Raw genomic sequence first — 72,089 nt, forward strand, 5'->3', positions numbered from 1 at the left:
CGTCTGGCTTGAAAGTCATGAATTTCCATACTTCATAGCCCATTCTGTGAAGGATTTTTTTTCAAAATTGTCGTAATGTAAGTTAGGCATTTTTCCTCACAAATAGTACATATAAAAGGAGTCCATGCGAAAGGATTGCAGTTTTTGAACTTCTAGTCATTTTCTTTCATTTTTTTCAAAAGGGGTCAAATGGACCGGCATTATAGCCAGGAGTTGAACATTTCCAAACTATAAGTGGTTCTTCGATATAATTACTACTTGTGTACCTAAAAATGTTGTTTGCTAATTTTTAGGACAGAGCTATCACACAACTGCAGTTCAAATTGAATTATTTTCGGGAAATCAGCATAAAGTGATTTAAATGTGCGAAAGTAACTAGAGACCTAGAAAACAAATAACACGTGGTAGTTATCCATCAAATATGGTCTACTTCATGTGAAAATTGGGATAGAGCCATTTTGCACCCTGGTTTTTGTAATTGCCTCACAAAAAATACACCTTTTTTATACTTAGAAAATAGAAAATGATATTTTTGTACAAAATGTTCAAAACTCTATTTGGCAACATTGTTTGTGATGGAAAGATTCACCTATATGCCCAAGTTCACCACATTCTCATATACTATGGAATGAATATGGTCATTGCGTTGGTCATTTGAGACCAAAATTTTCATGGAAAAAGTGTAAATAATATGGCATCAAATGTAAAATTGTTGACAAAAAATTATCAGTCTCATCAAAATGAGCAACTTTGATTTTGAAGCATCTTCATCCGAGGTCGTATGCAACTGCTACAGCCAAAACAATGCATTGTAGCTAAGACCCCATTTGCCGAGTGGGACACTCGGCAAAGACTCCCTTTTTCCGAGTTTAGCACTCGGCAACACCCTGGTTGCCGAGTTTTGTTGTTTTACCGAGCGTTTCATTGACGATACTCGGCAAAGTACCTGTTTGCCGAGTTTTTATTTCTGCCAATTACTTCTTGGGTAGGAACTCAGCAAAGATACTATTGCCGACAGCCTAACATATTGCACTCGGGAAAGAGCCTAACACTCGACAAAGACGAAAATTCCAGTAGTGAAGCTTTAAAAGAGCGAGTGCTTGTGTTTAGCCAGTTTCTTGAACCATTGGACTTGATGATGGAACAGCCGAGGAAAGAGTTCAACTGGACTAAACGCAACGAGCTCATGTATATGAGTGGAAATTTCTCTGTTAAAACCCGCAAGGCCTTGATGGTGGACTACAATGATATGGAGAGCGAGGCCAAGGTGATGCTTGCGTGGACCAAGGTGTGTGGAGAAGGTATCACCCTGTTTGGAGCGTCGCGTGTGGTGCTCCTCGATGTTGTGTGCAACCCTTCTGTCCAAAGGCAGGCGATTGGACGTGCATATCGAATTGGTCAGCAAAAGATTGTCCAGACAAACAATCTAATCGGAGAAGGAACACAAGAGAAGGGCACATATGATATACAAGGTAAGAAGGAGCAAATGTCCAAATTGTTGTTTTCAAGTGGGCCACAGCCTGCGGAGTGCAACCCGTCATCGGAATTTATTTCAATTGACAGGATTTTGGAACAAATGACTGAAGATGAAAATCTGAAAGAGATATTTGTGAATATACTCCCATCATAATAACAATAGAACTTATAGATCTCTGGTAAGTGGGAGCTTCTAAGATCAGAATGTTGCAATTTCCATATTTGTTTGTGGTTCTTATCCTTTCATATCATTTGTGGACAAGCACGCGTTCTATCAAATTCTAAATTTATGGATTCTTCAACAAAAGAAGTAAAATTATTTTCAAGGTATTGAAAATAGAAATTCTAAATTGAGATCGTGTATGCGGTATGCCTCCTTTGGGTGATTTTCTTTAAATGGCAGCCCTACAATGTTTATACCTATCTGAAAGATGGGGCTACACCATTCAGGTGCTTCCATTGCTCATGCCGTAAGGAGTGCACACACACACTCCGTGCTCCAACCCATAGCTATAGCTAGGCTCGCAGTCTGGCCATATAAATGATGAGGCGCTCTCATCCTGTGTTGACATTTCTAATGTTCTAGCTTTACATTTGTTATGGTCGATCTCTGTTCATTTCCAAATTGACAAGTGTATTATTTTTCAATCTGGGATAGAACAGGCTGGATGACTCAGACCTAAGGGGTTTGCTGGCATGTCTTGATTGTATGTATGTCATGTATACCGATATCATATTCCATCAGTCCAATTTGTTTGTTTTGGTTTTTTTAGATGGCATCAACACAATGTTTGATGTATGTCATGTGTGCTACACACTTTTTCATCCTTCCCAACAACAATTGCTACACTTCAATCTACAATGTGCGTAGAAGGTGCTGATAGCTTGACTCGAGTTGGCCTTTGTCTATTGCCGGGAGATGGAAAATGATTACCCGAACAATGGACCCGACTCCGGCACGAGAACAACATGAAGAAGAAGTTCAGCTTTATTTTGGTCAAAATGTATCATCCACTTTTGTAAAAATGAAGTCGTGCTTTTCAAAATGTGCAAATTCCATGTACGTCTTCGAAATTTTGTCTTCTTGGATGTTGTCTTGAAGAAGAGGCGGCACGGTCAGCTAACGAGTCGAATCAGGTCGGCGTGTTGTATGTTGGCTTGAAGAAGAGGCGGCATGGTCAGCTGACGAGTCGAAGCCCCCGGTTCAGCCTAGGACCGACATTATAGCAAGGAGTTGAACATTTCCAAACTATAAGTGGTTCTTCGATATAATTACTACTTGTGTACCTAAAAATGTTGTTTGCTAATTTTTAGGACAGAGCTATCACACAATTGCAGTTCAAATTGAATTATTTTCGGGAAATCAGCATAAAGTGATTTAAATGTGCGAAAGTAACTAGAGACCTAGAAAATCAATAACACTTGGTAGTTATCCATCAAATATGGTCTACTTCATGTGAAAATTGGGATAGAGCCATTTTGCACCATGGTTTTGTAATTTCCTCACAAAAATACACATTTTTTATACTTAGAAAATAGAAAATCATATTTTTGTACAAAAAGTTCAAAACTCTATTTGGCAACATTGTTTGTGTTGGAAAGATTCACCTATATGCCCAAGTTCACCACATTATCATATACTATGGAATGAATATGGTCATTGCGTTGGTCATTTGAGACCAAAATTTTCATGGAAAAAGTGTAAATAATATGGCATCAAATGTAAAATTGTTGACAAAAAATTATCAGTCTCATCAAAATGAGCAACTTTGATTTTTGAAGCATCTTCATCCCAGGTCGTATGCAACTGCTACAACCAAAACAATGCATTGTAGCTAAGACCCCCTTTTGCCGAGTGGGACACTCGGACAAAAATCCCTTTTTTCGAGTTTAGCACTCGGCAACACCCTGGTTGCCGAGTTTTGTTGTTTTACTGAGCGTTTCGTTGACGATACTCGGCAAAGTACCTGTTTGCCGAGTTTTTATTTCTGAGGATTACTTCTTGGGTAGGAACTCAGCAAAGATACTATTGCCGACTGCCTAACATATTGCACTCGGGAAAGAGCCTAACACTCGGCAAAGACGAAAATTCCAATAGTGAAGCTTTAAAAGAGCGAGTGCTTGTGTTTAGCCAGTTTCTTGAACCATTGGACTTGATCATGGAACAGTCGAGGAAAGAGTTCAACTGGACTAAACACAACAAGCTCATGTATATAAGTGGAAATTTCTCTGTTAAAACCCGCAAGGCCTTGATGGTGGACTTCAATGATATGGAGAGCGAGGCCAATGTGATGCTTGCGTGGACCAAGGTGTGTGGAGAAGGTATCACCCTCTTTGGAGCATCGCATGTGGTGCTCCTCGATGTTCTGTGCAACCCTTCTGTCCAAAGGCAGGCGATTGGACGTGCATATCGAATTGGTCAGCAAAAGATTGTCCATGCAAACAATCTAATCGGAGAAGGAATACAAGAGAAGGGCACATATGATATACAAGCTAAGAAGGAGCAAATGTCCAAATTGTTGTTTTCAAGTGGGCCACAGCCTGCGGAGTGCAACCCGTCATCGGAATTTATTTCCATTGACAGGATTTTGGAACAAATGACAGAAGATGAAAATCTGAAAGAGATATTTGTGAATATACTCCCATCATAATAACAATAGAACTTATAGATCTCTGGTAAGTGGGAGCTTCTAAGATCAGAATGTTGCAATTTCCATATTTGTTTGTGGTTCTTATCCTTTCATATCATTTGTGGACAACACACGTTCTATCAAATTCTGAATTTATGGATTCTTCAACAAAAGAAGTAAAATTATTTGCAAGGTATTGAAAATAGAAATTCTAAATTGAGATCGTGTATGCGGTATGCCTCCTTTGGGTGATTTTCTTTATATGGCAGCCCTACAATGTTTATACCTATCTGAAAGATGGGGTTACACCATTCAGGTGCTTCCATTGCTCATGCCGTATGGAGTGCACACACACACTCCGTGCTCCAACCCATAGCTATAGGTAGGCTCGCAGTCTGGCCATATAAATGATGAGGCGCTCTCATCCTGTGTTGACATTTCTAATGTTCTAGCTTTATATTTGTTATGGTCGATCTCTGTTCATTTCCAAATTGACAAGTGTATTATTTTTCAATCTGGGATAGAACAGGCTGGATGACTCAGACCTAAGGGGTTTGGTGGCATGTCATGATTGTATGTATGTCATGTATACCGATATCATATTCCATCAGTCCAATTTGTTTGTTTTGGTTTTTTTAGATGGCATCAACACAATGTTTGATGTATGTCATGTGTGCTACACACTTTTTCATCCTTCCCAACAACAATTGCTACACTTCAATCTACAATGTGCGTAGAAGGTGCTGATAGCTTGACTCGAGTTGGCCTTTGTCTATTGCCGGGAGATGGAAAATGATTACCCGAACAATGGACCCGACTCCTGCACGAGAACAACCTGAAGAAAAAGTTCAGCTTTATTTTGGTCAAAATGTATCATCCACTTTTGTAAAAATGAAGTCGTGCTTTTCAAAATGTGCAAATTCCATGTACGTCTTCGAAATTTTGTCTTTTTGGATGTTGTCTTGAAGAAGAGGCGGCACGGTCAGCTAACGAGTCGAATCAGGTCGGCGTGTTGTATGTTGGCTTGAAGAAGAGGCGGCACGGTCAGCTGACGAGTCGAAGCCCCCGGTCCAGCCTAGGGGCCAAAGCCTCCATGTCAGCTGACGAGTCGAAGCAGGTCGGCATGTTGGATGTTGGCTTGAAGGAGAGGCGACATTGTGATATTGAGAGATCTAAAAAATTTATAGGACTTGGGAATTGTCCATTACATACGGTCTACTTTATGTGAAAATTTGAGTGGTACCAATTTGCACCCTTGTTTTTGTACTTGCTTCACAGAAAAATACCCATTTTTGACACATAGAAAAAAGAAAATGATTTTATTGTATAAAAAGTTGAAAACTCTATTTTGCAACATTGTTTGCAATGCCAATATGGACCTATATATCCGAGTTCACCACAGTATTATAAACTATGCAATGAATTTGGTCCTAACCATAATCGTCTGGCTTGAAAGTCATGAATTTCCATACTTCATAGCCCATTCTGTGAAGGATTTTTTTTCAAAATTGTCGTAATGTAAGTTAGGCATTTTTCCTCACAAATAGTACATATAAAAGGAGTCCATGCGAAAGGACTGCAGTTTTTGAACTTCTAGTCATTTTCTTTCATTTTTTTCAAAAGGGGTCAAATGGACCGGCATTATAGCAAGGAGTTGAACATTTCCAAATTATAAGTGGTTCTTCGATATAATTACTACTTGTGTACCTAAAAATGTTGTTTGCTAATTTTTAGGACAGAGCTATCACACAATTGCAGTTCAAATTGAATTATTTTCGGGAAATCAGCATAAAGTGATTTAAATGTGCGAAAGTAACTAGAGACCTAGAAAATCAATAACACGTGGTAGTTATCCATCAAATATGGTCTACTTCATGTGAAAATTGGGATAGAGCCATTTTGCACCCTGGTTTTTGTAATTTCCTCACAAAAAATACACATTTTTTATACTTAGAAAATAGAAAATCATATTTTTGTACAAAAAGTTCAAAACTCTATTTGGCAACATTGTTTGTGTTGGAAAGATTCACCTATATGCCCAAGTTCACCACATTCTCATATACTATGGAATGAATATGGTCATTGCGTTGGTCATTTGAGACCAAAATTTTCATGGAAAAAGTGTAAATAATATGGCATCAAATGTAAAATTGTTGACAAAAAATTATCAGTCTCATCAAAATGAGCAACTTTGATTTTTGAAGCATCTTCATCCCAGGTCGTATGCAACTGCTACAGCCAAAACAATGCATTGTAGCTAAGACCCCCTTTTGCCGAGTGGGACACTCGGCAAAGACTCCCTTTTTCCGAGTTTAGCACTCGGCAACACTCTGGTTGCCGAGTTTTGTTGTTTTACCGAGCGTTTCGTTGACGATACTCGGCAAAGTACCTGTTTGCCGAGTTTTTATTTCTGACGATTACTTCTTGGGTAGGAACTCAGCAAAGATACTATTGCCGACTGCCTAACATATTGCACTCGGGAAAGAGCCTAACACTCGGCAAAGACGAAAATTCCAATAGTGAAGCTTTAAAAGAGCGAGTGCTTGTGTTTAGCCAGTTTCTTGAACCATTGGACTTGATCATGGAACAGTCGAGGAAAGAGTTCAACTGGACTAAACACAACAAGCTCATGTATATAAGTGGAAATTTCTCTGTTAAAACCCGCAAGGCCTTGATGGTGGACTTCAATGATATGGAGAGCGAGGCCAATGTGATGCTTGCGTGGACCAAGGTGTGTGGAGAAGGTATCACCCTCTTTGGAGCGTCGCATGTGGTGCTCCTCGATGTTCTGTGCAACCCTTCTATCCAAAGGCAGGCGATTGGACGTGCATATCGAATTGGTCAGCAAAAGATTGTCCATACAAACAATCTAATCAGAGATGGAACACAAGAGAAGGAAACATATGATATACAAGCTAAGAAGGAGCAAATATCCAAATTATTGTTTTCAAGTGGGCCACAGCCTGCGGAGTGCAACCCGTCATTGGAATTTATTTCCATTGACAGGATTTTGGAACAAATGACAGAAGATGAAAATCTGAAAGAGATATTTGTGAATATATTCCCATCATAGTAAGAATATAACTTATAGATCTCTGGTAAGTGGGAGCTTCTAAGATTAGAATGTTGCAATTTCCATATTTGTTTGTGGTTCTTATCCTTTTATATCATTTGTGGACCAGCTCGCGATTTATCATATTCTGAATTTATGGATTCTTCAACAAAAGAAGTAAAATTATTTGCAAGGTCTTGAAAATAGAAATTCTAAATTGAGATCGTGTATGCGGTACGCCTCCTTTGGGTGATTTTTTTTTTCAAATGGCAGCCCTACAATTTTTATACCTATCTGGAAGATGGGGCAACACCATTCAAGTGCTTCCACTGCTCATGCCGTAAGGAGTGCACACACACACTGCATGCTCCAGCCCATAGCTATAGCTAGGCTCGCACAAGTCTGGCCATATAAATGATGAGGCGCTCACATCCTGTGTTGACATTTCTAATGTTCTAGCTTTATATTTGTTATGGTCGATCTCTGTTCATTTCCAAATTGACAAGTGTATTATTTTTCAATATGGGATAGAACAGGCTGGATGCCTCAGACCTAAGGGGTCTGCTGGCATGTCTTGATTGTATGTATGTCATGTATACCGATATCATATTCCATCAGTCCAATTTGTTTGTTTTGGTTTTTTTAGAAGGCATCAATACAATGTTTGATGTATGTCATGTGTGCTTCACACTTTTTCATCCTTCCCAACAACAATTGCTACACTTCAATCTACAATGTGCGTAGAAGGTGCTGAGAGCTTGACTCGAGTTGCCCGTTGTCTATCGCCGGGAGATGGAAAATGATTACCCAGACAATGGACCCGACTCCTGCACGAGAACAACCTGAAGAAAAAGTTCAGCTTTATTTTGGTCAAAATGTATCATCCACTTTTGTAAAAATGAAGTCGTGCTTTTCAAAATGTGTAAATTCCATGGACGTCTTTGAAAGTTTGGCTTTTTGGATGTTGTCTTGAAGAAGAGGCAACACGTTCAGCTAACGAGTCGAAGCAGGTCGGGGTGTTGTATGTTGGCCTGAAGAAGAGGCAGCACGGTCAACTGATGAGTCGAAGCCCCTGGTCCAGCCGAGGGGTCAAAGCCTCTATGTCAGCTAACAAGTCGAAGCAGGTCGACATGTTGGATGTTGGCTTGAGGAAGAGGCGACATGGTGATATTGAGAGATCTAGAAAATTTATAGAATTTGGGATTGTCCAGTACATACGGTCTACTTTATGTGAAAATTAGAGTGGTACCAATTTACACCCTGGTGTTTGTACATGCTTCACAAAAAATACCCATTTTTGACACACAGAAAATAGAAAATGATTTTATTGTATAAAAAGTTGAAAACTCTATTTGGCAACATTGTTTGCAATGCCAAAATGCACCCATATATCCGAGTTCACCACATTATCGTAAACTATGCAATGAATTTGGTCCTCACCTTAATCGTTTGGCTTGAAAGTCATGAATTTCCATATATATATACTTCATAGCCCATTTTGTGAAGGATTTTTTTCCAAAATTGTCGTAATGTAAGTTAGGCATTTTTCCTCACAAATAGTACATATAAAAGCAGTCCATGCGAAAGGATTGCAGTTTTTGAACTTTTATTCATTTTCTTTCATTTTTTTCAAAAGGGGTCAAAATGACCGGAATTATAGCAAGGAGTTGAAAATTTCCAAACTATAAGTGCTTCTTCAATATAATTACTACTTGTGTACCTAAAAGTATTGTTTGCTAATTTTTTGGATAGAGCAATCACACAATTCAGTTCAAATTGAATTACTTTCGGGAAATCAGCATAAAGTGATTTAGATGTGCGAAAGTAACTAGACAGCTAAAAAATCAATAACACTTGGTAGTTGTCCATCAAATATGGTTTACTTCATGTGAAAATTGGGATAGAGCCATTTTGCACCCTAGTTTTTGTAATTTCCTCACAAAAAATACACATTTTCGATACTTAGAAAATAGAAAATGATATTTTTGTACAAAAAGTTCAAAACTCTATTTGGGAACATTGTTTGTAATGGAAAGACTCACCTATATGCCCAAGTTCACCACATTATCATAAACTATGGAATGAATATAGTCATTGCGTTGGTCATTTGCGACCAAATTTTTCATGGAAAAAAGTTTAAATAATATGGCGTCAAATGAACAACTTTGATTTTTGAAGCATCTTCATCCGAGGTCGTATGCAACTGCTAGAGCCAAAACAATGCATTGTAGCTAAGACCCCCTTTTACCGAGTGGGACACTCGGCAAAGACTCCCTTCTTCCGAGTTTAGCACTCGGCAACACCCTGGTTTCCGAGGTTTGTTGTTTTACCGAGCGTTTCATTGACGATACACAGCAAAGTACCTATTTGCATAGTTTTTATTTCTGCCGATTACTTCTTTGGTAGGAACTCGGCAAAGATACTATTGCCGACTGCCTAACATATTGCACTCGGGAAAGAGCCTAACAATCGGCCAAGACGAAAATTCCAGTAGTGAAGCTTTAAAAGAGCGAGTGCTTGTGTTTAGCCAGTTTCTTGAACCATTGGACTTGATCATGGAACAATCGAGAACGAGTTCAACTGGACTAAACGCAACGAGCTCATGTATATGAGTGGAAATATCTCTGTTAAAACCCGCAAGGCCTTGATGGTGGACTTCAATGATATGGAGAGTGAGGCCAAGGTGATGCTTGCATGGACAAAGGTGTGTGGAGAAGGTATCACCTTCTTTGGAGCGTCCTGTCTGGTGCTCCTCGATGTTGTGTGCAATCCTTCTGTCCAAAGGCAGGTGATTGGACGTGCATATCGAATTGGTTAGCAAAACATTGTCCATACAAACAATCTAATCGGAGAAGCAACACAAGAGAAGGGCAAATATGATATAGAAGCTAAGAAGGAGACAATGTCCAATTTTTTTTTTCAAGTGAGCCACGGCATGCGGAGTGCAACCCATCATCAGAATTTATTTCCATTGACAGGATTTTGGAACAAATGACGGAAGATGAAAATCTGAAAGAGATTTTTGTGAATATACTCCCATCGTAGTAACAATAGAACTTATAGATCTCTGGTAAGTGGGAGCTTCTAAGATCATAATGTTGCAATTTCCATATTTGTTTGTGGTTCTTATCCTTTTATATCATTTGTGGACAAGCACGCGTTCTAGCAAATTCTGAATTTATGGATTCTTGAACAAAAGAAGTAAAATTATTTGTAAGGTCTTGACAATAGAAATTCTAAATTGAGATCGGGTATGTGGTACGCCTCCTTTGGGTGAAACAAATTTGAAAATGGCAGCCCTACAATATTTATACCTATCTGGAAGATGGGGCAGCACCATTCAGGTGCTTCCATTGCTCATGCCGTAAGGAGTGCACACACACACACACTCCATGCATCAGCCCATAGCTATAGCTACGTTCGCACAAGTTTGACCATATAAATGATGAGGCACTCTCATCTTGTGTTCACATTTCTAATGTTCTAGCTTTATATTTGTTATGGTTGATCTCTGTTCATTTCCAAATTGACAAGTGTATTATTTTTCAATCTGGGATAGAACAGGCTGGATGCCTCAGACCTAAGGGGTCTGCTGGCATGTCTTGATTCGATGTATCTCATGAATACCGATATCATATTCCATCAGTCCAATTTGTTTGTTTTGTTTTTTTAGAAGGCATCAACACAATGTTTGATGTATGTCATGTGTGCTTGACACTTTTTCAACCTTCCCAACAACAATTGCTACACGTCAATCCACAATGTGCGTAGAAGGTGCTGAGAGCCTGACTCGAGTTTTCCGTTGTCTATCACCGGGAGATGGAAAATGATTACCCGGACAATGGACCCGACTCCTGCACGAGAACAACCTGAAGAAAAAGTTCAGCTTTATTTTGGTCAAAATGTATCATCCACTTTTGTAAAAATGAAGTCGTGCTTTTCAAAATATGTAAATTCCATGTACGTCTTCGAAATTTTGGCTTTTTGGATGTTGTCTTTAAGAAGACGCAGCATGGTCAGCTAACGAGTCGAAGCAGGTCGGCGTGTTGTATGTTCGCCTGAAGAAGAGGCGGCACGGTCAGCTGACGAGTCGAAGCCACCGGTCCAGCCGAGGGGTCAAAGCCTCCATGTCAGCTGACGAGTCGAAGCAGGTCGGCATGTTGGATGTTGGCTTGAAGAATAGGCAACATGGTGATATTGAGAGATCTAGAAAATTTATAGAATTTGGGATTATCCACTACATACGGTCTACTTTATGTGAAAATTAGAGTGGTACCAATTTGCACCCTGGTGTTTGTACATGCTTCACAAAAAATACCCATTTTTGACACATAGAAAATAGAAAATGATTTTATTGTATAAAAAGTTGAAAACTCTATTTGGCAACATTGTTTGCAATGCCAATTTGCACCAATATATCCGAGTTCACCACATTATCGTAAACTATGCAATGAATTTGGTCCTCACCTTAATCGTTTGGCTTGAAAGTCATGAATTTCCATATATACTTCATAGGCCATTTTGTGAAGGATTTTTTTTCCAAAATTGTCGTAATGTAAGTTAGGCATTTTTCCTCACAAATAGTACATATAAAAGAAGTCCATGCGAAAGGAATGCAGTTTTGAACTTTTATTCATTTTCTTTCATTTTTTCAAAAGGGGTCAAAATGACCGGAATTATAGCAAGGAGTTGAACATTTCCAAACTATAAGTGGTTCTTCGATATAATTACTACTTGTGTACCTAAAAGTGTTGTTTGCTAATTTTTAGGACAGAGCAATCACACAATTTAGTTCAAATTGAATTACTTTCGGGAAATCAGCATAAAGTGATTTAAATGTGCGAAAGTAACTAGAGACCTAGAAAATCAATAACACTTGGTAGTTGTCCATCAAATATGGTCTTCTTCATGTGAAAATTGGGATAGAGCCATTTTGCACCCTGGTTTTTGTAATTTCCTCACAAAAAATACACATTTTTTATACTTATAAAATAGAAAATGATATTTTTGTACAAAAATTTCAAAACTCTATTTGGCAACATTGTTTGTGATGGAAAGATTCACCTATATGCCCAAGTTCAACACATGATTATAAACTATGGAATGAATATAGTCATTGCGTTGGTCATTTGAGACCAAATTTTTAATGGATAAGTTTAAATAATATGGCATCAAATGTAAAATTGTCGAAATCAAATTATCAGTCTCATCAAAATGAACAACTTTGATTTTTGAAGCATCTTCATCCGAGGTCGTATGCAATTGCTACAGCCAAAACAATGCATAGTAGCTAAGACCCCCTTTTGCCGAGTGGGACACTTGGCAAAGACTCCCTTTTTCCGAGTTTAGCACTCGGCAACACCCTGGTTGCCGAGTTTTGTTGTTTTGCCGAACGTTTCATTGATGATACTAAGCAAAGTACCTGTTTGCCGAGTTTTTATTTCTGCCGATTACTTCTTTGGTAGGAACTCGGCAAAGATAGTATTGCCGACTGCCTAACATATTGCACTCGGGAAAGAGCCTAACACTCGGCAAAGACAAAAATTCCAGTAGTGAAGCTTTAAAAGAGCGAGTGCTTGTGTTTAGCCAGTTTCTTGAACCATTGGACTTGATCATGGAATAGCCGAGGAAAGAGTTCAGCTGGACTAAACGCAACGAGCTCCCATATATGAGTGGAAATGTCTCTGTTAAAACCCGCATGGCCTTGATGGTTGACTTCAATTATATGGAGAGCGAGGCTAAGGTGATGCTTGCATGGACCAAGGTGTGTGGAGAAGGTATCACCCTGTTTGGAGCATCGCGTGTGGTGCTCCTCGATGTTGTGTGCAACCCTTCTGTTTAAAGGCAGCGATTGGACGTGCATATCGGATTGGTCAGCAAAAGATTGTCCATACATACAATCTAATCGGAGAAGGAACACAACAGAGGGCAAATATGATATACAAGCTAAGAAGGAGCAAATGTCCAAATTGTTGTTTTCAAGTGAGCCACAGCCTGCGGAGTGCAACCCGTCATCAGAATTTATTTCCATTGACAAGATTTTGGAATGACAGAAGATGAAAATCTGAAAGAGATTTTTGTGAATATACTCCCATCGTAGTAACAATAGAACTTATAGATTTCTGGTAAGTGGGAGTTTCTAAGATCAGAATGTTGCAATTTCCATATTTGTTTGTGGTACTTATCCTTTTATATCATTTGTGGACAAGCACGCGTTCTATCAAATCTGAATTTAGCGATTCTTCAACAAAGGAAGTAAAATTATTTGCAAGGTATTGAAAATAGAAATTCTAAATTGAGATCGTATATGCGGTATGCCTCCTTTGGGTGAATTTTTTTGAAAATGGCATCCCAACAATTTTTATACCTATCTGGAAAATGGGGCAGCACCATTCAGGTGCTTCCATTGCTCATGCCGTAAGGAGTGCACACACACACTCCATGCACCAGCCCATAGCTATAGCTAGGCTCACACAAGTCTGACCATATAAATGATGCGGCGCTCTCATCTTGTGTTCACATTTCTAATGTTCTAGCTTTATATTTGTTATGGTCGATCTCTGTTCATTTCCAAATTGACAAGTGTATTATTTTTCATTCTGGGATAGAACAGGCTGGATGTCTCAAACCTAAGGGGTCTGCTGGCATGTCCTGATTGTATGTATGTCATGTATACCGACATCATATTCCATCAGTCCAATTTGTCTGTTTTGGTTTTTTAGAAGGCATCAACACAATGTTTGGTGTATGTCATGTGTCCTTCACACTTTTTCATCCTTCCCAACAACAACTGCTACACTTCAATCTACAATGTGCGTAGAAGGTGCTGAGAGCCTGACTCGAGTTGCCCGTTGTCTATCGCCAGGAGATGGAAAATGATTACCTGGACAACAGACCCGACTCCTGCACGAGAACAACCTGAAGAAAAAGTACAGCTTTATTTTGGTCAAAATGTCATCCACTTCTATAAAAATGAAGTCGTGCTTTACAAAATGTGTAAATTCCATGTACGTCTTTGAAATTTTGGCTGTTTGGATGTTGTCTTGAAGAAGAGGCGGCACGTTCAACTAACAAGTCAAAGCAGGTCGGTGTGTTGTATGTTGGCATGAAGAAGAGGCGAAGCCCCCGGTCCAACCGAGGGGTCAAAGCCTCCATGTCAGCTGACGAGTCGAAGCAGGTGGGCTTGTTGGATGTTGGCTTGAAGAAGAGACGACATGGTGATATTGAGAGATCTAGAAAATTTAGAGAATTTGGGATTGTCCAACACATACGGTCTACTTTATGTGAAAATTAGAGTGGTACCAATTTGCACCCTGGTTTTTGTACATGCTTCACAAAAAATACCCATTTTTTACACATAGAAAATAGAAAATGATTTTGTTGTATAAAAAGTTGAAAAATCTATTTGGCAACATTGTTTGCAATGCCAATATGCACCTGTATATCCGAGTTCACCACATTATCATAAACTATGCAATGAATATAGTCCTCGCCTTAATCGTTTGGCTTGAAAGTCATGAATTTCCATACTTCATAGCCCATTTTGTGAAGGATTTTTTTTCAATATTGTCGTAATGAAGGTTACGCATTTTCCTCAGAAATAGTACATATAAAAGGAGTCCATGCGAAAGGATTGCAGTTTTTGAACTTTTATTCATATTCTTTCATATTTTTCAAAAGAGGTCAAAATGACCGGCATTATAGCAAGGAGTTGAACATTTCCAAACTATAAGTGGTTCTTCGATATAATGACTACTTGTGTACCTAAAAATGTTGTTTGCTAATTTTTAGGACAGAGCTATCACACAATTGCAGTTCAAATTGAATTACTTTGTGGAAATCAGCATAAAGTGATTTAAATGTGCGAAAGTAACTAGAGACCTAGAAAATCAATAACACTTGGTAGTTGTCCATCAAATATTGTCTACTTAATGTGAAAATTGGGATAGAGCATTTTGCACCCTGGTTTTTGTAATTTGCTCACAAAAAATACACATTTTTGATACTTAGAAAATAGAAAATGATATGTTTGTACAAAAAGTTCAAAACTCTATTTGGCAACATTGTTTGTAACAGAAAGATTCACCTATATGCCCAAGTTCACCACATTTTCATAAACTATGGAATGAATATGGTCATTGCGTTGGTCATTTGAGACCAAATTTTTCATGGAAAAAAGTGTAAATAATATGGCATCAAATGTAAAATTGTCAGACATAAAATTACCAGTCTCATCATAATGAACAACTTTGATTTTTTAAGCATCTTAATCCGAGGTCGTATGCAACTGCTACAGCCAAAATAATGCATTTTAGCTAAGACCTCCTTTTGCCGAGTGGGAGACTCGGCAAAGACTCCCTTTTTCCGAGTTTAGCACTCGGCAACACCCTGGTTGCCGAGTTCTGTTGTTTTACCGAGCGTTTCGTTGACGATACTCGGCAAAGTACCTGTTTGCCGAGTTTTTATTTCTGCCGGTTACTTCTTTGGTAGGAACTCGACAAAGATACTATTGCCGACTGCCTAACATATTGCACTCGGGAAAGAGCCTAACACTCGGCAAAGGCGAAAATTCCAGTAGTGAAGCTTTGAAAGAGCGAGTGTTTGTGTTTAGCCAGTTTCTTGAACCATTGGACTTGATCATGGAACAGCCGAGGAAAGAGTTCAACTGGACATAAAATTAGCAGCTCCGAAGTTAAGTGGATGGGATAGAAGTTGAGCAAGGTCCAGCAAAAGCAAACATGCCCGAAGTTAAGTGCAGGCCATCTACAGTTTCAGGCTACTCCGACCGGCTACAAAACGGACGTAAAATTAGCAGCTTGTCCGCTGCTTATGACCAGTACTGCCCAGGGGTTCATAGCCCAGTAAAAAGCGCTACAGGTTCTTCGAGGAGCAGTATGAGAGGTCCTACATCGTTAGGAAAAGAAAATTCAGGCTACAAATGAAAGATCTTTTCAAGATGGATGGTCTCGGTCTTTTAACCTACTATCCCAGGATAGAGGTACATCAAAAGACGGAGGGGATTACACTATGCCAGGAGGCATATAAAAGGAAGGTACTTGAAAGTCATAGCATGAAAGATTGCAATCCAATTGACGCTTCAATGAAACTTCGTCTTGAGCTGAGTAAGAAGAGTAAAGTACCTGCAGTTGATGCAATAAAGTATATTGCAATGTCCGCTGGGGAGTATCGAGGTGTGTGGCTAGGAAGGTTACACAGTGATCTCATGGATCGAGATCCAACAAGTGGTACTTAATGTTGATAGCAAGTCTTAATTTTTTCTACGTGAAGATGCAGCATGCCATGATAGGAGCAAGCACATTAATACGGTGTATCACTACATAAAGGACTGGATGGAAAAAGGGAAAGTCAACTACATTTACACCGATGATCAAATGACAGATATGCTAACCAAGACTTTGGACCGAGAGAAGTTTTTGAAGATACGAAGAAGGATCGACGTCTGAGTTGTAATATGGTGACGTCGTGTTTAGGGGGATGATTGTTAGAATTAACCACGTAGTCACAATCTGGCTCGGACGTGAACATGACACCGAGTCGTATTGGGTTAGCTAGTTAGCTTTACTCCTATATATACACTACCCCTTGTAATCTTTGTACCGTGAGTTCAAATCAATATAAAGAAAAATCAGGACCTATATGGTCCTCTGCGTATTGTGTTTTGGTGAAAGATTTCTAATCCATCAAGTCCCCGGCCGATTGATACATACGTGCTACTGCGTTGAAGCTAGCTCACGTGAAAATCAATCCAGTTGTTTGCTTGCCTGCTTATAGTTCTAAGACGTGTGCGTTGCCGTGGCCAAAAGTATAGGTCTGGAAGTTCGTCGAGAAAGTAGTTCGTCTAACAGCGGCAGTCGGGACCTGTGCCAACACTGTATTGGGTATTTGAACTTGAAAAAGAAGCTTAAGAAAATTAACTTTTCCTCTTCAGCTTTTCATAAGAATGAGAAAGCATACTTAATGGTTGAACTCAATTGTAAAAAGGCATTGATCCCTTTATATGTTCAATTTGTTGCTTTTCTCAACTAGCTAGGGACTCTTTAATAAAAGGCAGGACTCTGGTATTGTATTAATTCCAAGAACTGAGAACTATTGTTGGAGATATAATCATGTATGTGATTTCCATGTATTTATGCAAATAGTATTTTTTAAGGCAGATTTAGATAATCGGAGGGAGTAGTATATCATATAGATCTAGTGTTAAAAGGAGAAGAATGCTGCTCACCTCACAACAACTAAGGCAATCAAAAGCCTTCACGTTCACCAGATCTGAAGCCCCGCGGTCGTCATGTTTCTGAGACCACATGGTCCATGGCTCCCAGCTCAAACCTAACATTTTATCTAGGATGCCTCGAAGAACCACTGACTCTCCCCTCACCCAGTGTTTCTGGAAGTGCTTGAGATCATCCGGCTTTGCAGCATCTGACACCGGGTAATATAGCCAATTATCAACCGAGTTCTCCCTGGAAGCAGCTATCCTTTTCTCCCCAGACAAACAACAGCTGCATGCATCATCTGCACCTGCCACATCAGCAGAGGGCAAGAAGAGTTTGAATGTTGTAGCTTCTGCCTCAAGACGGGTAAGCCAGTCCTCCTGGAAGAGCCGCCTCTGCTCAAGACCCTGGCGGCCGCAGCCCCCGAGCTTGGTGGGAAGGCAAGGGATGCTTCCACCATTGGCAGCTATGTTAGCCACTGACTTAGTTTTTGTAACTTTCTTTCCCTCTCTTGTAATATTTTGATGTTCGCCTCCTGATGAGAAGCACGAGTGTTGGTTGCCACCGTGCAAGTAGTCGGGTCCATTATCCGGGTAATAGTCCTCCATCGCCTCACAGCAGCCTCAGAGGTTGTTCTCAGGGAGCTCCTTGCAGCAGAGGACGCATAGCTCGTAGCCGCACTCCGGGTCTGGGCACCATCTATGGAGATCGTAAATTGATGTGTCCCAATTGTTGGTGCAAAGAAAAGAAAAAAATGTAATGCACACATTTATATTAAAGATTGGACAGATGGAATTTACTGCAAGACATCATGATTTAAATAGGATCAAGACGTACCTGTAGACCCTGTCGTCTTTGTCGAACGAGGCTTGTTCTATGCTTAGATGGTATAATGACACCCCTGGGAATTTGTGGGAATGAGTAAAACGAGATTAATTAGCACAGAAAATTAACATGCGGCTGATAATATATAGATCCCAAGTCTCCGGCTGGTGGTGGTACAATAGTCAACTTTTCATGATGTTCGGCATAATATATACACGGATTCACCTGTCATCTTGGCCTCGATCAGCCTGTCAGCTAGCACTTACGAACCGGGACTAATGTCCCGTTTTCTACTAGTGCAACTATCTTCCTTAAAAAAACATGAAATTATAGCTGGTTTCTTCAATCCCACAGCCTCCTACGATTATCTTAGATAATTACATTTTGATTAACTAAGTTATTCAAGATAGCGTTGTCAAAATTATCAAGGCAACATGGCTTCTAGGAGTCTTTCCCTGCCACGAAGCAATTGCAAAAATGTGTTTACAAAATGAAGCATACATAACTCAAATGTCTATCTTAATATTACTATGAAAGAATTCTAGCTCCAAGCGCCTCAATATATTCTATATTAAATAATTTAACCACTATTTTGTGCAGCACCTGGATGTGATCTGCAGCCACTTTTCTTCCTAGTTTACTTCACAGTTCAAAGAAAAGTAATTTTGTTGCATCAAGGAGAAAGCATGTCACAAATTGTCTCGTAAGACCTACAAATTTGTTAATCAAGGGCTTCGTTTCGGGCCACTGCTCTCTAGGAAAAACTGTTTGAGGTCGTGTTTCAAGGTCTCAACAGCATGATTAACAACATGTACAACCATCTTCTTTACCTGCATATTGTACCTCCCTATACTCTCACTTCCCTATCATCTGTTGCCTCCTCAACGACACCTACATGTTGAGTGATCTTGTGACTCGTCTTCCCTCATGCTCCAACTGGGAATTGCTGTCCTCTCTTATCTAAAGGCTCTAACAACCGACGTTCATGCATGATTGGCTGCCAGGTCATCCGCCAACGTAGAGGCACCAAGGGATGGCTTTTTCAGGGTTGGTAAACTTTGGAAGAACACATTTTCATGCAAATTGTGCACTGGGAGTTTTACCAAAGAGTCATGGTTGTGCTATGTCCGCTAATTGATGTTTGGTAAACTTTTGGAGAGCATATTATTGTTGCACATAAATTCGTTCACGAAACCTCCAGGATGTTTCTAGGTGTTAGTAACCTGTGCCACAAAATCATTTTGTTCATGGTGGTAAGTGTTAAGATGCTGAAAACATATGGAAATGGGGCAATGGAAGAGCAGCAAGACTGAAAATAAGCAACATGGGTCCATATATCTCTATGACGATTACAAATGACAACTCATCCAACAAGATTAGCCCAAGCTGACCGGCCCTTTACGTTGTACTTTTTTTTCATATACAAACTTGTAAAAAAATTACACAACAGAGAAACCCTACTGTCTTCCTTAAAAAATAACCAATATGATTATGTCTCATTTCTTTGTCCAGCAACCTCCTAGGATTATATTACAGAAATAAAAATGAATAACTAAGCTATTTAAAAATAGAGTTGTTGAAATTAATTGAAAACATGGCTTCTAGGAATCTTGCCTGCCATGGTCCACGAAGCAACTGCAACATGGTGTCTACAAAACGAAGAGTACATAATTCAAATCTCCGTCTTAATATTTAAATTTTAGCTCCAAGTGCCTCAAATAAATGCTATACTAAATATGTTTGACCACTATTTTCTGCAGCGGCTGGATGTGACCTGTAAGCACTTTTCCTCCTAGTTTACATCTTCATTCAAAGAAAATTAATTTTGCTGCCTCAAGGAGAAAGCATGTTACAAATTGTCTAGCAGGAACTGCAAATCTGATAATAAAGGGCTTCGTGCAGAGTCACTCCTTTCCGGGAAAAAATGATTCAGATCGTCTTTCAAGGTCTGAACGGCACGATTAACAGCATATACGATCATCTTCTTGACCTGCATTTTGTACATAATATGTTTATCACAGTTCCGCAAGCAAAGACACATGCAAGTACAGATCTCGAATCAAGAAGCATGTAATCAGAGAGCCCAAAAGGATTGAGTTTGTGTTCTCGAACATAATTCAATTAACTATGTTTGCACCAAAACATAGGGTTAACATATTCATGTAAAAAGGTTTACCTATAGTTTGTCTTCCTTTGATCTGTGGTCTTTGGGTAATAAGCGGAAATCTTCGTTCAGCATCATACATTGTCTAACATTCTCAGGGGAAACAAAGTCTAGAGCAATCTTGGTACAAGACTACAAAAGTAATAGAAGAACACAATCAGTTACATGTTACAGAAATAATAAACCAGTTTTTTGCCGTCAAATATGATCATGTCTATATCTATAGTGTGTTCAGGAGATATATACCTGAAGATTACGTACTTGATGTGGACAACCGGCTGGTATGAAAACAGCTTCTCCAAGCTTTTGTACTATAGTCCAAGGCTCTACTCCTGAAACGCATTAGCAATTTGGAAAGATATAAGTATAAGACTTTAGTTCACTTTTATTAGAAACTTCTAACGTATTGAGTGATTGTGCAGGTAGTATGGCTCACCAAATTCAAGTTTAACTCTTGTGGTGTTCCATCAGATAAAACGTTTCGTCGTGCATTGGGTTATACACCTACAGCAAGATATGAAATCGGAAGTAAATAAGATAGATGATAGGGAGTACATGTACTTCTGTTACCAAAAGTACCAACCTTTCTGACTTGAACACAATGTATATGACGAAACTCTTTTGAGTGCTTTGTCAAATATTCATTCAATTTTGGGACATCCTCTCTTCTAAATATATCCCAGAGAGCGCCCTCTTGACACTCCATATGTTCAGGTGATGTATTGTGTTTTGCATAGCCATCCCTGTCTATTTCATCACTGCATAATTCATTTTTGTCTTGGGCCATATGCTTTAATTTCAGATCAGTGATGGCACTTTCTTGCCTCCAATAAGCGGGAACCTTGGCAGTATGCATCAGTACATTCACCTAATATTAGAACAAAACATTAAAACTGGATAAATCAACTAGCTAGTAGGTAGTAGGATGGCTATTTCACACAGAATAATAAATAATGCATACTAATTTCAAATGAATTACAGAATGGAGGAATTCTTTCGGTTATAGTTGTAGACACTTATTTATCTCACTTACCGCATCAGTCATGTCACAGTGAAGCTTTGTAAAAGAATCTCCTCGTTCAAGTTCTTGTGAAATACCAAATGCTATGTATGATCTTGGGCCCAAATCAACCTTGTGGACGTCGTTAGGAAGGAAAGTTGCAATATTAAGGGAGCCAAAATTCGGGTTGGTGTATGGTTGGAGAGGTAATGAAGTCGTATACATTTCTGCATGGTTTGGTAAGAGATCTTCAAATTGATTTGAAGTCGGCCAATCCTTCAGTTTGAGCATCTCTGGCCAACCATTACCATAACTTCGACCTTTGTAGTACCCTTTGAAGAAGTCGGTATTGGGTATTTCAAGCTGAGAAAGAAGCTTAAACAAATTAACTTTCCTCTTCATCTTTTCATAAGGACGGAAAAACATACTTAAAGGGCGTGAACCCAATTGCATGTGATATAAATAGATATATAGAAGGCACTGAACCCTTTATATGTTCAATCGGTTGCTTTTTTCAGCTAGCTAGGGACTCTCTATTGGAACTCTAGTATTGTGTTAATTCCAAGAACTGAGAACTATTGTTTGAGATTTAATTATGTATGTTATTTCCATGTATTAGTGCAAATAGTATATTTTAAGACAGATTTAGACAATCGGAGGGAGTACTATATCATGCAAATCTAGTGATAAAAGGAGAAAAATGCTGCTCACCTCACATCCACTAAGGCAATCGATAGCCTTCACGTTCACAATATCTGAAGCCCTATCATCACTATGTATCTGAGACCACATGGTCCGTGGCTCCCATCTCAAACCTGACATCTTACCCAGGATGCCTCGAACAACGACTGGCTCTCCCCTCACCCAATGTTTCTGGAAGTACTTGAGGTCATCCGGCTTTGCAGCGTCTGACACCGGGTAATACAACCAATTATCATTTGAGTTATCCCTGGACGCAGCTCTCCTTTTCTCCATAGACAAACTGCAAAGACAGCTACATGCATCATCGGCACTTGCCACATCAGAAGCGGGCAAGAAGAGTTTGTACGTTGTGGCTTCTGCCTCGAGATGTGTAAGCCAGTCCTCCTGGAAGAGCCGTCTCAGTTCAAGAGCCAGGCGGCCGCAGCCCCCGAGCTCGGTGGGAGGGCAAGGGATGCTGCCACCGTTGGCAGCTACGTTCGCTACCCACTTAGCTATTTTAAGTTTCTTTGACTGTCTTGCAATGTCTTGACCTTTGCCTGCCGACGACGAGCATATCTGTGGATTGCCTCCGTGCAAGTAGTCGGGTCCATTGTCTGGGTAATCGTCCTCCATCTCCTCACAACAGCCTCGGAGGTTGTTCTCGCGGAGCTCCTTGCAGCAGAGGACGCATAGCTCGTAGCCGCACTCCGGGTCTGGGCACCTTCTATGGAGATCGTAAATTGATGTGTCGCAATTATTGCTACGAAGAAAAAAAATGTAATGCACACATTACATCAAAGATTGGATCGACGGAATCTACTGGTAGAATTATGATTTACATAGGATCAAGGCGTACCAGTAGACCCTGTCATCTTTGTCGAACACGGCTGGTTCTATGCGTAGATGGTATGATGACACCCCTTTGAATTTGTGGGAATAAGTAAAAAGAGATTAATTAGCACAAAAAATTAACAAGCGGCTTATAATATATAGATCTGAAGTCCCGGGCTGCTGGTGGTACAATAGTAGACTATTCATGTTGGTGGTACAATAGTAGACTGTTCATGATGTTCGTCATAATATATATACGTATTCACCTGTCATCTTGGCCTCGATCTGCCTCTCAGCTAGCTGCTCCTTATTCATATCTGACAAGCACGGAAGAAGGTAATGCAACAAGTAGCGTGCATTCCTTTCCTTGCAGATTTGGCACTCTGAGAGCCCTTCGCACCTATGTACGAAGCTAGAATTAGGAATACATCGACCAATTTTATATCAATTAATTTTATAACAATGAGACGACAGGTGTACATGCACGAGAAGCTAAGCTAGCTATATATTGTGATGGATCGATCGCTAGATAGCAAGGGCCAGGTGACATGGTACGTACATGTGCTTGTTGGCGCAGGCGGCACTAGAGCATGTCCTCTCACGGCACGTCGCCGTCCCCTCGTCGCGGTCACACGGTGGCGGCTGCTCCTGAATGCAAATATATATGGAAAGTTATATTAGCCGATTAATTATCTAGCTTCCAAAAATACAAGACATGCCAGCCACGCTAAGAATGGAAAGAAACACGGACGGACAGGTCGGGAACATGGATGTTTCAGTCTTTACTCACGTTGCCGGCGCCGTCGTCCGCCGCCGCCGGGGTCTTGCCCCCTGCTTCCATGCCCACGGCCGGCTTCTCCATCTTGGAGCCGCTGCGTGTCACCCTGCAAGGTACATCCTCTCCGTACGAGCTTGGCGCCGCCTTCTTCTTCATCATGTCCGCGCGGGCGCTGCTGCGCGTGACTCTCCCTCTGTTGGAGATCTCAGCCTCCACGATCTGGACGCTGATCTCCGGGATCTGCACCACAAAACAAATGTAGTTCATGAAATGGCCACCAGGGCTAGCGGAATGTATGTCACGGTAAGGTAGCACCCAAAAGGAAAACCAAGTTTGACAATCGATCGCCTCATCTTCACGTGCGAACACGAGGAGGATCCCCCTCTCTCCAGCTCGCCCGGCCGTCCCGGCCCTCTCCTCTTCTGCTGCGCCACCGGCAGACACATGTAATTAAGCTAGCAGCCTAGCACCCAACTTATCCCTTCATGCAGACGCAGATGGATGAAACAAGCAAAAACGAGAAAGAAACCTCACCTTCTTCACCATGTTTACGCCGTCCGCCGGCGCAAGATCTGACACCACCTGGCTGAACCGCTTCCTCCCGAACCGCAGCGTCCTTGCCTCCTCCTCCGGCGCCGGGGACGCGTCCTCCACACATGTCCGGCCGGCGAGCTTGCAAGATGCCATCACTTCCCTTGCACAAAAACACACGATGATCTGCTCTCTCACTCTATTCCTCGCGACTGATCGATGGGTGTGCCTGCTGTGCTTTTCCCAGTCTCTGTGCGAGGGTATTTATAGGTAAACGTGGACGGCGAGGGCATGGGCGTATGCCTCGCTGCGTGAGGGGCCACGCGGCTAATGGGCCCCGCACCATTACTCCCTTCTTCTTTGCGCATCGGATGTGGCTGTCTCACGTCGAATAACCGTTGGGGACAACTCTGCGTGACACAACCGGGTGCACTAAAAGTTCAAATTATGTTTTTTTTTTTGGAAATGCAAATTACTCCCTCCATTTCTAAATATAAGTCTTTTTAAGGATTTAAGTACGAACTACACACGGATGAATATAGACTTATTTTAAGTGTAGATTCACTCCTCATACTTAATAAAAATTACTTAAGGTTCTCTCGTCCAGCTCGTCCTTCGTAGACATTTTCCTTTTCCTCTAATATTTTATTTAATTACCAGATAAAATTAGTTTTTCTTTGGGAAGACATTAACTTCTTACTATGTCGCGAACCAACCTGTGGTTGGATGGTTACGAAGACAGTGATCTCCTCTGCTCACCAGTGTTCAAGTCCAGACATAACATTGGTGCTATCATTTACCTAGATTTATTACAGGCCATCCGGCAATGTGTGTTCAGCGGGACGAGATATTCCCATCGACTACGCGTCTCTGGTGACTTCGTCAATCTCAAGATGATTATGTGCGAGATCAATCTGTCGGAAGTACTCATAGGATAGGGTGTGTGTGCTTTCATATGGAAGAGTGTATGTGTGTATGTATGAGTATCTGCTCTGTACCGTCTTCAAGAAAAAAGTTCTTACTAATTCATCACCAAAAAAATCTTAAAATTTATTTAGGTAGGTATATCACGGACATAATTTGATAAATAACTAATTAGACAATCACAATAATATGAAAGGTAATCGTGGGCTAACATGCTGTAGAATATTTGCACCTGTTGCAATGCACAGATAATTATCTAGTATATATTAAAATTTGGGCCGTTCATGAGATTATTAGCAACAAATCTAAGGTGTTAGCGAGGAGTAGGCCCCCCGTTGGTCCCCATGGCCCCACCACTCGCCATGAGGCTGGCGGCGGCGATGGAAAGACAATGTGTGTGGCTTGTGTGGGCTCAACGTGCGTGCGACTGCAACCTCCATGCATCAGTGGCTGCTGTCTGGGGTGGTGATGCAGCGAACACGCGGATTAATTGTGCATGTTCATGTGATCAAATAACTCATCATCGTCGAGGAATAGGGTTTAGCTTATGATGCCATGAGCAAAACTTCCTTTTTACAAGCAAAACTTCCTTTTTACAAGCAAAACATCCGAGTGTTACTCCTCTATGATAGGATTACATCTAATACTACATGTCAAATGCAATCTCACACCTTGCGCAACAAATGGGGCGAAAGATGCAAATCTACAACCAATTCTAGCATTTTTAGCTAGACAATGAGGAACCACATATTGATCGTGCTCAACCTTCATGAGGGCAAACTCACTGACCAAAGCGAAAATTTAAAAGCAATGAGCAACGCTACTCAAAGTCAAGATATGATGGTTCAAGGTCATGGTATGAAGGCAAAAGGACAAGTCTTAGAGAAATAAAGTGTCACAATTGTGGACAATCTGAAGACTTTTTTGCATTTTGTCCCCCAAGCCTCTCAGGGAAAGAAATGGATCCCCAAGAATAGAAAGCAAAAATGAGACAAAGAAAGATATGCACATAAAGAGAAAAGAAAAATCTTCCGAGACATACTCAAGCTGCTAAACAAGAGAAAATATTAGCTAATGGGTATCTAACTCCGAGTCTGATACCAATCGTAAAGTGTACAATACATTTTTTCTTATCTTAAACATAGCAAACAATGATATAAATGTAGGCATGAGGATGGATAATGGGGCGTTGTATGGATAAAATCAATTATGTAATAGCGGTAACATACGATGATAGTAGTCAAATCATCAACTCATGCAGACATGTGTTCTGTACGCAGTTGTACGTGCTTGCAATAAGATCTTGCACAACATTTTCGGTCCTACCCTCGCATTTTCCGCAAGATTGGAATGAACATCAAGGGTAACTAAGGCACTCCTTTTACAAATCGAAGCAAAGCATTAATAACCAATGAGCTTGTAATAATCAAGTTACAATCATTTACTTTGATACCCCAATGATTGTCACTTCGAGTTCTCTGGTTCAGAATAATAATAGATGCATACAACTTGCAGATATGATCCCAACACATAAATATTCATGAAAACACATTTGGTTTAGATATGAAATCATGACCCTCGGACCCTAATGTCATGCATGAAGCATATCAACATCAACTTCACTAGATACGTGATACTAGTCATCAAACTTTAACAGCTACGTCAATTATTACATAAGGATCCCTCGATGGAGAGATAGGGCTGAGATCCCTCACCTTGAGGAATGCCATGTGTATGAGATGATGTCCGCTAAAAATTCTCCTTGGGCATTGAACCCAAGCCAAAGGACGTGTCATGTTCCTGAGATGTCTGCCCTTCATTGAGCACCACTGAATGAGACCGACGTAGTAGCATAGATGACTCATGTCGTGGAAATGGCGTTGTCGTACTCGGAACCTCTGAGAGTGTCCTAGACTAAGGGGTCCTCGAGCTGCCAGCCTATCTCTCATGGACCGTACTGGTGGGCCCCTCTTGATTCATCAAAGGAGGGCCAAACTGCATGAGACCCCGCATAGTGGAAGGAGATCTCCAAAGACTTGGTGTATCCCCCAAGTCTTGTTAGCGAAACCGACATGTTTATCCTCTAACGATGACCGACCATATGTAACCCTAGGTACCCCTGGTGTCTATATAAACCAGAGGGTTTAGCCCGTGGGGGGACCATTACTACCATACCCAGCTAGCTAGGGTTTAGTTCATCTGATCTCGTGGTAGATCAACTCTATAATTGTCATACACATACATCAATACAATCAAGCGGGACGTTGCTACCTCTTGAGCACTGCGTTGGTTTTCCCTTGAAGAGGAAAGGGTGATGCAGCAAAGTAGCGTAAGTATTTCCCTCAGTTTTTGAGAACCAAGGTATTAATCCAGTAGGAGGCCACGCACGAGTCCCTCGCACCTAAACAAACAAATAAATCCTCGCAACCAACATGATAAGGGGTTGTCAATCCCTACACGCTCACTTACGAGAGTGAGATCTGATAGATATGATAAGATAATATTTTTGGTATTTTTATGATAAAGATGCAAAGTAAAGAAAACAAAATAAAAACAGCGCCAGAAATAGCTTGTTGTCGGGAGAATAATATGATGGAAAATAGACCCGGGGGCCATAGGTTTCACTAGTGGCTTCTCTCATGAGCATAAGTATTACGGTGGGTGAACAAAATACTGTTGAGCAATTGACAGAATTGAGCATAGTTATGAGAATATCTAGGTATGATCATGTAAATAGGCATCACGTCCGAGACAAGTAGACCGACTCCTGCCTGCATCTACTACTATTATTCCACACATCGACCGCTATCCAGCATGCATCTAGAGTATTAAGTTCATAAGAACAGAGTAACGCTTTAAGCAAGATGACATGATGTAGAGGGATAAACTCATGCAATATGATATAAACCCCATCTTGTTATCCTCGATGGCAACAATACAATACGTGCCTTGCTGCCCCTACTGTCACTGGGAAAGGACACCGCAAGATTGAACCCAAAGCTAAGCACTTCTCCCATTGCAAGAAAGATCAATCTAGTAGGCCAAACCAAACTGATAATTCGAAGAGACTTGCAAAGATAACCAATCATACATAAAAGAATTCCGAAGATTCAAATGTTGTTCATAGATAAACTAGATCATAAACCCACAATTTATCGGTCTCAACAAACACACCGCAAAAGAAGATTACATCGAATAGATCTCCACAAGAGAAGGGGAGAACATTGTATTGAGATCCAAAAAGAGAGAAGAAGCCATCTAGCTAATAACTATGGACCCGAAGGTCTGAGGTAAACTACTCACACATCATCGGAGAGGCTATGGTGTTGATGTAGAAGCCCTCCGTGAATGGCGCCCCCTCCGGCGGAGCTCCGGAACAGGCCCCAAGATGGGATCTCACGGGTACAGAAGGTTGCGGCGGTGGAATTAGGTTTTTGGCTCCGTATCTGGTAGTTTGGGGGTATGTAGGTATATATAGGAGGAAGGAGTACGTCGGTGGAGCAACAGGGGGCCCACGAGGGTGGAGGGCGCGCCTGGGGGGGTAGGCGCGCCCCCCTACCTCATGGCCTCCTGTTTGATGTCTTGACGTAGGGTCCAAGTCCTCTGGATCACGTTCGTTCCGAAAATCACGTTCCTGAAGGTTTCGTTCCGTTTGGACTCCGTTTCATATTCTTTTTGTGTGAAACTCTGAAATAGGCAAAAAATAGCAATTCTGGGCTGGGCCTCCGGTTAATAGGTTAGTCCCAAAAATAATATAAAAGTGTATAATAAAGCCCAATAATGTCCAAAATAGAAGATAATATAGCATGGAGCAATCAAAAATTATAGATACGTTGGAGACGTATCAGACGTAGGGTTTTACCTCCTCAAGAGGTCCTGAACCTAGGTAAACTTTATCTCTGCGTTCCCTGTTACCCATCGATCCAAGATCCACAGTTTGGGACCCCTACCCGAGACCTGTCAGTTTTGGCACCAACATTGGTGTTTTCACTGAGAGTTCCGCTGCATTATCATCGAAGGTTCGATGGCTCACATAGTCATTAGCGATGCCATCTGCAACAAGAGCATCTTCATTCCCGACCAACTTTTCGCGTTTGGCAGCATTGTGCTACATGCTGACCCGACCGGCCATCTCGGCCGTGTCGGTAGCCAATCAGGAGATCAGGATTGCAAACCTAGAATTCGTCGCTGACTCCCGAGGAGACCTTACTCTCGTGGGGTTCTCTGCCTCACCTTAAGAACTCGCAAACCCCGAAGCTTTAACTTCGGGTATGTCTCACTCTGCTATTGGGTTCGCCGCCACTCCGGATCCGGCCTTGAGCTCAGATCCAATCTCTACGCTCGACGGACCAGGGTCAGCCTCAGCCAAGCACGACTTCGGGGCGATTTTGAACACTCCTGGCGCAACTACGTTGCAAATCGGCCCCGAGCCCTGCCAAACACATGGACCCAACGGATCTCCCGTTGTTAAACGACATACTTTCCAAGCCATGGGCATTAACGACAGCCAGTCCTTGGTTTATGATCAGATCGTACTTAAAGCCGATGACAAGGAAATTTACATCCCACTTCTTCCCCACCTAGTCGCCACTATCGAAGACATGGCCGAGGGCTTACCCCTACCGCCTCCGGAGGTGAGAATGTACTGGGTACAAACCTCCGATCATCAAGCTCCGTCCTCTAGCTCGGAATCCGACCTCCGTGCCGGAGGAAGTCCAAAGCCAAAGCCAGATTCAGCACACAACCTCGAGTCTACGCAACCGTGCCCGGCTGAAAATCCGGATCCAGGGTCCAGCAGGTCGGATTCCATGTCTGCCCAGGACTCAACTACAAAAACACTGACTCATATACCGCTGGGATAAAAATTTCTATCTCATCCACCCCCACATTGAGCACTCTCCAAGTAACTCGGGGATGCCCGACATATGGGATCTAATGTACGTGAAACAACAGCCGGAGAAACAGTCCGACAGTTCTGGACTAGATTCCTTCGTGTTAAAAGGAAGATAGCGGACTGCTGCAGCCAGGAAATTCTGGCTACTTTCCAGCATAATTGCAGAGAGGAAGGCCTCCTAAACGCCCTCTCCCACCGCCACATCCAAAACATCTCTGAGCTTTCGTACCTGGTGCACAAATATTACACCATGTAGGATGCTTGGCATGCTTAGCAAGAGCAAACAGAGTAAATCCATGCCGAGGAATCCAGACGAGCTCAGGCGAATCGCGCGCACTCTCGCCAGTGAGCTAAATATGAGCCATCCCAGAAGAAGAAGAAACCCCTGGCAGGATCCACATCGGTCCTTGACGAACTGCTGGACAAGCCGCGCCCTATACACTCTATCCTGCTCAATACAAACTCAACCCACAGCCTTCGAGCTTGTTGGTTGGTCAGGAAAGTTTCCAAAAGTTGAGAAGCCATCCTCAGAGGCTCACACTCCAACAAATGTCCATTAACGCCCCTCAAAAAATTAGAGGAAAAGAGCCCTTTGAGACCTCGGTCAAATACACCACATGGCAGCAATGGACTCATGGCTAGACAGACTCATCACCTTCGGCGAAGAAGACCAACTGAGATCCCTCCCTATCCGACCACCGGCCGCCCTAGTCCTCGATCCCATAGTGGACGAATTCCGACTCCATAAGGTGCTAATAGATGGCGGTAGTGGGTTAAACCACATTTAAGAGGTTACTAAGAGCAGGCCAATCATTTATGGTAACAAACAACAACGCTCGTAGGTCATATTCCTACTGTTTGTGCTCATCCCACACAGTACACCTTTTATCCCACAACTGTAAAAGTTCTTCAACTAATGGCCTTAGGTATACACATCAATGTCGTTGTCGGGTTGCTTAGGGCCTTGTACAAGCACTGGCATCATAATGCGCTTCCGCTTCATGCACAACCAAGGAAGAAGGTTATAGATACATAGATTCATAGGCCAGGTGCTATCACTGCTGCTCTGCTCCCCAAAAGGATTCATGCCATCTGTAGTTATACCAAACCATAAGTTTGTTGCATCATCTGGAAAGTCCTCGAACTTTCTCTCGATTTTTCTCCACTGTGACCCATCAGCATGTAAGGTTGACATCCCATCTTTCTTATGGTCTTCTTTGTGCCATCGCAAAAACTTGGCATGCTCTTTGTTTCTGAATAGATGTTTCAACCGTGGTATTATAGGAGCATACCACATCACCTTGGCAGGAACCGTCTTCCTGGGGCTCTAGCACTCAACATCACCAGGGTCATATCGTCTAATCTTATACCGCAATGCACCGCATACCGGGCATGCCACTGGTATGCGTCGGTGCTATACAAACGGTTTTAACCCCTTTCCGCGATGGCATTTGGAACCGTCGCCAAGTGAGTGTGGGCGATAGGGGGGTCCTTCCCACACGACCCAGAAACCGTCGGGGATATGCCCTCCTGGCACACACGCTCAGCAAAATGAGGTCATGTGCGACCTGCGAGCGCTCAAATACTGAAATACATACAGTAGAGTTAAAAAATACAATTATACAGGCGAAATCGTTTTCGGTCGCAAGTACATCCCACACAGTCAGTCCCCGCTAAACGTTTCCGTTCGTATTTACATCCCACATAGTCGCTGCAAGGAAAACTTTTCTGTTCACAGGTACATCACACACAATTTTTCCCATTAAATCGTTTGTGATAGCGTTGCCATTGCACATGATATTAATAATTTTATCATTTGCGTTATTGAATGCATCACACACGGTGCGTAGAAGAAACTGTGTGGCAAAGGCTGTCCATCACACACACTTTTTATGTGGTAAACGTTTGCGCAAGGTGGCCTAACGCAAACAGTTTTCATGAGAAAGTCATGTGTGCAGTGGAGATTGATCGCACACTTAGTGGATCCTAGAAACGTTTCTGATCTCCACGTATATCGCACACGTTTCGCTTTCGCAAACCGTGAGCAGTGTAATCACTAATTAATCCCTAATTAATACCTAATTTAAAATTCACATGTTTTGAATTTGAAAGTAGGCAATCACTTATTTCATATCCAACCATGTTTATTACAAATATAGGTTCAACCACGAATCCATAATTCGATGCACAGGTACATATACGGAAGATCTATAGAAGCACCAAGTAAAGAACGATGAACCACAGTTGTACTAAAGACTGTAAAGAGAGAGGCGAAAGACATTCTGGTTGCTGGAGAAGGTCAAGCGGAATGCTCATATTGTGCCCTCCTCCATGCGTAATGCGCGCACGACTCTAGGCCAACCCCTTGTGATGGCTGCCCGTCCATCCTTCACTTTCTTCATTAGGACTTCTCGATGCTCATTGTAGTCTGGATGAAATACTTTAACCTTCATTGCGTGTCACCAATCATGTACTTTGGGAGGTAATCTTGAGTGAACTGCTTCGGGAACAACTGGGAACGAAAAAGATTCAGACATTGTTGTCTAACAACTCATTGTGGGCAGTAAAAAGAGAAGACTGTAGAGTTTGTAGTTACCATCCTACAGCTCACTGTTGTGTTGGATAGAGCATAAACAAATAATTTGCTTGCCACCATTCGTATCTTTTTGCTAATAATCCTTATCAGTTTCCTCACTTGATGCTTGTTCATCAATATCTCATTGCCCCATACGCAAAAGGGGTCAATGAGTGGATCCTTGCAAAGGGCATATGTACCTACAAGAAACAAGTCAATATTAGAAGCTAACTAGTGTCCAGGCCTGGATCTATATGCACTACATTATGGAACGACGGGGGGAGTACAAGCCGAGGGATGAAGCTAACCTCGGCGGAAAATGATGGCCACTCCCGTTGTTGTCCTGCATAAGTTGTGGAAAGGCATGATAAGTACAGCAATCTTAACATCAAACAAATATAGCAAAGTTAAAAAACATCATCTCCAAATGATAGCTTAAATGTGTTGGTTTCAGCATGCTATTAAAGCAGATATAAAATGGAAGGCAATGTTACCGACAGCAGGCTTAACAACATCAAATATTGCAATTCAAACTGGTATTGTTGAAAATGAATAGAACGTAGGTAATGCTTAAACATCACACTGGATAAATGTGTAAAAATGAAATAAAGGGCATGTGTTAACTACACGAGGAATAACTGGAACCAAATATAGCAGTTCAAACTGGTATTGATGTAGTCGAGCGGCACAGTTCCGACTTGCACGTAATGAACAACACATTGTGAATGACTGAAATAAACAAGGCATGAATGACTAGTATAACAACCAAATATAGCCATTGAAGATTGGACAGAGTCTCACTGCAACCAACCTAATAAGCAAACACTGATAAACAGGGCATATGCTTGAAAACTGGACAAATGCGCACTACAACCAACCTAACAAGCAGATAAAGATAAACAAGGCATCTGCTTGATAACTGGACAAATGCTAAAAAAGCAACCTAAGAACCAAATAAAAATAAACAAGGCATCTTCTTGACAACTGGACAAATGCTAAAAAAGCAACCTAACAACCAAATATAGGTAAATAGGGCATCTACTTGATAACTGGACAAATGCTCACTGCAACCAAACTAAGAACCAAATACAGATAAACAAGGCATCTGCTCGATAACTGGAAAAATGCTCACTCCAACCAACCTAACAACCAAATACAAATAAACAAGGCATCTACTCACTATAAACAACCAAATATAGCCATTCATGAAACTGAGGTGGACAATTCATACTTAAACATCACATAGACCTATTGAACAATACATTTTTGCATAACTGAAATAATTAAACACGGCATAGTTAAAGCACCGCACGACAAATGCTACTACAACAAAGGGTACGGGTTGGCAAGCTAGAAAAGGTTAGATTTGCTGATAGAATGTTGCCTCACATTTCATGGACGGGATCCTTCCAGTTGGAAGAGCACGGACCCATGCTGTGCTCTCTGATGTCACAGATGGGCTGTTTCACCTTAGAAGAACCTTTGTGGGTGCCCTCCTCGTGGTCGTGGTCGTGGTCGATGAGATCTGGCTTGGCAATTGAGGATCCTAAGCCGCCGCCGTAGAACGTGTCCTTCAGAAATGACAAAATGGGCTCGATGGTGTATAAAGCTCGCAAATCCTTGACCGCTTGGCGGACGAGATCAGCGGCAGGGCCATCGAAGAGATCAACGACGGTTAAACCAGAGGGGTTGGGGATGGACCACTTAACCTATGACATGGCCCGCGTGAAGCCGTCGGTCTGGACGAGCTTGATGTCGTAGCCAGCTTTCCCGAGATACAGTAATACGCTAGCCCGCTGACATGAAGCCTTCGGCATGGCAACGTAGTCAACGTCTTCGCCGGCTTCCGCGGCGACATGTTGCTCCGGGATCGACAGGTCGGGGCGAACGGCGGCCACCTCGCCAACGTCCGCCGGAGAGGCCCTGATAAACCTCTTCTTGGCCGAACGCTCGTCGGGCTCCCCGGGATACGTGGTCGAGTTTAGGCTGCAACATTCTGGAGCAAGGGATGTGGATCTGGCGGGGAGGTACACCACATGCCTCATCTAAAAACTCAGGGGGAGTGGGGCGACGGTATGGGAATCACTGGGTAACCTGAACTTTATTATCTAAGCTAGGAGGAATGGGCAGACCGGCAGGGGTTGGCGACGGCGCTGGCGGCCGCCGCGAGCTAGGGTTCGAGCGGGAGAGGGGGCGGGTGGGGGATTGTGGGGGGGGGGGGGGGGTTGGCGTTTGAGGATACGCCGTGGCTACTGAAAATTTTAGTAATGCTAGGTGGAGATGGTGGTGGACGAGGGAGGGCGACGGTTCAAATGCCCCAGCTACTGCAATTTTACTATAAGTCAGTGCTGGAGGAGTGTGGCAACGGTTGAAATACGGCGGCCGCTAAAATTTGGGTAAAGGAATTGATGCGGGGCGGGAGTGCCCAAGATCGCACTGGTCCAATAACAATAAGTGTGTATGATAATAAGGAAAAGTGGCGCGCATCCGCCGATTTTTGCAATGCTCAAGGTGGGTAGTTTTTTTTTATATTTCTAGCTAGCTGGTCTATCACATACGGTTCGTCCTAATTTCCAAATAAACTTACCCGCCTTTAGCTTGCACAGGTGGTGGTTTTACAGCGCACTTGCATCGCACACGATTAAGCCAGTACCTCCACCCTTTGCTCGCGCTTGCGCGGTTTTGGTGATTTCAGCGCACTTGCATCGCACACGGTTGAGCCAGTACCTCCACCTTAATTTGCTCGCGCTTGCGCGGTCGTGGTGATTTCAGCGCATTTGCATCGCACACGGTTGAGCCAGTACCTCCACCTTAATTTGCTAGTGCATGCGCGGTCGTGGTGATTTCAGCGCACTTGCATCGCACACGGTTGAGCCAGTACCTCCACCTTAATTTGCTCGCGCTTGCGCGGTCGTGGTGATTTCAGCGCATTTGCATCGCACACGGTTGAGCCAGTACCTCCACCTTAATTTGCTAGTGCATGCGCGGTCGTGGTGATTTCAGCGCACTTGCATCGCACACGGTTGAGCCAGTACCTCCACCTTAATTTGCTCGCGCTTGCGCAAGCGTGGTGATTCACATCGCACTTGTATGGCACATGGTTAAGATATTATACCACGTGTCCGTTGATGGTCATCAGAGTCTTTGCAGCAAAAAATAACATTAGAGAGGGTCAAAAAACAGCCGCACCAGCATGTGGCCCAAATATATATGAGTGAAAAGGGTGGTCTCTGATGTTCAAAATTCCAATGCACAACTTTGACCCCGCGGGCCCACGGTTGGGCACGTCGTTGAAGATCGATGAGAGGGGCCAGAAGTCAAGAACCACCTAGAAGTGGCCAAATATATGTACGAATATTGGGGATGTTTAAAACTTTAAATACACAATGCATAACTTTGGTGGCACCTGCCTCGCAAACTCGAAAGCACCCTAACAACCACCTAGCTAGGATATACATAATGACATAATGTCGTACCTAGCTAGGATGCTTGGCCCACCACCTCCCACTTCGTGTCAGCGGGGCGGATGCACGTAATGATCGATACTTTGGTCATACATGCATGTCGCCATGACCTACCATAAGACGGACCAATGAATATATCGTTTCGTCAAATGATAGTTGTTTTTGTCGATAAACCACTTGGGCCAATAGATTGAACCATCATAAAAATCGCACAAGAGGGACCACAAAACCAGCACCTCTGGCATGCGGCCCAAAATGATGTACGTTGGGAAGGGGTGATCTGTGTTTTTCAATATAGAATAATGTACTATTTGATGTGGTGCCTAGCTCTCGATACAGAAAACAACCATGAAGGCAAGGTAGTTAAGGACGAGATACGCAGGGTTTGATGTAGGTCGGACCCAGCAATCTGATCATCTGGGAGGGAATCCTAACAACACATCTCGAGCTTTGGTTGACCGACAATTGATGGTGACCGGCCCTAACACGAACTAGGAGGAATCCATTCATGGCCAACACATACCCCTCATTATCGGTCAAAGGGATGATATATTTACACTCGGGGAGCACACAGATATCCGTGTCGTCACAAAAAACCGCAAAAGGGAGACATGGTCGATCAGAAGACCCCGTATACAGTGCATGCAACCCGAAAATATGTATGGGTACGATGGTGTATGATGTGTTCAAATCCCAAATGTACAACTTCGATGGGCCACCAACTACATTACAAACCGAACACCGTACCCTACTCCAAGCCTGGTTCAATACGTACGATGTCAGTTTCCCAACTTCGAGGCGGCGGCGGGGGGGGGGGGGGGGGGTCGTCCCACGCATGCGCTCAAACTTTATTTTGTCTAGCACCGGACACATCTATATATATCTCTACATCTATACACCTATATAGTGTGCGAATAACTTTGAAAGTTGCTCGTTGGATGAAGCCAACCCGACGGTACAGAGATGGCAAATCCGAGCGCTACTGGCCGTTGGATATCATCTACGTTCCACCAGATTCTGCCACATGTACAATCTAGAAGACTCCATGGTTGAACTTAAGCATAATGCACGAACCTCAAAACACAAGCACTTCTCCTTTGTTCTCTAGAATCTTCCATATCTTAATTGCCCAAATTGTTTTTTTCTAAATGAATTGTCAATTTTTTTTACCTTTACGATGCACAATTCCATGAATCTTAAAATAGATTTTTTTATAAAACTAATTTATTTTGGATGAGATGAACTATAAGAATTAAACGAACATCTACATCATGCATATCTGGGAGAAGAGGCGGGAAACCGATGAGAGGAGTGGCGAGAAACGGTAGCCTGTTTTGAATGAAAACCTAGTAGAGAAGGAAGCGTGAGCTACACGATGAAGATGCACAGTGCTTACCCATGTACTGCATGTGCTGTCGAAAGGGCTCAGGGTTGCCGTTCGATCTCGGAGCATCCAACGGTGCACACCTATGATCCGTGGGGTTGGGTTCTGGCCAGTCAGAACGCACGACTCAGATCTTGCGTGCAGCGGGGGGGGGGGGGGGGATATCATATGGAAACCAACATTCGGTGCAAACCGGTGAAAACCATGAGAAAAAGATGTTTTGAAGTTTCAAAAATTTTTGAAAAAAATGCGGGATGTTAAGAGGATGATGTTTTATTGCCACACAAAATTTCAAGTTGAAACACATTACGAGATGTGAGCTATGAAAAAGACAAAATCAGCATTGAATAGTGCCGAATAGTAATGTCACTATTCCGGGCTGAATTTATCTTTTTCATAGCTCACATCTCGTAATGTTTTTCAACTTGAAATTTTGTGTCGCAATAAATATAACCTTCTTAACATCCCACATTTTCAGATTTTTATGAAACTTTAAAATATGGTTTCCACAAAGTTTTCATTGAATATCGGCTTTCATGAGTGAACCGTGTGCTATTCCAAACATTTCGTGAGAAGAATCTCGGTTTTTTAATCCCCGTAAATCCAAAACTAAGCCGAAAATTGTGAAACCTGCCATGGTGTCACGACATGGCACTTATATGTCGAGGAAATTTTTTCGTCCATTGTGGCGCAAGTTTTATTACAAGCCTCTTACAAATCGGAGCTTCTCTCAAAGAAGCCTGATGGTTCCGATAGGGAAACACGTCCCCCTTGTGGGCGAAACATAATCACTGCCTCTTTTCGGCTTGTATTTCTTCTATGGCCAACATGGAACGAGAGGATATCCATGCTGAAATTTAAACTTATTCAGGGTTCGTTTGGCCTTTTATACACTAATTGAGTTTCCTAGGCATTTAATGTCCATAATTCAAATCTGAACTACAAATACATGCTCCAGTTCACCAAAATTGCTAGAAAAATTATACATGTGTCCTTGGGTGCATGTTTAGGTCCCATGGCAGGAATGGGAACGAATTACAACCGTACCGGTGTCATGGCTCGTCCTCAAACATATCAAATCTCGGTTTTTAAGTCCCCATAAATTCTAAACTCACCAGAAAGTCATCAAAGGTGGCATGGTGTCACGTCATGGCACATATATGTCGTGGTCACTACTAGGAAAAGGCCTGCTAGTGGCGCACCTGTTTTGGCTACTAATGGCGCACTACAGGTGCGCCACTAGCATCACGCCATTAGAATTTAATACTAATGGCTGGTGCGCCATTAGTATATCACACGGTGCGCCATTACTATCTGACTTAGTAATGGCGTAGCACATAGAAGTGCGCCATTACTAACACATTTTTTTCAAATTTTTTCAGAAATCTTTTTTTTTAATTTTTTTTTCAAATTTTTTTCGTTTTTTTTCTTAATCTCGGGTCACTATGGCTTAATCTCGGGTCAATATGCTCAATCTCAAGTCCAATCGCACTAAGTGGTCAAACTTTCCGGAAGGTCACCCATCCTCACACTACTCCAGCCCGAGCACGCTTAATTTCGTAGTTCTATCCAACCCCAGCACCACCTCACTTAACAGGCACTTGTTGATATATCTATCATATCAATCCTATTAAACCTTGTTAATGTCCAGGACTTTGTTCATGTTCATGAGTATCATGAAATTTTGAAAAATATTTCAAACTTCCCGGTCATATTACGTATCATTTTTGAAAAAAAATTCCAAAAAAAAGTTCGAAACCAATTTTTTGTGCGCCACTAGTATGTTTGAATTTTTTTCCATTTTTCCCCCTCTAGATCTTAAAAGCCCCGTAACTTTTTTCTGTTAGGTTTTTGAGGATTTTGAAAATGTTTAACGGGGTTCCCCGGTTAAATTCGGATGTAACTTTTCGAGTAGATGATTTTTCATATAAAAAACTTTTTAATCCGAGTTCGTATGCAAAAGTTATGCCCATTTTACAAATTCCAGAGAGATTTTGCAAATAAAGTCGAAATTCATATTTGTAAATTTTCCCAACAAGTAGACCATTTTTTTGACATTTTCATCATTTTCTTTTATTTTTTTAACTGAAAAGGCGGTCCAGGGGGGTGCATCCGGTGGAATTTTTGGGCGAAATTAGTAATGGCGCATCATGGGAGTCAACTAGTAATGGCGCACCACACACACGGTGCGCCATTACTAGTTTTGAAAAAAAATAAAAAAAATTGAAAAAAATTTACTAGTGGCACACCGTGGATGTGGTGCGCCATTACTAGTTTAACTAGTAATGGCGCACTATCCACTGGTGCGCCATTACTAGTTTTAAAAATAAATTGTTACTAGTGGCGCACCGTGGATGTGGTGCGCCATTAGTATTTGGACACTAATGGCGCACCAACACATGGTGCGCCATTAGTATATAGTAGTGGCACACCACATCTGTGGTGCGCCATTAATGTCCATATTATTTATAGCCCTTTTCCTAGTAGTGGGTTAAAACATTGCCAATTTGGGCCAAGCTTTATTACAAACCACTTACAAAAACTGGAGCTTCTCTCAAAGAATCCTCGTGGTTCCGATAGTGAAACGTGTTCCCCTTGTGGGCGAAACGTAATCACTGCCTCTTTTCGCCTTGTATTTTCTTTCACGGGCAACATGGAACGACATGATATCCATGATGAAATTTAAACTTATTCAGGATTCGTTTGGCCTTTTTATACACTAATTGAGTTTCCTAGGCATTTAATGTCCATAATTCAAATCTGAACTACAAATACATGCTCCAGTTCACCAAAATGGCTAGAAAAATTATACATGTGTCCTTGGGTGCATGTTTAGGACTCATGCCAGGAATGGGAACGAATTACAACCGTACCGGTTTCCTGGCCCGTCTCAAACATTTCGAATCTCGGTTTTTAAGTCCCCATAAATCCTAAACTCACCAGAAAGTCATCAAAGGTGGCATGGTGTCACGTCATGGCACACATATGTCGTGGTGAAAACATTGCCAATTTGGGCCAAGCTTTATTACAAACCTCTTTCAAACCGGAGCCTGCCGCAAGAATCCTCATGGTGTCGATAGGGAAACGTGTCCCCTTGTGGGCCAAACAATAATCACTCCCTCTTCTAGCCTCGTATTTTCTTCTACACGTGACACGGAACAACTGGAGATTCGCGGTGAACTTTGAAATTATTCAGGGTTCGTTTGACCTTTTTTATTCATTAATTGAGTTTTCTAGGCATTTAATGTCTATAATTCAAATCCAAACTACAAATACATGCTCCAGTGCACCAAAAAGGCTAGAAAAAACGTACATGCATGTTTCCTTGGGGTGCATGTTTAGGTCCCATGGAACGAATGGGAACGAATTCAACCGTCTCGCCGTCCTGGCTTGGCCACAAACATTGCGAATCTCGGTTTTTAAATCTCTATAAGTCCAAAACTCACCAGGAAATCATGAAACTTGGCATGGTGTCACTACATGGTACATATAATTGTCCAATTTGGGCGAAGCTATATTACAAGCCGGAGCCTGTCGCAACCCTCGTGGTTCTGGTAGGGAAACATGCCCCTCCTGTGGGCGAAATGATAATCGTTGCCTCTTTTCGCCTTGAACTTTGTTTTCTACAGGCAACATAGAATAACCGGAGTGTCGGGCTGAATTTTGAAACTGTTCAGGTTCGTTTTGCCATTGTATATATATTACTAATTACTAAGTTTTCTATGCATTTAATGTAGTCCATAATTCAAATTTGAACTACAACCACATGCTCCAGTGAAGCAAAATGGGTGGCAAATCGTACATGTGTCATTGGGTGCATGTTTAGGTCTCGTTTAAGGAATGGGAATGAATTACAAACTTGTCGTCGTCCTGAAACATTGAGAATCTCGGTTTTTAAATCCCAGAAAATCAAAAATTCACCCAAAAAACATGAAACTTGGCATGGTTTCATGACATGACACATATATGCCGTGGTAAAAAAAATCATCCAGTTTGAGAAAAGGCGCACACATTAGTAGCCAACGAAGTCTTTTTTGAAACAAAAAACTGACACGTTAATATCTCAAACGGTTGTATTATATTAACCGTGTCTAAGTTTAACCATACTCGGTGGCGTGCGTGCAACTGTTTGATTAGACGGGACGAGCGCGAGAAGTCCGCCGTGCAGGCTCAACGGGACGTGTGCGAGCAGTCCGCGGCGTAGGCTCGACGGGATGCGTGCATCCTGTCCACCTCGCAGGCTCGACGGGACACGTGCGAGCAGCAAAGCCGCCTATGCTCACCGGGAAGCGAGCTCTTTAACCTCCATGCACCAGCCGCCGCCCGCCTTGCTCACAACTTCTCCATTAATGGGTTAATTAAAGCACCTGGACGAAGGGTGTTTGCTTGTGATCCCATGGCAACATTTGCTTTGTTTGTGTTTTCAACTCGTATTCCGCCCTAATTTAAATTGCCACATAGGGCAACGGATAATACGACCACAAATAAAATGGCAGCGGATAATACGATGACAAATTTACAATGGCGCAGATAATAATTGTCTTACATATTCCGGATAATTTAAAATGCCACATGCGGCAAAGCCCGGAAGACACGTGGGCAAGAGAAGAAGGAAATTGTAGACAATGATCTAGGTCGCTACTGTCTCTACTCGTCGATGGATCGCCGGGCGGCAAAATCCTCCAGCTCCTTCTTCAATTCATCACGACTTTGCTTGAAAGCAGCCATGGATTCCTCCACCTCCTGCTCGCGCTCGATCCGGAGCTTCCTCAAGCCACCCATCAGTTCCTCGACGACCGCTTTTAGCGTCATCTCCGAGGCACTGATCTGCTCATGCAACATCTTCCAGCCGGCGGCCTCCTCCTCCTTCTTGGCGACCAACTTGAGGAGCTTCACATTGTCACCCATGAGTTGCTCGACGAGGCCGGTCGCCTTGTCAACCGAGGCATCGCTGATCTTGAGCAGCTTCATCAAGCCGCCGACCAGCTCCTGCTGCGTAGTGACGCCAGCGAGAATGTCATCGTCACCAGCAAAGGACTTCAGGAGCGCCTGCTCTTCGCGATGGCTGACGCCGCGAATGCGCTTGTGAGAGCCCTCGTGTGCCCGTGAGAGCTCGTTCGAGGGCTCCGCGGTGCGCCGGGACATCTCTGTTGCGGCTGCGGTTTCGCGGCGGGACCTCTCAAGTGCTTCCGCGGCCTTGGTCTTTGCTGCCTGGTTATATGTCCACCCTAAACTCCTCCTACCCACTAGTGCAGAACCGGGTTTAGCACCGGTTCGTAAGGCCCTTTAGTGCCGGTTCAGCAACCGGCACTAAAGTGTGGGGACTAAAGCCCCCCCCCTTTAGTACCGGTTCTGCATGAACCGCCACTAAAGGGCCACCACGTGGCACGAGGCACGCCGTGGTCTGGGGGACCTTTGGTTCCGGTTGGTAACACCAACTGGGACTAAATGATTTTTTTGATTTTTTTTAAATAAAGAAAAATAGCCCACCTACTGGGCCGGCATGGCCTGGATACGACTAGAAACCCAACCTTAGTTGTGCCAGGATGCAGGCCCGTACGGCCCAGTAGGCCCCACAGGGCAGAAGACTTGCAATAGGCCCACAAAGGCATGCTTAGAGAGGAGATCGACAAGGTAGCCGTGGCAGGGCTTATAAACCGGTGCGAGCTCCTCTCAACTAGCGAGGTGGGACTAAACATTGTGCACTGCGTATGGCAGTGCACCCCTTTAGTACCGGTTGGTGGCACGAACCCATACTAAACGGGGGGTCTTTAGTACCGGTTGGAGCCACCAACCCGTACTAAAGGCCACCACCTCTTTAGTAGCGGTTCGTGCCACAAACAGGTACTAATGAGCGCCGCCCGCCTAGCCGTTGGAACCGGCACTAATGGTCACATTAGTGCCGGTTCAATTACAAACCGAGACTAATGAGCTTCACATTAGGCCCTTTTTCTACTAGTGACCGGTCATGGCGGAATGACTTGACAGAAAAAACAAGTTTTGTGGGCGATGAGGAGAGGAACTGTGAAGTAATTTTCAAGTGGGTAGTTTTTATAGCCTGGTGCTAATTGTGAACACATATTAGTTTGATAGGTGTGAACAGATTTGCAATTACTTATTTCGTTGTAATCAGCAATGTGACGAGAAACAAGGTCAAAATTTATTAATGGCAGGAGGTTGACCACGTGGTTGCTCGCCGTTGAGGCGGCCGCGGCGCGCTCCGCTCTGGTGTCCCTGCGCGCTCTGCTCGCCGTTGAGGCAAAGTTACAATGGCAACACTTAATAATTCTTAATAATTGTCTTTCATATTCAGGATAATTTAAACTGCCAAATGCGGCAAGGCCTAGAATACTCACGACCTACATATGCATACAATTATAATAAAATATAAGCTAAAAGGCTGAGTTGGCGGCCTTCGGACGATGGTCTTCTCGGACTCCATTATCAGCATAGCACCGTTGCCTCCGTTCACACCGAGTGTCCCGACCCGCCTCTGCCTATGGAGCTGCTGGCGCTGGGAGGCTCTTGGGGCTGCTGGGCCTCTTCCGGAAGAGCTTGACAGCGTGCAATCACGTGCATGACAACGCCGCGGAACCGCTCCATTTCCATGTCTCTAGCCTGGTAGAAATTCCGTCGATCACCTGCATCCTCAAGATATCACGCTGGCGACGTTCTACTTCGTCGGGGACATCAACTCCGCCAAGGACGCGCTCGAGCCTGGCCACCACATCATCGGGAACGAGTTGACATGACTGCCGCGGGCAATGATGAAGCCGCAGGCTGCCTTTGTCTTGACTGAATCGCAGAGGTCCTCTGCCCATTCCTTGCGGGGCATCAGGCATTCGATTTGCACTGGTGATGGCGTTTCTTTGGGTGGGTCGTCGACCGCCGAGCAGCTCTGGATCTTTTGCACGGTGGATGGCAAACTGCTCATCACACCTCCTCTGCAATATGTCAATTGTGCTCCCAAGGACCGTGACGCCGATATCGCTGCCGATGGGCCATGGTGCCTGCACTAGCCGATGAAGCTCTTGCTCCCCGACCTGCTCCGGCTCGTTCTCCTCGCCGAAGATGTAATGCAGGTAGGCGTCGACGTCGAAGCTTCGGTCATTGCCTGGCATGCTTGGAATAACTAATGGTAGATGGGTGAGGACTAGATCTTCGCAGAGTGTCGGGGCGGTGCGTGGCCGACTGGGTTATATCATATAACTTATATGCAACAAGCTGTTAGCTGGTGGCGGGAAACCGGTGAGGGAATAAGCGTGGATTTTACAATTCACCCATGTGGAGCGCGGGAAGCATTCGCTGGAGCGTGGAAAGCAGTCGCTGGAGCACGGGAAGACTAAGTGGAGCACACACACAACCCGAATACCGTATCCGGTGCCACGTGTTATTTATCACACAAGTGTTATCATAAGGAAATGCATGTGTAACTTACTAATCATCACACACGAGTACTCGCAGACGCATCGTGTGCGATACTCCTAGCCAGCGCAAGCAACTAGTTTGCATTTTTCAAAGTTTTTTGTACACACAGAATCGCACACGAACTAACTGTATTAAATGTCTTTGTTGTAAATTCTCATTGCAAACAGTTCATCCGAGTCGGCTGTTTGCCACGTATCACACACATCTTGTTAAGTTGAATCGTTTCTGTTGCGTTCGCTAATCGAAAACAGTTCGTCCGAGTGAACCGTATGCCCTATATCACACACACCTTGATCTGGCTAACCGTTTATGTTGCACTCCCTAATAGCAAATGGTTCATCAGAGAGAACTGTATGCCGTATATTGCACACACATTGATATGGCTGCCCGTTTCTGTTGTTCTGCCTCCTCACAAACAGTTCGAACGGGTTAATCGTGTGCCCTGCATCGCACACGCAACTAAAATCTGAATGTGTTTGATGCATCCTCCATGGCAAACATTTTGCACCTTTTTTGACTGTTTTTTACATCCCAGTTTGTGATTAATGCATCGCACACAGTTTCGTCAAAGGGTCTCTGATCGTAGTGTCGCATTAGCAGCATCCTGCAGTAGTGTGCATTCAAATTCTCGTACTCCTCACCGCGGTAGAGGATGCATTCAATAGGGCATGCATGTATCTTCTGCACCTCTAATCCTAGAGGGCAGATAACCTTCTTTGCTTCGTACGTGCTGTCAGACAATTCGTTATCCTTTGGAGGCTTCTTCTTCATTATTTTCACTAACTTCTCAAGTCCCTTGTAAGATAAACCATTCTCTGCCTTCCATTGCAGCAATTCTAGTGTGGTACCGAGCTTTGTGTTGCCATCTTTGCAATTTGGGTACAACATTTTTTTGTGATCCTCTAACATGCGCTTGAACTTTAACTTCTCCTTTTCACTTTCGCATTCTCTCTGTGCATCAACAATGGCAAGGCGAAGATCATCAGCAGGCACATCTGGTGCCTCTTGATCTTTAGCTTCCCCCGGTGCAGTATCACCATATTCAGGGAACATAGGATAGTTGTCATCATCCTCTTCTTCTTCATTGTCTTCCATCATAACCCCTCTTTCTCCAACCTTGGTCCAACAATTATAGCTCGACATGAAGCCAGACCGAAGCAGGTGAGTGTGAAGGATTTTCGAGAAAGAGTAATCCTTGTCATTCTTACAGACAACACATAAAACCATTCAGACTGTTTTCCTGAGCCACACCGATAAAATTATGCAGGACCGTAATGTAATCCGCAGTGCGTCGGTCACCGTATATCCATTGCCGGCTAGATTAATACAAATGCTATTACTGCAGTATATCAAAACCATTACAGAACATCATGAATAAAGAAATGACCAAATTAATACAAATTCATCACATTAAAACCAAAGTACAGTAGTGATCAAATGTTATTACCGCAAAAATAAATACATAAAGTTCATACATAGTTCTCATAAAACAACATATACAACTATGTAGAGCATCTAAAACATACATTGAAACTAACATAAAACTATGTAAAACATTTAAATGCGACAACAAATGCTATCAAAATGGTAACTAAGGTAACAACTGATCCAACATAATAATGATACCAAGCCTCTTTATCAATGGCATATTTCCTAATCTTTCTAATATTCAAGCGCATTGCATCCATCTAGATCTTGTGTAGATCGACGACATTGGCAACATGCAACTCCAATTTAATATTTTCTTCTTCAATTATTCTTTCAAATAATTGTTTTCTTTTTCAACTAAATTTATCCTCTCGACAAGAGGGTCTATTGGAATTTCTGATTTACATACCTGCTAGATAAAAATATATATGTCAAGTTGGTCAGCATAATTGTTATAAACACTAAATGAAACAAATAGTTATAAAAGATAATATACCACGCATCCGAATCATAGACCGGACGAGAGCCGACGGGGGCGGATATAAAAAACATGGCACTATATAATAACAAACAATAATACAAGTAAGAATATAATACAAGTAACTATCTAAATCATACAAGTAAGATTTTTTTTAAAAAAAAGATAAGAACAAGCGGATCACCACGGTGCGGGAGGCGACGAGATCGGCGCGGGAGATTGACGTCTGTGGGGACGGGATGGGGACGGGACGACACCCTACACATGTGCTAACTAATTAAGAAGTTAATTTGAGCTCAAATTGCATCTAAATCAAATAAACTCCCACATACACTCCTCCACTAAAACCCACAAATCACTCTATTTCTAGAGCATGAAATGAGCTAAACTAGCAATGAGAGATGAAAGGTGAAGGAAATATGCCCTAGAGCCAATAATAAAGTTCTAATTCATATTTCCTTATATCATGATAAATGTTTATTATTCATGCTAGAATTGTATTAACCGGAAACTTAGTACATGTGTGAATACATAGACAAACAGAGTGTCACTATTATGCAATTGATAAAAGATGGGTAAGTTTCCTAGCCATAGACAAAGAGTTGTCATTTGATAAACGGGATCACATCATTAGAGAATGATGTGATTGACTTGACCCATCCGTTAGTTAGCGCTATGATCGTTTAGTTTATTGCTATTGCTTTCTCCATAACTTATACATGTTCCTATGACTATGAGATTATGCAACTCGCGAATACCGGAGGAACACTTAGTGTGCTATCAAACGTCACAACGTAACTGGGTGACTGTAAAGATGCTCTACAGGTGTCTCCGATGGTGTTTGTTGGGTTGGCATAGATCAAGATTAGGATTTGTCACTCTGTATATCGGAGAGGTATCTCTGGGCCCTCTCTGTAATGCACATCACTATAAGCCTTGCAAGCAATGTGACTAATGAGTTAGTTACAGGTTGATGCATTATGGAACGAGTAAAGAGACTTACCGGTAACGAGATTGAACTAGGTATTGAGATACCGACGATTGAATCTCGGGCAAGTAACATACCGCTGACAAAGGGTACAACGTATGTTGTTATGCGGTTTGACCGATAAAGCTCTTCGTAGAATATGTAGGAACCAATATGAGGATCTAGGTTCCGCTATTGGTTATTGACCGGAGATGAGTCTCGGTCATGTCTACATAGTTCTCGAACCCGTAGGGTCCGCACGCTTAACGTTCGGTGACGAGGAGTCTCGAAATGGTCGCGACATAAAGATCGATATATTGGAAGGCTATGTCTGGACATCGGAATGGTTCTGGGTGAGTTCGGGCATTTACCGGAGTACCGGGGGGTTACCGGAACCCCCCGGGGGAGTGTATGGGCCTTATTGGGCCTTAGTGGGAGAGAGGAGGAGGAGGCAGCCAGGTGGAGGGCCCCCCCCAAGCCCAATCCGAATTGGGCGGGAGTCCGGCCCCCCCTTTCCTTCCCTCTCTCTCCCCCTTCCTTCCTCTCCTACTCCAACTAGGGAAGGGGGAATCCTACTCGCACATTGAGTAGGACTCCCCCCTTTGGTGCGCCATGAGATGGTCGGCCCTCCCCCTCCTCCACTCCTTTATATACGGGGGAGGGGGCACCCAATAGACACACAAGTTGATTGTTTAGTCATGTGCGGTGCCCCCCTCCACTGATTTCCACCTCGGTCATATCGTTGCAGTGCTGAGGCGAAGCCCTGCGCCGGTAGCTTCATCATCACTGTCATCACGCCATCTTGCTGACGAAACTCTCCCTCGACCTCATCTGGATCTAGAGTTCGTGGGACGTCACCGACCTGAACATGTGCAGATCGCGGAGGTGCCATACCTTTGGTGCTAGGATCGGTCAGATCTTGAAGACGTACGACTACATTAACCACGTTGTCATAACGCTTCCGCTTACGGTCTACGACGGTACGTGGACAATACTCTCCCTCTCGTTGCTATGCATCACATTGATCGATCTTCCGTGTGCGTAGGAATTGTATTGAAATTACTGCATTCCCCAACAGTGGCATCCGAGCCAGGTCTATGCGTAGATGTTATATGCACGAGTAGAACACAAAGAGTTTTGGGCGGTAATAGTCATACTGCTTACCAGCATGTCATACTTTGATTCGGCGGTATTGTTGGATGAAGCGGCTCAGACCGACATTACGCATACGCTTACGCGAGACTGGTTCTACCGACGTGGTTTGCACACAGGTGGCTAGTGGGTGTCTTTTTCTCCAACTTTAGTTGAATCGAGTTTGACTACGCCCGGTCCTTGTTGAAGGTTAAAACAGCAAACTTGACAAAAAATCGTTGTGGTTTTGATGCGTAGGTAAGAACGGTTCTTGCTAAGCCCATAGTAGGCACGTAAAACATGCAACAACAAAGTAGAGGACGTCTAACTTGTTTTTGCAGGGCATGTTCTGATGTGATATGGTCAAGGCGTGATTATATAAATTGTTGTGTGAGAAGATCATGTTTTGTAACATAGTTATCGGCAACTGGCAGGAGCCATATGGTTGTCGCTTTATTGTATGAGATGCAACCGCCATGTAATTGCTTTACTTTATCACTAAGCGGTAGCGATAGTCGTAGTAGCAATAGTTGGCGATATGACAACGATGCTTCGATGGAGATCAAGGTGTCAAGCCAGTGACGAAGTGTTCTCCCTGAGTATGCACTGTTGCTACAGTTCGTCGTGCCGAGACACCACGTGATGATCAGGTGTGATAAGCTCTACGTTCACATACAACGGGTGCAAGCCAGTTTTGCACATGCAGAATACTCGAGTTAAACTTGACGAGCCGAGCATATGCAGATATGGCCTCGGAACACTGAGCCCGAAAGGTCGAGCGTGAATCATATTGTAGATATGATCAACATAGTGATGTTCACCATTGAAAACTACTCCATCTCACGTGATGATCGGACATGGTTTAGTTGATATGGATCACGTGGTCGCTTAGATGATTAGAGGGATGTCTATCTAAGTGGGAGTTCTTAGGTAATATGATTAATTGAACTTTAATTTATCATGAACTTAGTACTTGATAGTATTTTGCATGTCTAGGTTGTTGTAGATAAATGGCCCGTGCTGTTGTTCCGTTGAATTTTAATGCGTTCCTAGAGAAAGCTAAGTTGAAAGATGATGGTAGCAATTACACGGACTGGGTCCGTAACTTGAGGATTATCCTCATTGCTGCACAGAAGAATTACGTCATGGAAGCACCGCAAAGTGACAAACCCGCTGCAGGAGCAACGCCAGATGTTATGAACGTCTGGCAGAGCAAAGCTGATGACTACTCGATAGCTCAGTGTGCTATGCTTTACGGCTTAGAAACGGGACTTCAACGACATTTTGAAACGTCATGGAGCATATGAGATGTTCCAGGAGTTGAAGTTAATATTTCAAGCAAATGCCCGGATTGAGAGATATGAAGTCTCCAATAAGTTCTACAGCTCCAAGATGGAGGAGAATAGTTCTGTCAGTGAACATATACTCAGAATGTTTGGGTACCACAACCACTTCACTCAATTGGGAGTTAATCTTCCTGATGATAGTGTCATTGATAGAGTTCTTCAATCACTGCCACCAAGCTACAACAGCTTCGTGATGAACTATAATATGGAAGGGATGGATAAGACGATTCCCGAGCTCTTGGCAATGCTAAAGGCTACGGAGGTAGAAATCAAGAAGGAGCATGAAGTGTTGATGGTCAACAAGACCACCAGTTTCAACAAAAAGGGTAAAGGGAAGAAGGGGGACTTCAAGAAGAACTGCAAGCAAGTTGCTGCTCAAGTGGAGAAGACCAAGTCTGGACCTAAGCCTGAGACTGAGTGCTTCTACTGCAAAGGGACTGGTCACTGGAAGCGGAACTGCCCCAAGTGTTTGGCGGAGAAGAAGGATGGCAAAGTGAAATGTATATTTGATATACATGTTATTGATGTGTACCTTACTGATGCTCGCAGTAGCGCCTGTGTATTTGATACTGGGTCTGTTGCTAATATTTGCAACTTGAAACAGGGGCTACGGATTAAGCGAAGATTGGCCAAGGATGAGGTGACGATGCGCGTGGGAAATGGTTCCAAAGTCGATGTGATCGCCGTCGGAACACTACATCTACATCTACCTTCGGGATTAGTTTTAGACCTGAATAATTGCTATTTGGTGCCAGCGTTAAGCATGAACATTATATCTGGATCTTGTTTCATGCGAGATGGTCATTCATTTAAATCAAAGAATAATGGTTGTTCTATTTATATGAATAATATCTTTTATGGTCATGCACCATTGATGAGTGGTCTATTTTTACTAAATCTTGATAGTAGTGATACACATGTTCATAATATTGAAGCGAACAGATATAAGTTTAATAATGATAGTGCAACTTATTTGTGGCACTGGCGTTTAGGTCATATTGGTGTAAAGCGCATGAAGAAACTACATGCCGATGGGCTTTTGGAATCACTTGATGCTTGCAAACCATGCCTCATGGGCAAGATGACTAAAACTCCGTTCTCCGGAACAATGGAGCGAGCAGCAGACTTATTGGAAATAATACATACTGATGTATGCGGTCCAATGAGTGTTCATGCTCGCGGCGGGTATCGTTATTTTCTTACCTTGACAGATGATTTGAGCAGATATGGGTATATCGACTTGATGAAACATGAGTCTGAAACATTTGAAAAGTTCAAAGAATTTCAGAGTGAAGTGGAAAATCATCGTAACAAGAAAATAAAGTTTCTGCGATCTGATCATGGAGGAGAATATTTGAGTACGAGTTTGGTCTTTATTTGAAACAATGCGGAATAGTTTCGCAACTCATGCTGTCGGTGTACAAAAGTAGGGGCTCTCCTTTGTACCCCTCTACCTGTGCACGGGCAGTCAGAGCCACGCCTGCGACCACACTTAGCAGGACAGAGGAGGGAAGCAGAAATACAAGACTACCAGAGCCAAGACAGAGGCGCAAGAAGCTCTAGCAACAAGATGGGCTTTCCCCCGGCAAGACCCTTGCCGGGACAGCCTACGCAACCCCGGCAAGAGTCTTGCCGGGAGAAGCTCACTCAATGCCAGCATCACAGCCACCCTTGAAGCCTGAGAGTTCCGACACCATCGACAGCGTTGGAACCAAGGCTCGGGAAGCGCTTGCATGGTGGCATGCAGATCTTTGTGAAGACAAAGAGCCTACGAAGCCAAGATGAGAACCAGAAGACAAAATAACCGCAAGGCTCCTTGCCAAGGATGCCCACGAGTCCCCGGCAAGGCTCCTTGCCAAAGACACCCACAAGGCCCTGGCAAGGCTCTTGTCGAGGGCGCTCACAAGGCCCCGGCAAGACCCTTGCCGGGATATACGCAAGACCGCGGCAAGACCTTGCCGCCCATCGCCGCCCCAGCTCAGGGGCCGACCAACCGACTAAAGCAAGTACCCACGTGGCAGTATGTGGCTCCTAATCCAACTAGTCAAGCAGTTGCGTGGTTGCATGCAGATCTTCCTGAAGACCCTACCACCACGCCAGCTCAGCAGCCTGCCAGCCTACATGGCGCTGCAGGCCTTGTTGGCCTGGACGCGTGTCGGAGCAAGGCGGAGCGGCGATGGACGAGACGGGCATCATTACCGCCCCTGATAAAGTAAGAGGACACCTAATTAGCGCATTGAATGTGTTTTGTCCTGTAATGACAGGCGATAAGCTTGTACACTGTATACCTTTCCACCTCCTGTGTGCCACTATGGCAGCCCCTTTTGACTATAAAAGGTGGCCCGTAGCGTACTGAGGAGGGATTCAGATCTTTTGGACGACCACACACCGTACCTAGTTCAAGAGCTCAAAAACACTCAAATATACACCAAAGCAGGACTAGGGTATTACGCATCCTCGCAGCACAAACCTGGCTAACGATCCTCGTGCTGGCTTCTAGACCCGCTCTTTGCACAACCCCGCACCCGCCAACCGTAGACGGGATTCCAGTGATCCCATAGGTGTCATTCCCACCGACATCTCTAGCGCGCCAGGTAGGGGGCGCAGTTGTGAATATCCAGTCTAGCAGTTAGTTTAGCAGTTCTTCATCGCCATGGCTCCCAAGAAGAAGACGATCACAGCGATCGGTTCATCCGGAGCCGAACGGCCCGTACCAGTGCGGGCGGGCGACGGGGTGGTCGCGGATGGAAGCCGAGGCGCGGCCCGCGAACACCCACATCGCTCTGGCAGCCAAACCTTGGCGAGCGGCGTCGTTCGTGCACGAGATAACGAGCCGCACGCCACCAAGTCCAAAGACGGAGTCGTGCCCCCCGCAGGCGGCGCGGGGCCCCCCATGGGCGGCGTCGTGCCACTTACAAGCGGCGTGGCGACCTCCAAGACGCCTACGCCAGCGCCCGTAGCATGCTCTTCTCAGGTTGAGCGGGACGAGCAGCACCACTGCGCCTGTGACCCTTGGCGCCGCTGCGGGAAGAGTCCTATGCATCATTGACGGGACGTAGAAGACCAGCATGCACAACGAGGCGCTGGCGAAAATGGCGCGCAGCCGCAAGGCCGTGATAAAGCTCCTTCTAACGTGGTTAGAAGTCTGAGCGTGTCACGGTCCACGCAGCTTTCACCGCCGCCCACGCCAGCAGAGGCCTTCGTGCGCGCGCAGTTGCTCCTCGACTTCCCTCCTGCTACGGAAAAGCTCGACGAGTGGAGAGCCACCATCCGGAGCCTCGTCGGCATCGCCAACAAAGACGAGCCGCGGCCAATGGGGCCTCGGGCCGACGCTCTATCGAGCCACCGCACACCAATGGTGGAAAGACCAGAGGCACTGCGGCCACGGTGCATTCTCCTCCTCCGCGCCAGTTACCACGGGTGCCGGTCCGTCGGGACGACGCTTGTGATAACATTTCCATAGCATCGTCCGACCCACAGACCCACCGCGATCAACGCCTAGGTCTTCGGGAACGAGCCCATGAAGACGCTCGAACCACTATCGAGCGGCGGTGCGAATCGCGCCACCAGTCAGATAGGCTGGGAGGGCCCGCTATGGACCACCAGCACCGGGAGGCTCTGGTGGCCTACCTTATGATGTGGGTTGCCCAGCTTTTACCCGTGGGCTGCGCGATTCCAGTGGCCCACTCACCGCATGTTCAAGCCTGATGTCGGCGAGAAATACAATGGCAAAATCCACCCGTCGGAGTTCCTCAGCATCTACACCATCGCGATGCAGGCGACCGGAGCTCGTGACGACAAGGTGCTTGCCAATTACTTCGCGTTGGCACTTAAAACCAACGTCATGTCGTGGTTGATGCACTTGCCAGCGGATTCCATTTCTTCTTGGTCGGATCTGTGCCATGAGATTGTTGGTGCCTTTACGGGAGGCCACCAAGCTCATGGCCAGGCAAGCGATTTGCATGTCATCCCCCAGAAAGAAGGCGGAAATTTGCGCAAGTACATACAGAGATTCAGCCGAGTGCAATACAACATCCCGGATGTTCATCCCGCTGCTGTCATCAGCGCATTCCATTAGAATGTGAGTAACCGTAAGATGCGTGAAGAGCTGGCGATGAACAAGGTCAAGGATGTGGCGAACTTTACGTTCTGGCAGATAGATGTGGTCGAGCTGAAGAGGGGAGGAAGTACCCCAGCGAAGACGCCGGTGCGGAAACCGACTCCACCGACGAAGATGCCGCCGCCCCGACGAAGAAGGGCCGACGCCGCAATAGGAAGCGCAAGGGCAAGGCCGTGCTTGCCGTCGAGGGATCCGACGACGCCGGCGCTACCAAGAAGACGAAGGCAGACAACCCCGACAGGGAAGTTGCCGGGTGCGCCACTTGCCGGGCCTTGGCGGCTGCCGACAAGCCACGAGGCTCCGACAAGCAGTACTGCAAGATCCATCAAACCAAGGGCCACGACCTCCAGAACTGCTGGCAAGTCGAGCAGCTCACAGAGAAGCAGAAAGCCGAATATGAGAGGCGAGACAAGGTGTAAGGCCAGGATGGTGCTGAGGAATCCGGCAAGAAGCGTGGCGGCCAAGCTGGCCACGGCGGCAAAGATAATCAACAAAAAAGGCCCGCTTGAGGCCGCGACAAAAAGCAAGAAGACGATGATCATGACAAGGACGACGAGTCCGGCGAGCATGAGTTCCAGAAAGCTATAGAGGTCATGTGCGTCGATGGTGGCACCTCGCTGCACACCTCTCACCGCCAGCTCAAGCGGTGGGCGCGTGAGATCACAGCCGCGGAACCATCGTTCGATGCTCAAAAGCCACTGAAGTGGTCCAGCACGCCTATCATTTTTGACACCGAGGACTACCCTGATCGCACAACTGCGGTCGGGTGTTTACCGTTGTTGGTTTCACCAACAATACGCAACCTCAAGGTGACAAAAATGCTAGTTGACGGCGGGGCCGGTCTAAACTTGATCTCGCCCGTTGTGATGAAAAGGCTGCAGATTCCTGATGGAGACCTCGAAGAGATGGGCACGTTTGAAGGAGTCAACTCGGGATGAAGTCAGCCGAAGGGTATGGTCACGCTGCCCGTGACATTTGGACACGAGCTGAACTATAGGACAGAGAGGATTGTTTTTTATGTCGCCGAGATCCCCTTGTCCTACAACGGGATCCTCGGCCGCCCAGCACTAGCCAAGTTCATGGCGGCGTCACATTACGCCTACGACACGCTGAAGATGCCTGGGCTGATGACCATCATCACCGTCCCTTCGACAAGAAGGATGTGCTGATTTGCGCTGACCAACTCTACCGGGAGGCAGTTGCAGCAATTGCCGCCAAGGCACTTGCTCCTGCCGCTGAAGCCCCGAGGGGGAAGAAGACCGGTAAGACCTCTCGCACCCACTCCGGCAAGTGCACCTCTTCGGAGTGCCATGCTCCCGTCAAGGACGTGCCAGAGAGCTCCACCGGCAAGAGCAAGAAATCCAGAGCTGCACCACCAGAGACCAAAAAGGTTTCCGTCAAGGAGGATGGCACGGGAGGGGCTTTCACTATAAGCTCCACCCTCGACAGCAAATAGGAAGGCGCGCTCGTCGCCTTCCTGCGGGCGAATGTCGATCTGTTTGCATGGCAAGCATCCGACATCCCCGGCGTTCCCAAGGAGGTGATTGAGCACCATCTTGCTGTTTGTCCTCGTGCGCGACCCGTCAGGTAGAAGGTCAGGAAGCAAGCTTTAGAGCGGCAAGAGTTCATCACAGAGGAGATCAGGAAGTTGGAAGCGGCAGGCTTGGTCAGAGGAGTGCTCCACCCAACGTGGTTGGCCAATCCGGTAGTGGTGCACAAGGCAAATGGGAAATGGAGGCTGTGTATTGATTACACGGACATCAATAAGGCTTGTCCAAAAGATCCTTTCCCTTTGCCGCGCATTGACCAGATTGTAGACTCCACGGCCGCGTGTGACTTGCTATCATTCCTTGATGCTTACTCAGGATACCACCAGATCTTCATGACAAGAGAAGACGAAGAGAAGATTGCGTTCGTCATCCCATGTGGTACGTATTGTTTTATACGAATGCCTTTTGGGTTGAAGAGCGCTGGTTCAACATTTGCAACAGCAGTCCAAATTGGTTTTGAGACTCAGCTACATAGAAATATGGAAGCCTATATGGATGACATAGTGGTCAAAACCAAGGACAAGGCAACACTCATACAAGACTTAGAAGAGACATTTGCAAATTTGCGCAAGATCAACCTCAAGCTGAACCCTGAGAAGTGTGTCTTCGGCGTTCCGTTTGGCAAACTTCTTGGGTTCTTTGTGTCACAGCGTGGGATCGAGGCGAATCCAAACAAGATCAAGGCCATTGAGTAGATTGAGGCGCCCAGGCGGATCAAGGATGTGCGTCGGCTTGCTGGCTGTGTTGCCGCCATCAGTAGATTCATCTCCAACTCTGCTAAGCGCGCCCTTCCCTTTTTTAAAATTTTGAAAAAGGCGGGCCCAATGGAATGGACCCCAGAGGCCGAAGCAGCACTGCAGGATTGGAAGAAATACCTCTCATGTACGCCAATACTGGTTGCGCCTAAACCACAAGAGCCGTTGTTGCTGTATCTAGCGGCAACAAATCAAGTGGTCAGTGTTGCGCTAGTGGCGCAGAGGGAGGTCAATGCGGAAGTAATAGCAACGGCATGGCTGACTAGTGGCGAGGCAGAACGCCCGATAGAATCTAACGCCACCGGAGCACAAGCGACGCAACCAAATGAAGTAGTGCAGAAGAAGAAGATGATGCAGCACTCGGTTTACTTTGTCAGATCCCTCATGCAGGGGGCTAGATCAAGGTACTCCGGTGCGCAGAAATTGCTCTTCGTCCTCCTTATGGCCTCGAGGAAGCTGCGTCATTACTTCGAAGCTCACGAGATCACCGTCATCACCCGCCTCCCGTTGCAATGGGTATTGCATAACCCAGACGCAACCGGGACGATTGTGGAATGGGCCTTGGAACTGTCGAGCTTTGGTTTGTAGTTTGAAAGTACTTCGACAATCCAGAGTAGAGTCTTGGTAGAGTTCATCGCGGAATGGACCTCAGCACCCGACGAAGAAAGTCAGGAGACCACTCTCCCCGGCAAAGAAATAGGTAGTGACTGGGTCATGTACTTTGATGGGGCTTTCTCGCTGCAAGGCGCTGGTGCTGGTGTGCTGCTCGTCGCACCCACCGGAGAGCACCTCAAGTATGTGGTCCAGATGCACTTTCCCAGGGAGTGGTCAATGAACAACACTGCAGAGTACGAGGGATTGCTTGCCGGTCTCAGGATCGCGGCAGACCTCGGAATCGAGAAGCTCATCGTCAGGGGTGATTCCCAGCTTGTCGTCAAGCATGTTAACAAGGATTACCAGAGCCCGTTGATGGAGGCATACATAGATGAAGTGAGGAAGTTGGAGGATCGTTTTGACGGTATACAAGTGGAGCATGTTCCCCGAGCGGAGAACGACATCGCCGACTACTTGTCGAAACGCGCTGCCCTCAAACTGCCTGTGGAACCATGTACCTTTGTGCTTCGATTAACTCAACCATCAGTCGAACCATCGACAGAACAGAACAAGTGGAGGAAATCAGGCCCCAGCAAGTACTTTCCCGCCGAGCTCCAAGGAGCTGCCGGCAAAGATGTTGCCGGCGACACTGAGCCTGCCGTGGGGGGACAGACTCCGGTAGGGCACCAAGCCCTGGCCGTGGAGACAGCCGCACCCATGGCAGAAGAGATGCCTTTGGTCCCTGTCGTCGAGCCTCGGGCTCCGGCATGGGCACAACATACCGTTCGATTTCTCCAAACTAGGGAGCTCCCTGAGAAACAGGAAGAAGCGGAGAAAGTAGCGCGTCAGTCTGCCATGTATCAGTTTGTCAATGACGTCATGTATAGAAAAAACCAAACGACATGAAATAGAAGTGCATTCCCCGGGAGGATGGACTGGAGCCGTTGGCAGAAATACATGGAGGCATATGTGGCTCCCACATAGGGTCAAGGGCCCTTGTCGTCAAGGCATTCCGACAAGGTTTCTTCTGGCCCACTACCCTCCAGGATGCAACGGCACTAGAAACCAAGTGTGAAGCGTGTCAGTTCCATTCGAAGAAGCTTCATCAACCAGCTCAAGCCCTTCAAACAATCCCTCTTTCCTGGTCGTTCTCGATCTGGGGGCTCGACATACTTGGCCCCTTTCCCTGTGCTGTCGGGGGCTTTGAGTACTTGTAGGTTGCAATCGACAAGTTCACAAAGTGGCCGGAGGTGGAAGCACTGAGAAAGGTGACAACAAAATCAGCCATCAAGTTCTTCAAAGGGCTGGTCTGCCATTTTGGTGTGCCAAATGGAGTCATCACCGACAACGGCACGCAGTTCACAAGCCACACCTTCATGCAATACATTCAAGACCTCGGCAGCAAGGTCTGTTTTGCTTCTGTTGCACACCCATGAAGCAACAGCCAGGCTGAGAGGGCAAATACTGAAGTGTTGCGAGGCCTCCGGACAAGGACTTTTGACAGGCTACACAAGTGCGGAAGACGCTGGATTGATGAATTGCCGGCGGTTCTTTAGTCAATCAGAATGACACTAAGTCGAACCACCGGCCATACACCCTTCTCCCTCGGTTACGGGGCAGAAGCAGTTATCCCCACGGAACTCACATACGGGTCACCCCGAGTGCTCGCTGATAATGAGCTTCAGCAAGAGCCATTGCGGCAAGATGACGCAACGCTCCTTGAGGAAGATCGTCTTTGGGCGGCTGGGTGAGCAGCGCGCTACCAGTAAGCCTTGCGCCGCTACCATAGCCGCAAGGTTCATGCCCGAAGCTTTGAGGAAGGCGATGATAATCCCCAAGTGTAGGGAATCATCGTAGCAATTTCCAAAGGTGGAAGTGATAAGTATGGAGTGTCGAACCCACAAGGAGCAAAAGGTAAGATCAATATTCTCTCAAGCCCTATCTGCCTCTGATACGACTCTACGTACACCGAACGTTTGCTTCCAACTAGAAACGAGAAATAAAACTATGTTGTGGGTATGAAGAGGATAACTTTGCATGATATCGGAGAACTAAAATATAAAAGTAGGTGCTGTTATCATAAAGTTAGAATATACTATTAAATAATATAAATAGCGAGTGTGGAATAATGATGGAACGGTGTGCGGAATTGTCCTAGGCAATTGTTAACAAGACCGATAGTCGTCATTTCAATTTCATATGAGGGAGATGCATAAGCTAACATACTTTCTCTACTTGGATCATATGCACTTATGATTGGAACTCTAGCAAGCATCCGCAACTACTAAAGATCATTAAGGTAAAACACAACCATAGCATTAAAGCATCAAGTCCCCTTTATCCCATATTCCACAACCCCCTTACTCGGGTTTATGCTTCTGTCACTCAAGCAACCCACTATAAGCGAATCATGAACGTATTGCAACACCCTACAGCGGGAATCCCTCACGCTTGCGCGACACGGAGGGCACCATAGGACAGCACCAAAATAAAACATACAACTCGTACCAATCTAGATCATCAATCAACCCAAAGACAAAGGATATCTACTCAAAACATCATAGAATGGCAACACATCATTGGATCATAATATGTGGCCCGAAGCACCTTGTTCAAGTAGGGATTACAGCGGGGTGCGGGAGAGTGGACCGCGTAAAAGAAATGAGGATGGTGATGTTGATGAAGACAATCACCGCGGTGGTGATTCCCTTCCCGATGGCACTCCGGTGCCACCGACAGAGAGGAGGAGAGGTTCTCCCCCGTGTGCTTCCTCTTCCATGGCCTCCCCCCTAGATGGGGAAAGGTTCTCCCTCTGGTCCTTGGCCTTCATGGCGATGATGGCCTCTCCGGGATACTCCTCCATGGCCACCGGTGATGATGGCCCCCTCCGGCAAGGTGCCGGAGAGGGCCTAGATTGATTTCTCGTGGCTACAGAGGCTTCTGGCGGCGGAACTCCAGATCTAGGTTAATTTTCCGAGGTTTCTGTATTTATAGGAATTTTTGGCGTCGGTCTCACGTCAAGGAGGTGCCCGAGGCGTCCACGAGGCAGGCCCACGCGCCTGGGAGGGGGGGGGGTGGGCGCACCCCCCACCCTCGTGGGTGCCCTGGGACTCTCCTGGCCCAACTCTTTTACTCCATGGTCTTCTTTTGGTCCATAAAAAAACATAAAAAATTGGCACGTCAATTGGTCTCCGTTTGGTATTCCTTTTCTGGAAAATTCAAAAACAAGGAGAAAACAGAAACTGGCACTGGGCTCTAGGTTAATAGGTTAATCCCAAAAATCATATAAAATAGCATATAAATGCATATAAAACATCTAAGATGGATAATATAATAGCATGAATACTTCATAAATTATAGATACGTTGGAGACGTATCAACATCCCCAAGCTTAATTCCTGCTCGTCCTCGAGTAGGTAAATGATGAAAGAAATAATGTATGAAGTGTGAATGCTAGCAGGTGCACAAGTTTGATCAATGATAATTTCAATCACCTTTTCTAGCATCATTATATGTCATAATAGTAGCTCATCTCATAAAACTTCTCATGATAAAGTAACAAGCTATTCACATGTTAAAGTATAGATCATAAACTTTCTTGAAAACTAACAAACCGTGTTATCATTCATCAAACAATTACAATTGATCTTATTTTCAGGAGGAGTCTATGTCAGAGCTTTGATTTAGCAAACTCCACATACTCAACTATCATTTAGTCTTTCACAATTGCTAACACTCACGTGATATTTATGGGTTCAAAGTTTTAATCAGACACAGAGAAAGATAGGGGCTTATAGATTCGCCTCCCAACCTTTTACCTCAAGGGTAATGTCAACAATAATAGTTCATGATGCCTTACATCCAATTGGATATATATACACTACAGGAAACAGCTACTTTGCCGTCTGCCATGGCGGACGGCAAAGGCTCGAAAGGCGGACGGCAAAGACCTTTGCCGTCAGCCGCGGACGGCAAAAGGCTCCGGCAAAGAAGGCTACGGTAAACAGCTCCTTTGCCGTCTGCTTCCTGGCGGCGGACGGCAAAGGTTCTTTGCCGTCCGCCGCGGACGGCAAAGAGGGCGGACGGCAATATTTGCGATGTCAGTCCGTTAAGTGGCTAACGGCAGACCTTTGCCATCCGCCGCAGACGGCAAAGAGCCTTTGGTCTTTGCCGCCCGCCTTATGATGTCATCTACACGTCACTAGATGGCAGGTTCTTTGCCGTCTGCCACTGATGGCAAAGTGCAGGTTCTTTGCCGTCTGCCACTGATGGCAAAGTGCAGGTTCTTTGTCGTCTGCCACGGACGGCAAAGTCTTTGCCGTCTGCCATTGTAGGCAAACTGACCAAATGGGTCAGCTCCCAGGAAGCACAGTTGGCTGCGACGTGGCTTCTTTGCCGTCCGCCGCAGACGGCAAAGGCTCTTTGCCGTCGGTGGCAGACGGCAAAGAGGCTGCATATTGTCTGTTTTTTCTGTTTTTTATTAAATCCCACAATTTGCAGCACATATCACATATATAAGTTTCATATCCAGCACATATCCAACACATATCTAGCACATAAGTTTCATATCACATATCACATCAGTTTCATCCATACACATTGTTCATACATAAGGAAGTTCCATCCATACACATTGTTCCATCCATATATATATTACAATGCAAAGTGTCATGAAGATAGCAAGCTAGATACAATGCAAAGTTTCATCAAAGGAAAAGCAAGCACTCCATCATAGCTAGCTAGCTTCCATCAAGTGAATGAAATCTGCAAAATGGTAAATAAGAAAGTTAGAAATAGGTGACTAGAACAAGAAGAAGACTAGAACAAGAAGTATATGTCATTTATGAGCTAACTTAGGTGAAATGGATCATATATGAGCTAACTAAGTTGAAATGGGTTGTTTATGAGCTAACTTAGTTGAAATGGATCATTTATGAGCTAACTTAGTTGAAATGGGTCGTTTATGAGCTAAGTAAGGTGAAGGGCATCGTTTTTGAGCTAAGTAAGGTGAAATGGGTCATTTTGGAGCTAACCTAGTTGAAATGGATCGTTTTTGAGCTAACTTCGTTGAAATGGATCGTTTTTGAGGTAACTAAGGTGAAATGGATCGTTTTTTAGCTCACTTAGGTCAAATGGATCGTTTTTGAGCTAACTTAGTTGAAATGGATCGTTTTTGAGCTAACTTTGTTGAAATGGATCATTTTTGAGCTAATTTAGTTGAAATGGATCGTTTTTTAGCTAACTTAGGTGAAATGGATCATTTATGAGCTAATTTAGTTGAAATGGATCTTTTTGAGCTAACTTATGTGAAATGGGTCGTTTATGAGCTAACCTAGGTGAAATGGGTCGTTTATGAGCTAACCTAGGTGAAATGGGTCGTTTATGAGCTAACCTAGGTGAAATGGGTCGTTTATGAGTTAACCTAGGTGAAATGGGTCGTTTATGAGCTAATTATGCAATTTTTGACATAAGTAAGCTAAGTACATATCGTTTTAGAGCTAACTTAGGTAAAATGGATGGTTTATGAGGTCAGTAAGCTTATTAAGTCATTTTGGAGGAAAAGAAGCTAACTCTAGGTCATTATGGTAAGCATATTGGAGGAAATAAAGCTAAGTCTAGGTCTTTATGCATTTGTTAAGCAAAACACTAGAGAAACTTACCGTGATCAGGGAGGTGTAGGAGCAGGCTGGCTAGTGCCGGTAGCTGGAGAAGGATCATGCGATGCGTTTCTGGAGTTAAGCTGCACCAAAGATCATTTCCAATGTCTCGTTAGCATTATGACACTCAAATGTTAAGACTAGCAAGTAATGTCCATTCAAATTAAACTCACCGTGGTCCCAGGAGCAATCACTGGCATCGGCGGAGCGGTCTGACCGGTCTTCTCGCACACAGACTGCACATTTGGTTTTGACGACTCAGTCATACTAGTTAGTAATGAGACAAACACTACATGAATGTTTTGGCTAATCTGCAGAAGAAACTTACCACAAGGAGCTCGTACATGGCCCTTGCCTGCATGTCATTCCGTGCCCTCTCCTCCTCCATCATCTTTGTTGTCCTCTCCTCCAACTCCCGCTGCCTCTCCGCCGCCTCCGCCAGAAGTTTCTCCGTTCTATCTGTCTCACTCTGTATAGCAGCCTGCAACACCACTCACATGACCATTTGTAATCATTGATGGAAGCGCACACAATGTAATGGAGAAAGATAGCTGAGTACGTATCACTAACCTTGATGGCGAGTTGCACTGGCCGTTCACGAGGCCTTATCTCAGGAGCGGAGCTCGACTGGCGCGCCTTGATCTCCGGGAGAGTGCTAGGACAACGGATAAGTCCATCTCCAATGGCTATGGAGCCATGGGACCTCCCGCCACCAGATATCATCACCAGCTCTGGATCAATGGGACCCTGGCTCGGGTTAAAGTCCTCCCCTTTCCTCGCCTTCCCCTCATCTCTATATCTCACGAGCTTGTTGTGGGAGGAGATGTTGGTGAAGTTGTTTGCATCATCGAGGTCAGACTGAGAGAAAGCCTTGACTTTCTTGTAAGAGCCAGTGTGGGCCATGGCATACAGGTCGTACACCTCTGGCACCTTATCCGCCTTATTGTGGCGTGCCTGAAAGAGAGAAACAATGAAAATTAGTAACTAAAGGGCTCAAGCTAGCATGATGAATGAATTGCATGAATCATGAAGCAAACCACATACCCAGTTGCGCCCGAACTGATATAAGTTGGAGCTGCCTTGATGGTGTGGCACACCTTCCATTTGGGCACGTTTGTCCTTGGCCTGGTTGTGGAGGGCTAGCCATTCTTGTGAGCACCACTCATCAACCAACACCTCCCAACAATCCATCCGATCCGCACACCATCTCGGAGGCGCCTAAGTTAGCAAATAGAAACTTGAGCGCTACGGCTAAGAATTACTAAATGAAGGAACTTAAGTAGAAGGCCTTAAGAATTACCTTCATGTACTGCTCCTTACTCAGGAACTTATCGGGCCACGCCGGCTTGGTCTTCTTGATACCACGCAAGGCGTAGTAGTCTCGAACAGCCTGCACCCGAGCCTCGTGCCGTAAGTTCTGGAGTAGGCGCTTGCAGACGTTCTGGATAACATTTGCGCACTCCTCCTCGTATCCCTCCTCACACCTGTAGAATGTCTGCAATCAAATGAGACAATATTGATTAGTACAATTAATAACTAGCTAGTTGAAGATTTTGAAATGTGTAAAGGAGAAATTACCCAGAACGTCCTGATCACCATGTCTGCCCTCGTGTCGCACACGACACCGTCGATAATGACATCCGGCGGGGCCGGGGCAGCCACGTAGTGCTCCCAGCTCAACCCAAGCTCTGGAAGCCGACCCTCACCAGGCAACGTGACAAACCCCGGGAAGTTTTGCCGGCAAAGAACTCCAAGGACGGAGTTGGGCCGGCGGACACTATGATGGTGGTCCCAACCCCTGCAGCATGACAAGGCCAACGCATTAGTTATTTGAAGAAACGTGAATGCAGAAGGTACAAAAATATTAAATGCACTTACGTACCTCTCCCCATCAGGGAAGATCAACCACCTCTGCTCGCGGGTCGCCGGCACGGACGGGAGCCGTGTAGCACCACGCTGGTAGACGGTGCCACCCTCCTCCTCAAGATCAGTCGGCTCCCCGCCATCATCAGCATGGCCACTCGGCTCCTCGGGCTGATCCGGCCAGGTACCCCATCCGGACGTGTGCTCCTCCGAGGTCTCGTGGGCCGAAATCTCGTGGGCCGAAGGCCAGTCGACCCGAGGCTCGTGGACCGGAGTCCGTGTAGCCTCCTCCTCGGACGAGTCCACCCTAGCAGTCACGTGCTCGGGTGAAACAACTGGGGGTGGCGGCGAGGAAGGCTCCCTAGCAGTCACCCTACCTCCTCTCCCGCGACCACGTGCCCCACCTCCTCTCTTCCTACCTCGTCCCCTGCTGGGCACCGCGGTGGACGAAGAAGGGCCCGGCGGTGTGGACATACTGTCTAGCAACGCTCGGCGAAGAGGTACGTCTGGAATCGAAGACCTCAGACCACGCGCCGAGGAAGAAGGGGCCTTGGCGCGCTCCCGACCAGCACCCACCATCTTTCAACACCTGCCATGACAAACAGTAAACGAAATTAGTACAGCATTACGCACAAATTAGCGAATGAAACCGGGATAGCCGCCTACAAATTAGCCTACAAGTCTAATAGAAATTACCGTTTGTTTGAACCAAGAGATGAAACCGGGATAGCCGCCACCTTGCTTTGCGAGAAGCTCATACTCTTCGACAGAATCCTTTTGGATCACCGCTCCATACGAGAATAAGGCGACGTATCGACTGTATGAAATATCCAGGAATAAGAGCAGTTCAAAGGAAATAGAAGTTGCGAAACTATGTACCGAGAACTTACTCGATGTACGGCCGCACTTCTATCAGGTTGTTGAAGATATACAACGAAATGGTCCGCCATTGTTCGTTATCCAAAGATACTGGATTTGAAACACTGGCTGGTGCAAGATTCCCTTTGAATAGGCTGAGGTTGGATCCACCCTTTTTAGGGTCGTCAGCATTGTACCGAGGCTTCGGATTATGCAAATGACGATTTTTGGCTTCGTAGTGTGCTGTCACGAAGTTTGCCGCCTCCTCAATGATGAATGCCTCAGCCATCGATGCTTCAATTCTACGTTTATTTTTACATTTTTGTCGAAGCGTCTTTTGCATCCTCTCAGTTGGGTAGCACCAACGATTTTGCACGGGCCCCCCCAATCTTGCCTCGGTCGGGAGATGCAAAATCAAATGTTGCATTGGATTAAAGAAGCCCGGTGGAAAGATCTTCTCTAACTTGCAGATCAACTCCGGCGCCAACTCTTCCATTTCTTCTAGCATGCTAGGCGATAGTTCTTTCGCACAAAGAACACGGAAGAAATAGCTGAGTTCTGCCAGTACTAGCCATTCATCCTCAGGGATGAAGCCACGCAACATCACCGGCATTACCCGCTCAATCCATATGTGCCAATCATGACTCTTGAGACCAAATATCTTCAATTTATCAAGACTGGCTCCCCTCTGTAGATTCGCTGCATACCCATCGGGGAACATCAACTGCATTTTCACCCACAAGATAATTTCCCTCATAGCCGGCCTTCCAAGATTGAACCATGCCTTTGGCTTCGTCCAGTTCTGCTTTCCTTTCGGTTCTTTCATGTTTTGTAACGGCCTATCACATAGCGCCTCCAGATCGACTCTAGCCTTAGTATTATCCTTTGACTTCCCATCTATGCCGAACAATGTACCAAAAAGTGCCTCGGCGATATTCTTCTCAGTGTGCATCACGTCGATGTTGTGTGGGCAAAGGAGGTCTTTGAAGTAAGGCAGATCCCATAAGCATGTTTTGTGAGTCCAGGCGTGCTTAGAATTATACCCCTTGAAGTACCCTGGACGCTCGGGATCTGGCTCGAGAGCGTTTAACTGATCCAGGGTCTGTTGGCCTGTCAATGCATGTGGTGCAGAGTTTTTGACAACTCTACCTCTGATGAAGTTCTTCTTGTCTTTCCTGAACTTATGGCGAGGATTCAGGAACTCTCTATGCATGTCGAAGCAAGAAAACTTGCGACCGGCCTGAAGCCAACGAAACTCAAGAGCTCCCTTGCATGTGGGGCACGGGAACCTTCCATGCACACACCAGCCAACGAATAGCGCATACGCCGGCAAGTCATGCGTCGAGTACATGTACCAGACACGCATTATGAAGTTCCGTTTGCTATAGGCATCGTATGTCTTGAACCCATTATCCCAGGCTTCTTGCAATTCGTCCTTAAGCGGTTGCATGTACACATTCATATTTTTCCCCGGATAGTTGGGCCCTGGAATTATCAACGTCAGGAAAATGTTCTTTCTTTGCATAATCTGTCCGGTGGGGAGATTGAGTGGAAAGACAAATACGGGCCAACAACTGTATTGGGCTGCCGTCATACCAAACACACTGAACCCATCCGTGCTGATGCCGACTCGAGGATGCCTCGGATCTGCCGCTTTGTCACCATGTAATTCATCATACTTTTTCCACGCAACACCATCCGATGTGTGTACAATCATCAGATTCCCATCTGCATCTAGTTCGGTTCTTTTGCCCGTTTTGTGCCATGTCATCTGTCTGGCCGTCTCTTCGACCATGAAAAGACGTTGAAGTCTTGGTACGATTGGCATATACCGAAGAACACTAACGGGGATTTTGGTCTGTGTCTTCTCACCCATACCGGTGTCTACCACAACATACCTGGAAGACTTGCAAATGGGACAACAGTTCAAGTCCGCATAGTCAAGCCTAAACAAGACACATCCTTTCTCACAGGCATGTATCTTATCATAGGGCATCTTCAGTGCACGGAGGATTTTGTCCGACTGGTACAGGTTTGCAGGCATTACATGGCCTTTGGGTAGAAAGCGTCCAAATACTGTCATCATTGCATCGTAGCATTCTCTGCCCAAGTTGAACTGAGCCTTCAGAGCCATTACTTGTGAGATGGCATCCAACTGACAAACCTCAGTGTGCTCATGGAGCGGACGTTTTGAAGACTCCAACATTTCATTGAAGGCCTTTGCAGATTCCTCCATCTCCTCGTCCGAATCCCGAGCATCATCAAAGTCTTGCACCATGTTTTCCATACCGGTACCATGCTCGTCGGTGCGACGACGATCCACCTCAGCTCGGTCACGTTGGGCAGACTCACCATGAAATGTCCACACCGTATAATCGGGCGTAAAACCACTCTTCTGCAGGTGTTTGCCCATTTCAGCCTCTGTCCTCTTTTCCCAATTGCCGCACCGTAAACAGGGGCACCAGGTTTTCCTCTGGCCATTTGCAAATGCGGCTCGCACAAACCCCTTGGTTTTTGTGAACCATTCAGTGCTCCATTTGTTCTGACCAGTGTGACCGGTGTACATCCACGCACGATCACTCATCTTGACTTTCAGAGCTACTAGACACACAACAAATATATATATATAATTCACCATGTATGTATTCATCAGTTGATCTACTTTGTCAATTTTATTACGTCCATGCAACCTACACTCTAATAGGTAATGATAGGTCCTAATCCCACCCGAGTATGTTTAGATTGGGTTCATTTTCCCATGCTATGCCCCGGATCCTACGCAAAATTTTGGCAGCACCTCCCCGCTGTTCTCCTGATACACGTCTCTGCAATAAACAGAGAGGATGTGTACCCGGAGAACAACAGGGGAGGCACTGACGAAATTTATGCGTCGGATCCGGAGCAAAGCATATGGGAAAACGAACCCAATCTAAACATACTCGGGCTGTCCATGGATAGCGTTGGACAATTTGAAAGAATCAAGGTTATAAATATGCAAATGCATGCATATTTATAACTATGACGCTTTCGAACGGGAGACACATATTGGTTACGCATACTGATGATTCAAGACACATATATATCTAGCTATCAAGTTTCATCGGAATAGATCAAATAATTAATGGGGGAGGAGGACATGTCATTTGTGCTCACCCACGAACGAAGGGGCAGAGCTCGTCAAACGCACGGCGAGGTCGTCGAACACCAAACCTCGCAGCGATGAAACAACTGCACATTTAAAACTACCCGATCAACACAATTATATATGATGTTTTTCATAACAAAATCGAAAGATATATGACCTAACTAATAATTCACAAATATATGACCCCGTCGGCTTCTGGAAGGCCAAAGAACACCTTTTCGGGGTCGGGGTCTCGGGGTCGGGGTGTCGGGTCGGGGTGCCGGGTCGGGGTCGGGGTGCCGTGTCGGTGTCGGGGTCGGGGTGTCGGGTCAGGCTCGGGGTCGGGGTGTCGGGGTCGGGGTCGAGGTCGAGGTCGGGGTCGGGGTCTCGGGGTCGGGGTGTCGGGGTGTCGGGGGTGTCGTGTCGGTCTCGGGGTGCCGTGTCGGGGTCGGGGTGTCGTGTCGGTCTCGGGGTGCCGTGTCGGGGTCGGGGTCTCGGGGTCGGGGTGTCGGGTCGGGGTCGGGGTGCCGTGTCGGTGTCGGGGTCGGGGTGTCGGGTCAGGCTCGGGGTCGGGGTGTCGGGTCAGGCTCGGGGTCGGGGTGTCGGGGTCGGGGTCGGGGTCTCGGGGTCGGGGTGTCGGGTTGTCGTGTCGGGGGTCGGGGTGTCGTGTCGGTGTCGGGGGTCGGGGTGCTGGGTCGGGGTCGGGGTGCCGTGTCGGTGTCGGGGTCGGGGTGTCGGGTCAGGCTCGGGGTCGGGGTGTCGGGGTCGGGGTCGGGGTCGGGGTCGGGTTCTCGGGGTCGGGGTGTCGGGGGTGTCGTGTCGGGGGTCGGGGTGTCGTGTAGGTGTCGGGGTGCCGTGTCGGTGTCGGGGTGCCGTGTCGGGGTCAGGGTGCTGTTTCGGGGTCGGGGCTTCGGGGTGTCTCCTCCTCCTCCTCCTCCTCTTCTTCTTCTTCTTCTTCTTCTTCTTCTTCTTCTTCTTCTTTCTCCTCCTCCTCCTCCTCCTCCTCCTCTTCTTCTTCTTCTTCTTCTTCTTCTTCTTCTTCTTCTTCTTCTTCTTCTCCTTCTCCTCCTCCTCCTCCTCCTCCTCCTCCTCCTCCTCCTCCTCTTCTTCTTCTTCTTCTTCTTCTTCTTCTTCTTCTTCTTCTTCTTCTTCTTCTTCTTCTTCTTCTTCTTCTTCTTCTTCTTCTTCTTCTTCTTCTTCTTCTTCTTCTTCTTCTTCTTCTTCTTCTTCTTCTTCTTCTTCTTCTTCTTCTTCTTCTTCTCCTCCTCCTCCTCCTCCTCCTCCTCCTCTTCTTCTTCTTCTTCTTCTTCTTCTTCTTCTTCTTCTTCTTCTTCTTCTTCTTCTTCTTCTTCTTCTTCTTCTTCTTCTTCTTCTTCTTCTTCTTCTTCTTCTTCTTCTTCTCCTTCTCCTTCTCCTTCTCCTCCTCCTCCTCCTCCTCCTCCTCCTCCTCCTCTTCTTCTTCTTCTTCTTCTTCTTCTTCCCCCTTCTACTTAACCTAAACCTAAACTAACCTAAACTAAAAACCTAAACTAATTAAAACTAAACTATTTAAACTAATTAAACCTAAACTTAAACAGAAAAAAAACAAAAAAACAGAAAAAAGGGAGGAGGGGCTCACTGTGGGGGAGGGCCGGGGCGGGGCCGGCGACGGAGGGCCGTGGCGGGGCGGCGGGGGGGCCGGGGCGGGGCGGTGGAGGAGGCGGGGCGGCGGGGGCCCGGCCGGCGGGGGGGCCGGGGCGGCGGGGGGGATGGGGGGCGGGGCAGTGGAGGAGGCGGCGGGGGGCGCGGGGCGGCGGGGGGCCGGGACGGCGGGGGGCCGTGGCGGCGGTGGGGCGTGGGGCGGCGGGGGCAACGGGGCGGCGGCGCGCGGTGGGCGGCGGCGGCGGCGGCGGTGTGGGAGGAGAAGGGCGAGGCGAGGACGAAGTGAGTAACGGGCGGGGGGTACCTGCCGTTAGGCAAGTGCCCTCTTTGCCGTCCGCCAGCCTTTGCCGTCCGCCTTTCTGCCTCTTTGCCGTCCGCTAGCGGACGGCAAAGAGGTGGGCCGTTAGGATTTTTTCAAACGAGCGGGGGGTGGGGGCCACCACACTCTTTGCCGTCAGCTGGCAGACGGCAAAGAGCTTCTTTGCCGTCAGCCTTTTCTTTGCCGTCTGTTTATGTGTAGCTGATGGCAAAGAGCTTCTTTGCCGTCAGCTAGCAGACGGCAAAGATCTGGCAGATGGCAAATTAGCTGATTCCAGTAGTGATATCAGAATCTTTCCAACACAATGTGCTTGCCAAAGGATAAAATGTAAAAAGGAAAGGTGAAAATCACCATGACTCTTGCATAAGGGTAAGAGATAAAAGTAAAAGATAGGCCCTTCGCAGAGGGAAGCAAAGGTTGCCATGCGCTTTCAGGGTTGGATGCACAAAATCATAATACGAAAGAACGTCACTTTATATTGCCACTTGTGATATGGACCTTTATTATGCAGTCCGTCACTTTTATTTCTTCCACATCACAAGATCGTATAAAGCTTATTTCCTCCACACTAATCAATCATACATGTTTAGAGAGCAATTTTTATTGCTTGCACCGATGACAACTTACTTGAAGGATCTTACTCAATCCATAGGTAGGTATGGTGGACTCTCATGGCAAAACCGAGTTTAAGGGTATTTGGAAGCACAAGTAGTATCTCTACTTAGTGCAAAGAATTTGGCAAGCATGAGGTGGCAAGGCTAGCTCAACGTGTTAGGCGATCCATGACAATATACTTTATTTTAGATATAAGAAAACATAACCCATTACGTTGTCTTCCTTGTCCAACATCAACCTTTTAGCATGTCATATTTTAATGAGTGCTCACAATTACGAAAGATGTCCAAGATAGTATATTTATATGTGAAATCCCTCTTCCTTCAATATTCTTTCATGAATTGTTTAAGTGACCAATTCTACGTTTGCTACCTTTCAATAAGTTTACTACCTATACTTATTATGTGTGAAGTAATTACTCCCCATGCTCTAAGCATATGAAACATATATAAATTCAGATTTATGACATTCAATTTATCCAACCGTTTACTCATAGGATATACGTGAGGCACATGAGTAAATGACAAACTACTCCAAAAGATATGAGTGAAGAACACAGAGTAGTCAAATAATTAACTAGCCATGGGAGGATTCTTTTTCATTCAATATTTCAGATCCAATGATTTTATTCAAACAGCAAGTAAAATTGACCATACACTCCAAGCAAAACACATATCATGTGACGAATAAAAATATAGCTCCGAGTAAGGTATACCGATAGTTTTGAAGACGAAAGAGGGGATGCCTTCCGGGGCATCCCCAAGCTTAGGTACT

At 45.0% G+C, this 72,089-nt stretch overlaps 1 protein-coding gene and 4 pseudogenes across 1 annotated transcript; 4 read left to right on the forward strand and 1 right to left on the reverse strand.

Moving 5' to 3' along the window:
• The first annotated feature begins 1,138 nt into the window (after window positions 1-1,138).
• On the forward strand, window positions 1,139-4,127 carry LOC141022277 (SNF2 domain-containing protein CLASSY 3-like; annotated as a pseudogene).
• Window positions 4,128-6,590: 2,463 nt separating this feature from the next.
• LOC141022278 (SNF2 domain-containing protein CLASSY 3-like) lies at window positions 6,591-7,179 on the forward strand. The gene has a single exon (XM_073498583.1). The coding sequence runs from the start codon at window positions 6,688-6,690 to the stop codon at window positions 7,177-7,179; it is 492 nt and encodes a 163-aa protein (XP_073354684.1). The 5' UTR covers window positions 6,591-6,687.
• Window positions 7,180-7,972: 793 nt separating this feature from the next.
• LOC141022494 (SNF2 domain-containing protein CLASSY 3-like) lies at window positions 7,973-10,473 on the forward strand (annotated as a pseudogene).
• Window positions 10,474-12,772: 2,299 nt separating this feature from the next.
• Window positions 12,773-13,258, forward strand: LOC141022279 (SNF2 domain-containing protein CLASSY 3-like; annotated as a pseudogene).
• Window positions 13,259-18,013: 4,755 nt separating this feature from the next.
• LOC109771095 (lysine-specific demethylase JMJ26-like) lies at window positions 18,014-24,356 on the reverse strand (annotated as a pseudogene).
• Between the last annotated feature and the right edge of the window lie 47,733 nt (window positions 24,357-72,089).

The sequence above is a fragment of the Aegilops tauschii genome, chromosome 5 (assembly GCF_002575655.3).
Source record: "Aegilops tauschii subsp. strangulata cultivar AL8/78 chromosome 5, Aet v6.0, whole genome shotgun sequence".
NCBI lineage: Eukaryota > Viridiplantae > Streptophyta > Magnoliopsida > Poales > Poaceae > Aegilops > Aegilops tauschii.

What these genes read in the sequence shown, in the direction of transcription:
- LOC141022278 (XM_073498583.1), top strand. Translation starts at nt 6,688, where the DNA reads ATGGAACAGTCGAGGAAAGAGTTCAACTGGACTAAACACAACAAGCTC.